The sequence below is a fragment of the Cydia strobilella genome, chromosome 25 (assembly GCF_947568885.1).
Source record: "Cydia strobilella chromosome 25, ilCydStro3.1, whole genome shotgun sequence".
NCBI lineage: Eukaryota > Metazoa > Arthropoda > Insecta > Lepidoptera > Tortricidae > Cydia > Cydia strobilella.
Window position 1 is genome coordinate 7,666,590 of NC_086065.1, and position 72,089 is coordinate 7,738,678.

A 72,089-nucleotide genomic window follows, 5' to 3' on the forward strand; every position below is an offset into this window, starting at 1 on the left:
ACTAAAATATCATTTATTTTGAGTATATATATAAGTACTAATTGAATGAGTCAAAGAAAAAAGTGACCCCAGAAAATATTACGCGAAACTCTGCGTAGAGGGCGCACTACCAGGGTCTATCGCGAAACAAAAAAATCGAAATTTTGTTATCGAACATCTCTATCACTTGCTTATTTAAGCGAAAGAGGCAGATAGCGAAATTACGGATTTGCGTTTCACGGTAGGCCCTCTGTAAACAAACCGCATTGATGCATCAATGTCATATTTTATTATCTCAGAAAACTTGTCAAACAGTATGTTATAGTATGTATAAGATGGTTTACTAAAGGGGCTATGTGCTGCACTCTGGTGGCTGAATATTGTAGTAATACTCCCTATTGAGAGCGTAAGTTTGATTGTATATGATTGTATCATTGTATGGGAGCGGCTCTTTGGTAGCGAGTTCGTGTGACTTTTATATAACGAATGCAGCAAGCGAAAGTCATTATTTTAATTTATTTAGTCATCACAAAGACGTCAAGTCAAGACGCCTTTGACAGAGACTGGTAGGAAACTTCCGAAGATGGGGATACGTGGAAGAATAAGAGTCAGGCCTTTGCCCAACAGTGGGATGAAATGAGCTCATAATAATAATAAAAAAGTCATCACAATCACATTGAAATTTTGACATGCAAATTAGTATCGTCATCAAACGCCTGATCGTCTTGTCAAGGCAAAACAAAATATGGGAGTGGAAATATTACTTTTGTATTTCATTCAGGCGCTTACCTAAGGATCGAGCGAAAGTCCCTATAACCACTTGCACCATTCACCCGGGGTTAACCGGTTAAACCTGGAGTTACCATGGTTACCAGTACAATTTGACACTGGGCTAAGGGTTTAACCTTTCTTCTTTTGGGTGCTAGTGTATTCAATTCAATTCAATTATTTATTCATAAAATTTTACATTTTATACGTCCGTCGGTTTACGATTACACATTACATTAGACATTAAATATACATTAAACAACTATTACTATTACAATCTAAATACTTATTTACAAAAAGAATTCGTCAATGGTGTACAACAAAGGTAAGACAAAGATAGTATGATTCTCTCTGTCATGTTTGAAATGAGACAGTCCTTTGACTGGTAGAGAATGCCTTGTAGCATTAAGTCCGCCTTTTGTACATTTGTATTTTCTTTTGTGCAATAAAGATTAAATAAATAAATAAACTATATTTCTTCGATTGTGTTACTGATCAATCTTATTAGCACAGACTAGATATATTTATTAGTATGTGAAGCCTTACACAATGGGACATGTCATTGACACTATTGACAGCTAAAGATTCGTTCACGTTATGTCAGTTGCAAATTGCTCAAATTTTTTATTTTCATTTTTGCTAATGTTTTACGAAAGTAAACTCTAATAAGAACTGATTAAAGACGAATACTTTTGAGGTAGAAATTAAACAACCATCGTGACATTGACAACATTGGTAACTGTCCGAACGTTACTTTTCTAGTTGGTTCACTTCAGTTCAGTGTTTATTTTGCATATTCGCCGGTTTAAACACTAAAAACCTATAAAATGGCCCGTAATATTGTAAAACTAGGTGCTCTAGAAGCCCAGAGAACAGCATTCCTCCTATGTGATGTCCAGGAGACATTCAGGCCTCATGTTAAACATTTTGGCGAAGTCGTTAATGTTGCTAATAAAATGGTATGTGTATTGATAACAAGTGTTACGTAATTTTTATACATATTTATATTTTTCATTAATCGTATTTACTTGCTTATATTTTGCTGGAGAATAAATATTAAGTTTTTGATGTTAGATTTTTTTAGACCGGCTCGTAATGATGCGTTGCTGAAGTTACTAAAATCTAAACTCTCTTCTAATTATTCTAAATTTAACCTGCATACATATATATCTGTAAAAATTATATCCCGCGCACATATCAATGTGGTTTAGTAAGGGGGTGGACTGAAAATCAGCGCTGTGCGGTCAATTCCTGGTGAAGTGGCTGGCGCAGCATATGCTGAGCTCGCTCCTTTTGTTGCGCATGCCAATTTTTTATGTTATTCGTTTCCTGTAATTTCTCTTCCGTCTTCTGTTGTGTGGCAATAAATGTTTTCTTATTCTTAAAATGTGTTGTTTTTTTATATTTCTTATGCCGGATCCAGACTCGATTTATTCGCAGTTGCTTGCTATGTCTACTACAAGATGGACGTGATTGATGTAACTCTATTTCCAAAAAAAAACAAAATTAGAAAAAACATAAAAAATTAGGGAAAAATAATTCGATGTTCTCTGCAACAGCAAACACAGCGAGCAAGCGCGGGAGTGTGGTTGATTCCCTCGCCTCACCCCCTTGCGTCCGAAAAACCGACAACAAGCGGAGCGACAGCAGAAAGAAAAGGGGACACGAGCTCCACACTCAAAGTCTATCAAATGTAAATACTAACATTTATCTTTCCCTAATTCCAGATGGAAGCAGCAAAACATTTTAAAATCCCAGTATACGTCTCAGAGCAATACCCCAAGGGGCTCGGACACACAACTAAGGATATTGATGTATGCAACGCAGCCTTAGTTTATGAGAAGACAAAGTTCTCTATGTATACTCCGGAGCTGCAAGAAAGACTGAAGAAAGATGTGCCCGCGTTGGAGACGGTGGTCTTATTCGGGATTGAGGTGAGATAACACATTTACTGCTAAGCTACCAGTCGTAGCGCTATATTGTAGCCAATAACATGGGGTTTTTGCTATATAGCAAAATAAAAGTTTGTGGCAAAAATTTAATTTTTGGTACAATCTTTTATCGTCTGTACTTTTCTTTCCACACACAAATAATACTCATCGAGACAATTCTAAAAACACAATTAGGTTGCGTTGTTTTATCACAGAGTTCCTATGTCAACCTCCTGTCTATCATCAGATCAGCTCGACGGTACCATAATATTCCATTGTCACCCGACCTATGTATGTATGCAAATGTAACTTGCAAAATTTGACCCTTACAAACATTTTACATACATATTACATACATACTTACATAGGTACATTGCAAGTTAAATAAAAGCTTGTAAAAAAGATTGACTGCTAAAGTAGATGGCGCTGTATGGTGTGATGCAGCTCTAGTTTATGAGTGACTGCTGAAGTAGGCGCCAGGCGGCGCTGTATGGTGTGACGCAGCTCTAGTTTATGAGTGACTGCTGAAGTAGGCGGCGCTGTATGGTGTGACGCAGGTCGACGTTATGAGTGACTGCTAAAGTAGATGGCGCTGTATGGTGTGACGCAGCTCTTGTTTATGAGTGACTGCTGAAGTAGGCGGCGCTGTACGGTGTGACGCAGGTCTATGTTATGAGTGACTGCTAAAGTAGGTGGCGCTGTATGGTGTGACGCAGCTCTAGTTTATGAGTGACTGCTGAAGTAGGCGCCAGGCGGCGCTGTATGGTGTGACGCAGCTCTAGTTTATGAGTGACTGCTAAAGTAGATGGCGCTGTACGGTGTAACGCAGGTCTACGTTATGAGTGACTGCTAAGGTAGATGTCGCTGTATGGTGTGATGCAGCTCTAGTTTATGAGTGACTGCTAAAGTAGATGGCGCTGTACGGTGTGACGCAGGTCTACGTTATGAGTGACTGCTAAAGTAGATGGCGCTGTATGGTGTGACGCAGCTCTAGTTTATGAGTGACTGCTGAAGTAGGCGCCAGGGGGCGCTGTATGGTGTGACGCAGCTCTAGTTTATGAGTGACTGCTGAAGTATTTTGAAATATGTCTCACGATAGTCTAATTTCGATGTTTTCAACAAATAAAAAAAAATGGTGCCATTTTTAATCCCGATTCATTATAACGCTATAAACTGCATCATCGCCTGCGGTATGCTCAGGCAACGAATAACTGGCGCAGGCAATAGTTTTTACGAAAAAGGATTTTAATTTCAGGCCCACGTATGCATCGAGCAGACAGTGATAGACTTGCTGAATGAAAACATCTCTGTCCATGTCTTGGCTGATGGCGTGTCTTCCAGATCTTTGATGGACCGTGGCTTGGCTTTACAGGTAAATATTACATGGATCTAAACTTGGTAGGACATGTATCACATATAATATACAGAACTTGGTAGGTTATGTATCACATATGATATACAGAACACATAAGGGTCATGTGGTACGTATAAATGAATAAAAAATGGTATCGCATGTATCTTATATGATACACAGTACGTACGTGACAATCCATGATCGGCTGAACACACAAAATTGCCCATCCCACGACATAATTCATAGGTTCATGCTTCACATATATGTATCTTAATCGATCCATTTCTGTATTTCAATTTCCTCATTTAGCTTACTTACATCTAACTTCTTTATTCGACCACTAAGTTGCCTTTTCCATTTCAGCGCATGCAATCCATAGGCTCCTTCATAACCACCTCAGAAAACGTTCTTTTCAAACTGATGAAGGACAAAAATCATCCTGCCTTCAAACACATTTCTAAGTTGAATAAAGAACCTACGGTGGATACGCTGGGATATACGATGTCGAAACTGTAAAAAGCTAGGTATATATCCATGTATCATATCATATGTGATACATAAACTTACTTTGCTAATTCCTATAACTAGATTTATATTCTAGATTCGTGATTCTTTTAGAAATCCGATGGATATTGAAAAAAACGTGTTCGATCAAATGAAATATCGGACAAAAAATGTTTTGAATTTGTAATACTGCCGTACTACTCCAAAAAGCGAAAAAAATCCATTGAAAACTTATAGGTACTTTAGTTTCTATAGCTGATAATTCCATTTTCAAAATCATTTATTATTGAGATAGCGCTATAGATTACCTACTTACTAAGATCATTATTTTCAGCGCTTACAAACCATCGGGTGCTTCGTCGGAACATCAGAAAACGTACTATTCAAGCTGTTGAAGGACAAAAATAACCCGGCTTTTAAACAAATATCAAAACTGAATGTTGCACCTACCCCGGACGAATTTGGCGCACAAACTTTGGAAAATAAATTACATTATTAGTGAAAAGAAACAGGGACAAAAAATGTTTGTAAATGTAACAATGTTTGTATTTGTAAGCTGTCTTTTATATCCCAGATGCTCAAATGTGGTATTTTCTATAAAAAGAGACCTTATTGTCGATGGCGCTTACGCCATTATTAACAATGCTTCGATATAAATGCAATGCCGCGCGACGCTGTGCGGCGTAAGCGCCATCGACAATAAGGTCCCTTTTCATAGAAAATGCCTCAAATGACAGTTCGATTAGATGTGCAAGATGCGGAAAGTTTAAAAAGCTGCATTTATTGTACCTAGGTGATTTATGCAAAATGTTAATAATTTTCTTTGCACAAATGTAACTTTAGTCAGATTGCGCTAGGGGAGAAAATTACAAATTTATTTTTTATCAAATCCTTTCAAACATTTCAAAATAAGGTAGATTAGTCATATGTAAAATTGTCAATACATATATATTATATTTTTATATGCCATAGTATTTGTATTGTTTCTTGTATCTACTTATTACATATTATTAAGGATTATCTGGTATGATATGGTTATGGTATTAAAAATATAAGGCTGTTTGTAAATATGTTGTTTAATTAATAATAATATGGAACTTGCATAGATCATATAAAGTTATACTATGTTTCTTGTTTCTCATTTCAGCAGCGACCATTTTAGTTGTTCCTTTGCTGATTGTAAGACCTGAAAAAAATATGTCAGTAATATTTTACCAAAATAATAAAGGATACGTGTATATAACTGGTTCTCGTATATTTATTTACCGTATGGCGTGTTACATGCCACTTGAATATAAACAAAAATAATAAGAATTTCGGTCTACTCAACTACAATACAAAATTATTTACTTATTTATAATCACATACACGTATTTAGGTATGACAAATACGTATACCACGCGAACTTATACTTATACAAAAATAAATTATTATTAATGGGTCGATAACTGATTATCCATTCGGATTTCTTATAATTTTATCTTAAGTTGTAAAGATATTGATATTCCACACCATAAAACTTGTCAGATATGAAATAATGATAAGAGCCATTCCACCAGTGTCGCTACCAAACGCTACACTTTTAAGATGTGATTAAAAATGTTAGGAAGCCAAATTTTTTGTGTGATAATATTCCATGGTTTGGTTTTTTTAACACTCCCAAACTTAAATGTTAATATATTTTTCCTTTTTTATTGTGGGACGTACCACATTATTACAATCTATAAATCGTTGATTTTTTTCATTGTGATTGACATCTGTATATACAATTTATAGACTCCCAAACTTGCTTGTATTTGGAAATAAATCAAAAGAGTAGCGTTCGTAAACGACACTAATTGATCATTAACCTATGGAGAGCCCTATTGATACACGTGTGTCAGTAGTTAGTATAGGATTTCCATACTACTGTCAAACTGGGGCGCTCTCCAGGGGTTAAATAAAACTTCCTTTAACTTAACGAGTAGTAAAATAATGCCTAAGCAGAAATATGTAAGTACCTACACTCAGACGCAAAATTTTATTTGATAATGAATTTGTTCGTAATATCTCCATGCATGTTTGTAGCTCGGTGTTGAATATTTCTCAAGGGACTTATGAAGTTACCGAATTAACATTGAATATAATTAATTAGTGCATGTATCTCATTAAGTGAAATGTAGATTTCTTTTGAGATCAATAAAAAAAAATCTTTAACCATAAGTTATGTCACAGCTACAAGTTTCGTGAAATCACAGACTATTGAAATTACTGTTTTCCTCGTGTAGGTACGATAGTTTTTACATCTAGGTTTCTCTCAAAAAAAGCTGGTACACTTGCGGATAAAACAGACAGTATGTATCAGGAAGAATGTCATTATCATTACATAAATGGTAACTATATTATTGATGGTAGGATGGTACCTATAGTATAATATTGCGTCGGTTGCTGCGATAGTTACTCGTGAAATAAAACTATGGAAACGGATTATATCGCGTATATTGAATTTATAATACATCCCGACGTTTCGAACCCTTTACAGCGTTGGTGGTGGTAGATGTATTATGAATTCATTATACGCGTTATAATCCGTTTCCTTAGTTTCTACGTCTTTACTACATGTCTTTGGCCAGCATCAAATTATTATGAATGATTATTATAGCTGGTCAAGCAAATCATGTCAGTAATAAAATTTAAAAAATGTAGGCGTGAAGGGATATCGTCCCATAGTAAATTTGAATTTTGCGCCTTTTTCTACTGACAAGATTTGCTTGACCAACTATAGAAACCTAGTCAGAACAAGCTAACTGCAAGGCATTTGCAATGACAAAGTGTGGAAATGTCATAATGAATGTAAAATCTCTTTGAAAATATGACGTTTTTAACGACACCCCTTCGCTTTGTTTTATTTAAGTCGGTGCATAGTTAGCTTAGACCGACTCTAGTCACACCAATATCTGTGTGCGTCTGACTATACCTCGTTTATTTAGCATTAGAAAAGACTACACGAATTTGACCTCTTTTTGTTAAAAAGCGCTTTAAAAAAATTGTAATTATTACATCCTTCTAAGGCCCAAGGTCCTACCTAGAGTACCTCTCCAGTTCGATCCAATTTAAATCCTATTCAATTGGGACAGTCGCTTTTGCTTTGTTTCGTTCAATTTTCCAACAGCGCAAAATCAACTCTTATTTCCTACACTATAGGTTCAAATTTCAGTGGCAAATTTTAGATTTTTCATTTGTATGGCTGGGCCTTAGGAGGTTATGAGTTATGAAACCAAAATAATGTAAATTCACATATATGCTTTATAATTTTTGTTGTGACTTATTTTTCAAGTGTTTTTCAATAAAGAGACACGTGAAGATCGCGTAGTCTTTTTCTAATGCTAAAAAACGAGGTATAGAGTAGATATGGGGTTAAATTTACGCCCAAGAAGAGGGTAAGTAATAAGTAAATTACTTAAGAGCGAATTGAAAATGCAAGGTAGTCAATAATACATCAAAGAATAATATTTTCTTCGGTTACCGCGATAGTTACTCATGAAATAAAACTATGAAAACGGATTATATCGCGTATACGCGATATAATCCGTTTTCATAGTTTTATTACATCAAAGAATCAGAATCTTAAGAGATGATATGGCGATTTTTTGACATTTTCATTACTTTTCCCGACTGTCAGTCATTGCGAAAATAATATGACAATTAAATCTCGTACATGATCCTACTATGTGTAGTAAAGCGAAGATAATTAGGTATCTAAAATGAAAAAAGAGCATAAAAAATATGTATCACATTTGATACATCGACAAGAAAAGGGTTAAATTATTCTGAAAAATAAACACTTGCATTTAGTAACCACTCTCAAGAGTCTCAAGTCGGAAAATAAAATAAAATAAAAGTTAATAAAATCTATATTTAGATATATAAGGCTAATAACATAGTTAATACTAATACATAATTAATATATCCAATCCGTTGTGCTTATTAGTTATCATTCATTATCTTGTAGAGTATCTGAAACGGGCAATATAAAGCATTTATAATATAATAAAAATACAAACATTATAAATAAACATTATTATTAGCAATTAGTAAAATAATGTGCCCTTACAAGTTAGGGTTTGACAAAATTAAATAGAACAAATGAGTTATTAATGGGGTTGGCCGGTCGAAGTGTTTAGCAGATGGCGCCAGCATAGCTCCCTCAGTCAATCCCTTGAATTGTGTCAAAAAAAAATTTTTTAATGGAATTATATGCCCTTGATGCCAGCCCTTTAAGCCAAATCTCATAGAAAAAAGAGCAAGCTATGATGGCGCCATCTATGTTGTTCAAAGCGGGAAGTCATTCTGACCCTACCAATTACAGACCAGTGTCAATTCTCCCGACTTTGAGCAAAATATTTGAAAAACTTCTACTACATCAGTTACAAAATTATTTCTATGGTAATAATCTAATGGATAGTACACAATTTGGATTTACTCGCGGTCGTTCAACAACGGATGCAGGTGTTCAAATAATAAAGCATATTGTTGATGCTTGGGAGGGGTCACAGGATGCGCTAGGCGTTTTCTGTGACTTATCCAAAGCATTCGACTGTGTACATCACGACACCCTGATCAGGAAGCTACACCACTATGGAGTTAGAGGGTTGGAACTTAAGCTTCTGGAATCATACTTAAGTGATAGAACTCAGAGGGTGACTGTAAATGGTACAAGTTCATCTGGCAGCAAATTGAAAATGGGTGTCCCGCAGGGTTCAATTTTGGGCCCTTTTCTATTTCTCGTATATATTAACGATTTGCCTCACCTAGTACGCAACAAACATGACCTTGTACTGTTTGCTGACGACACCTCGTTAGTATTTAAAATTTACCGACAGCAAACAAATTATAATGATGTTAATGCTGCTATATCTAGTGTTGTGGATTGGTTTACTGCTAATAATCTTCTCTTGAACGAAAAGAAAACTAAGTGTGTGAAATTTGTATTGCCTAATGTTAAACCGGTAGTTTCGAGTATTAAAATTAATGATGAACCTTTGGTTTTTGAAGATTCGACTGTCTTCTTGGGTATGAGTTTGGATGCCAAACTACAGTGGGGATCTCATATCCGTAAATTGTCTAATCGGCTCAGTTCTGCCTCATTTGCAGTCAAAAAAATTAGAACCCTGACTGATGTGGATACGGCTCGACTGGTCTACTTTGGCTATTTCCACAGCCTAATGTCATACGGCATCCTTTTATGGGGGCACGCTGCAGATGCTAATTGTATCTTTATATTGCAAAAACGGGCGATTAGAGCTATTTATAATTTGGGATGCAGGGTCTCCTTAAGAGACAAATTTGGAGAATTAGACATTTTGACATTTGCGTCGCAATACATTTATGAAAATCTATTATATGTGCAGAAAAATAAACACATGTTTAAGAAATATTGCGACATACACAACAGAAATACAAGAAACAAAGAGAAACTTGTACCTACTACAACTAGACTTCAGAGGATAAGTAAATCTTTCATTGGCCAATGTGTTCGTTTTTACAACAAAATTCCTTTGGATATTCAAAGTTTGCCATTAAATGAATTTAAATCGGTCATTAAACGAAAGTTGTGCAAAAATGGATATTATAAAATATCAGACTATTTAGAAGACGTTAACCCTTGGAGTTAATAAGTATGTGCATAGTGTAACATAGATAATGTTATTTAATATTTAATTTTTAAGTAAATACAATTGTTTGACGTCATAAAGAGATTGTAAAATCCTATTATGAAAATAAACGATATGATATGATATGATATGATATGATATGATATGATATGCAAAGCTTTGACAGTTGCCAACTCGTTGTATAAGAAAGAGGTATAAGTAGATTAGGTATAGGTAGAAGTAGAAATTGTATAAGTCGATGACGCTATGCGGCTCCGTATATAATGCGGTAACGCTGTCAAAAATTGTGACTTTCCATCAGAGAAGGGTCCTTATGCTTTATGTGCCATATGGACCATTCTTCCATTTAAAGAAAGGTATGGGCACTGTGAATGACATCTCGCTTTGTGTGGTAGGGCACAGGACAGCGGATGTCATTCCAGATCTAGAGCAGAGCCCAACTGGGGAGGTACCTCCACCTTACAGAAAACCGCAGCCAAATAACACTAGACCCTACTAATAGTGTTGTGTTCCTGCCGGTGAGTAAGGTTGCCAGAGCTCAACGAGGGAGTGGAGTGTTAGGGTCGGCAACGCGCATGTAACTCCTCTGGAGTTGCAGGCGTACATAGGCTACGGAGACTGCTTAACATCAGGCGGGCCGTATGCTTGTTTGCCACCGACGTAGTATATAAAAAAATTCTAAAAGAATTTCTGTTGGAATTTCAGATGAAATGGTCCGTATTGCACTTGAAGTCATAATGACCCTTCTGTATGGAAAGCCACAATTGACGTTTGACAATCCAGTTACCACAAAACGTGGCGTCGTACACCGCCATCTACTTTAGCTATCATAGATGGGGCACGATTTGTCGTTATTATACTTTAGGTACTCTTTGATAAAAATAATTATTGTTATTTGTTGTTTTAATATTGTTATTTGTTGTTTTAATATTGTTATTTGTTGTTTTAATATTGTTATTTGTTGTTTTAATATTGTTATTTGTTGTTTTAATATTGTTATTTGTTGTTTTAATATTGTTATTTGTTGTTTTAATATTGTTATTTGTTGTTTTAATATTGGTATTTGTTGTTTTAATATTTAATTTTGTCAGTCCCATTTCGTTATAATAGTTATTTGTTATACAAGGGGGCAAAGTTGTTGTTTAACCTCTCGTGCTAATATTGATAGCAAGCGAAAAATTCCAAAAATGAAATCTTGAGCGTTGCGAGGGTTTCAAGGTACGAGGATTAAACAAATTTGCCACCGATTGAAACACAAAAATTTTCACTACGCCAACACAACGAAAATACTAACTGTAAAATATCAAACACAATCAAAGCAAATCGATTTAAAATGAATGTTATTAAATATGTATCATTCAAAAGTCAATTATACCAGCCAACATAAGAAAACAACTCAAAATTCGCATTTGATTACTTTGCCTCACATGTGGATAAAATGCTACTTTCTTATCAGTTTTTAGAACAATCAAGAGAGCCTTTACCAGCTGGTGTGGTGAAAATAAGCATATTTAATTAAGATTACAAAGCGAAATAATTAAGATTGTTAGTGTACTTACAAGCAAGTGTTTAAACCATTAGGATTAATTAGTTAAAATAGAAAATTAATGAATTATAACATATTAACAACCCTTTCGCCAGAATCGCCACCAGTGTTACATATTTGTGACCAATAATTAGTGCTTTAAGGAACTTGAGCAACTTTTACCATGGGACCAACCACGAAATCGCGAAAAAAATTTAACCCTCTCATAGAAAATGGACCAGCCAAAATGTATGAAACAGCCAAATTTTTTCGCGATTTCGGGGCCCCATAGTAAAAGTCGCTCAGTATAATCCCAAAACCTCCCTGGCAACGGGAATGCACTTATTTTTTGGCCACCGTGTATAAAATAATATAACTTGACGTCAAATCAAAATTAGATTATTAATGTATGATGCACCTTCCCATACAAACGTAGTTCCGCTCTCATTTTAAAACTACGTGTTGGATTGTAATGAAACTTTGCACACAATGACATGAGGTATATCTACGTCTGAAATTAGTTTATATAACTCCAGTTTAAACAAACGAAATAGAGCAAAAACAAGTTTTGTATGAAAAACTTAAATTCGCTGTATTTTTTTAAACTATGGTATCTGAAGCTACATAAACTAATTGCAGACATAGATATACCTTATCCTATTGTAAGTACAAAGTTTCAGAGCAATCTAGCTAGTCGTTTTAAAATGAGAGCGGAACTACGTTTGTATGGAGAACCGAGCTTGCCGGGGACCCTTAAGATTAGGAAGTACATACATGCAAAGATTAAGTAGAAAGCCATACAATATTTTATAGAGCATTAACAATAACATTAAGTGGTTAGTAAATAATAATGTAAAAGAAATTCATAGTTATAAGAGTAATTGTGTACTATAATTGTAATTTAGTATCTTGCCTATTATTTCCAATCAAAGCTTTACCCATGTTATCCAGAATAAAATCAACTTTTCTATAAGACGATTTTCGTGGCAGAGTGTACTAAAATAATCTCATTCTTCCGGAACCAATCTTAGATATTTATAAAAAAGGACCGTACTACCGAGCAATAAAAATATATAAGCTACCCACAGAAATAAAAAATACACAAAATCACTTATTTACAAATAAACTCAAGTCCCTTCTATTAAAAAACCATACTATACCATCGAAGAATTTATGCAGGATGATCTATTATGATAGTAAACAAAGTTCCTATACTTAGAAAATATTAAAAAGCAATAATATAACGTTAAGAAGTGTTATATGTAAGTTAAGAGGTAGAAACGGGAGTTGGAAGGGGCAGACCTCGGCGGACTTTCTCTGATCAGATCGGGGAAATCCTGAAGAAAGGCCAGGTCAAGAGCACCCTAAACCGGCGAGCGTGTATGAGGAATGTTATGAAAGTGAAGGAAGCGAAAGAGGTATGTCAGGATCGTAGCAAGTGGAAATCCGTGGTCTCTGCCTACCCCTCCGGGAAATAGGCGTGATTATATGTATGTTATATGTATGTATATGTAAGTACTAAATGTTATATTTAATTTATTTAGTATTTAGTTAATGTAGTTTTAAGGATAATTGTCATACCCTACCAGGGTGCCATGTGATCTTTTTTAATTGTAACATCTATTGTATTGTACCATGGTTTGCAATAAACGACTTACTTACTTACTTACTAGGAGTCCGTCATTCGGACTTTTTTTTGTGACCAAATACTGACGCGACGCACCGTCTCGCTCGCACAATAACATTGACAACCGGCATCATGGGACAGCAATATAATTCGCGTGCAAGAGATAGCAGCAGGCACAGGTCAATGTACGAAAATCTATGTGGAAAGCGTGTCTTCTTTAGAGCAAAGAGGATATAATAAGATAGAGCGGTACTGTCATAGTAAATTTTGTAACCACTGTAAATTCACTGCCATCTATCGACATACTTTAAAACTGAAAATGAAGATTTATAAAAATACGTTAAAATGTATTTAAATATGGATAAATGATTTTTTTTATTTGCATTAATTATTTTTATATGATATTGACCCATGTTCTTTCACTGGTATGCGTTAAAATTATAAATAACAAACGAAACCGTCAACGCCCTCTATACGAGAGTAGGCCAAAGCTAGTGTCGCCATCTGATCGAGAATAAAATTTTTGTGATTTTCGAGGCACGTTTTTTCCTTAGACTGTATCCATCTATTACGGAGTTATATCTATCTTTGTTTAGAGGAAAGAACGAAAGAGGGTAGACGTCAGAGGTAAGTTAGTTCACCAGAAGAGGGTATTGATGTGTCGTAGAAGGTAGACGTCAGAGGTAAGTTAGTTCACCAGAAGAGGGTATTGATGTGTCGTAGAAGGTAGACGTCAGAGGTAAGTTAGTTCACCAGAAGAGGGTATTGACGTGTCGTAGAAGGTAGACGTGAGAGGTAAGTTAGTTCACCAGAAGAGGGTATTGATGTGTCGTAGAAGGTAGACGTCAGAGGTAAGTTAGTTCACCAGAAGAGGGTATTGATGTGTCGTAGAAGGTAGACGACAGAGGTAAGTTAGTTCACCAGAAGAGGGTTTTGACGTGTCGTAGAAGGTAGACGTCAGAGGTAAGTTAGTTCACCAGAAGAGGGCATTGACGTGTTGTAGAAGGTAGACGTCAGAGGTAAGTTAGTTCACCAGAAGAGGGTATTGACGTGTCGTAGAAGGTAGACGTCAGAGGTAAGTTAGTTCACCAGAAGAGGGTATTGACGTGTCGTAGAAGGTAGACGTCAGAGGTAAGTTAGTTCACCAGAAGAGGGTATTGACGTGTCGTAGAAGGTAGACGTGAGAGGTAAGTTAGTTCACCAGAAGAGGGTATTGACGTGTCGTAGAAGGTAGACGTGAGAGGTAAGTTAGTTCACCAGAAGAGGGTATTGACGTGTCGTAGAAGGTAGACGTCAGAGGTAAGTTAGTTCACCAGAAGAGGGTATTGACGTGTCGTAGAAGGTAGACGTGAGAGGTAAGTTAGTTCACCAGAAGAGGGTATTGATGTGTCGTAGAAGGTAGACGTCAGAGGTAAGTTAGTTCACCAGAAGAGGGTATTGACGTGTCGTAGAAGGTAGACGTGAGAGGTAAGTTAGTTCACCAGAAGAGGGTATTGACGTGTCGTAGAAGGTAGACGTCAGAGGTAAGTTAGTTCAGCAGAAGAGGGTATTGACGTGCGTAGAAGGTAGACGTGAGAGGTAAGTTAGTTCACCAGAAGAGGGTATTGACGTGTCGTAGAAGGTAGACGTCAGAGGTAAGTTAGTTCACCAGAAGAGGGTATTGACGTGCGTAGAAGGTAGACGTGAGAGGTAAGTTAGTTCACCAGAAGAGGGTATTGACGTGTCGTATTACCTGCGCGACGGTCTGTTCCCCGAGCGGCACGTCCTCGGTGCGCAGCGCCGCGCGACCCACTATAGATGTGGGGTCCGCGTCCAGGATTACACTGAAACATTTAAATATAGTTGGTCAACAAGTTTGGGAACAAATCAAATTAACACTTAAAACTTAAATTAAAACTTGTTCATAGATGGCAGCACCAGTCTCTCTAGCTACAACGTAAATCCGTAAGGAGTTCGTTTAGGAGGTGCAAGCGCGCACTGCTTGCCCTTAGAGTTGGTCAAAGTAGTAGTCTTACTAAGATGGCATATAGTCGAAAAATTCGGACGGGCACCGCCGTGGCGGGGTGGCCTAGGGGTTCATGGCGTTAGCCGCGATAGCTAAAGACGCCGGTTCGAATCCGGCCTTCACCACTGGAGGGCTTTGTCACTTTTTCTTTAATATATGACATCTACTACAGTTTTTTTAAATAGTTGGTCAAACCAATTTGGCAGTAAATAAGAACCAAAAAAACCGGCCAAGTGCGAGTCGGACTCGCCCACCGAGGGTTATACTTTTTAGTATTTGTTGTTATAGCGGCAACAAAAATACATCATCTGTGAAAATTTCAACTGTCTAGCTATCACAGATCATTAGATACAGCCTGCTGATAGACGGACAGAGGAGTCTTAGTAATAGGGTCCCGTTTTTACGCTTTGGGTACGGAACCCTAAAAACTATTGCCTAAGCTAATTTAAGCTAATTTTTAATGCGTGAGACTTACCCGCCGCTCACAAACCTCGTCAAGTTTGACTTTAATCATGACATTGCCACACTTTCTCATTGCAAATGCAACATTAGCTTGGTCCGTGTATATATAATTTTGCCACTTACCCGCCATCACAAATTTCGTCGAAAGCCAACATGACGGCGTCCAAATTATCGAAGAGTACTCTTCTCTCGACGTTCCGACGCAAAAGAATGCTCACGGATTCGTACAGGGCATTCAAGACTGATAACAGGATCAGCTGAAATGGGTTATGGCAGAAATTAATGTGTGCAAAGAAAATAAATGATTTTTTGACAAAATAGTTATTTACGATACAAGTGCGGAAAAGAGGAAATTCGAAACGAGTGGCGATAAATTAAAACACGATCGCAGGGAGTGTTTTAAATCGACACGAGGTGCGAATTACCTATTCGCACGTGTATCGAACAACGTTTTACAGTACATATGGCCCTTTAAACTTTCGACATATGCACAAAAAGTGCACTTTACGCACTAGTGCGAGAAATTAGCACCATATGTACTGTAATAGTTATTTGTTATACAAGGGTGCAAAGTTGTATTTTACCCGCGAGTGTGGAATTGAAACACGAGCAAGCGAAAGGATTCTATAGTTGAACCACGAGCGTAACGAGTGTTTCAACACACGAGAAGTAAAATATATTTGCACCCGTGTGTAGCACAAAACTTTTCCCCTCACTATAGCGAGAAAAGTGCAACATCCACAGGCTCATCACGATCATCTTCATCACTGGAATCACTAATTTTTTTACGATAATACGATATTATAACAGAAAACTCTGGAAGTTGTGTATTGTATGTTCGACTCAACTTGTGCGTTCAGAATTACATTCAACATCATTAAAAAAAACAAAATTTTCTTATGTAATTCAAGGTTTATGACTTAAAATCATTAAATAAATCTAAATTTGGTATTTTTTATTAAATTCTCAAACCATTTATTCATGATAATTAATATCGAACGAACCATTATTATGAGCGTTTTACGTTTTGTTATCTGTCAAAAGCTACTTAAACACGCTCTATCCAAGGTCAAATTACTTTCCCCACTAGTGGATAAAATGCGTTTTTCCCCGCTTGTATTAAAGGATAAAAGACAGCTTTCCGAGCTAGTGAGGGGAAAATTAACATTTGAAATTAAAACTCCAGTCAAGGAAAGACACGTTCACTGGTTCTCCCGTGAAATGCCCGAAAGACCAAAAACGTACTCATTTTGGATACTGTGTACCCAAGATCAACCGTCATAGTTATAAAATTTAAGATGCGTCACCTTCCTTATTGTCATATTACAGTGACTTGCGGCATATAATATTACAGTGACTTGCGGCTTGCGGCACAATACACTTGGGGCCATTTTGAGGCTCTACTCAGACTTCTATCGAAATCTGATTTAATTATTTTACTCTTTTCAGGAATCAAGATGGCTGACACCGTTAAAGCGCTAGCACCGTTAAAAGTTAAAATTCCAGTCACGGAAGACACGTTCAGCAATTATTTCTCTTGCCAAATGCCCAAAGGACCAAAAAGTTACTCCTTTTGGATACTGTGTACCCAAGACCAACAAGTCAATTGCACCTGCCAACATGAGGAACCTCAACTCAAAACTTGCATCAAAGATAGATATAACTCTATAATAGATGGATACAGTCTAAGGAAAAAACGTGCCTCGAAAATCACGAAAATTTGATTCTCGATCAGATGGCGCCACTAGTTTTGGCCTACACTCGTATAGAGGGTGTTGACTGTTTCGTTTGTTATTTATAATTTTAACGCATACCAGTGAAAGAACATGGGTCAAAATCATATAAAAATAATTAATGCACATAAAAAAATCATTTATCCATATTTAAATACATTTTATCGTATTTTTATAAATATTTATTTTTAGTTTTAAAGTGTGTCGACAGATGGCAGTGAATTTACTGGGGTTACAAAATTTACTATGACAGTACCGCTCTAGTATAAGTTACTCTATGCTTGCATCTAGTCAAATTCCCACTCTTGTGGATAAAATGCAACATAACAATAAATCATAATTACCTCATTTTCATGCGAGCTGCCCATAACATAGAAGAACAGATCCACATTACTCTTGTAAACGCAGGTTAGGCCTTCCAGCATTATGATTTCAGCGTTGGCTCTGAAACATTCACAGTAACATCATTTACACCAGTCCTTACTCCCACTGTTAAGCACAGGCCTCCTCTAATAACCCTTCAGCTCCTCAGGTGGCATATCGCCGCTATACTTACTTAACCTCGTATCTGCAACACTCATTTCATGACAAAAACACCCGTATTCCGAATGAAAGAAGCGACATTTCCATCAAATCATTGTTGCAGATATGAGGTTGAGTAAGTATAGCGACAATATGTAATTTGTTATAACCAAGTTTGCTATAGCCACACAGATTAAAAACTTTGATAATTGTCTATAACTTAGGACATCTACATTTTAACATAGTTTAGTTTTAAAGTAAGTAAGTTTTTGGCAAAAAATTAATTTTTCGTACAAGCTTTTATCGCTGACTACTTTTTTTTCCACAGGTAACTAATACTCATCAAGACAATTCTAAAAACCCCAAACACAATTAGGTTTCGTTGTTTTATCACAGAGTTCCTATGACCACCTCCTGTCTCCATCATCAGATCAGCTCGATGGTACCATAATATTGCATTGTCACCCGACTTACAAATGTTACGTATGCAAATTTTCAGCTTCATTGGAAGTTGGGAAGTGGGTCAAATTTAACTTGCAAGATTTGACCCCTACATACATACAGTCAAGGGCAATATATAATATGTTCCCAAAGTTTCAAAAGTTGTCAATTTTGCATTGGAAAATTTGAACTAATTTTTATTTTTTGAATAACAAAGATGTTCACTTGTTCAGTAACTAAAGAGTTTTTTTTTTCATGACCGGGTACAATGTGGCATGTAGCATTTTAAATTACTTTACTTTACCTGTGTGTCTTGTTAAATAGGTTCTTCTCAAAGGCCTTCTGCTCCTTGGCCGTAGGAAGTATGTTCTTGTCATAGTACTTGGCGAGTATTCTGTTGCCCTCATTATCTAAGATGCACATGCCCTTCACGATGTACAGAGTAGGTTCCTGAAATGTACGGGAATGTTTTAGAATTTTTATATTTAATGCGAGAAACTTGCAGATTGCTGTTTTCTTGTAAGAATTTTGAGACGCCCAGATGGAAGTTTCCTGCCCGGGTGCCCCACCTACGCTCTTCTCACAGCACGATCCTCGCCTATCCTCTCCAGGTGACCAAGCCAGCGGAGTCATGTGGCTTTGATCTCGCCAATTATATGACCACAACCAGCGTGAAGTGAAGTGGCGCTCTCTTGTGTAGGAGGCTAAGATCCTTTTTGGGTCACAGCCAGTGAAGTGTGTGAAACCCTTGGTGATGATACTGACTTTAGGTCATATCGATAATTTGGAAGCAAAGACCATGGTACAGTCAATATCAGATATATGGGAGCCGCCAAGGTGCTCAAAATATCTGAACATGCATAATAATAGAATAGAACAACTTGACAATAGAAGCTGTGTTCAGATATTTGAGAACTCCTTGGCCGCTTCGATATATCTGATGGCGACTGTACTAGATTTTAATTAATAAAGAATAACATTATTACTTCCAACTAAAATCTTGCATGGTAGGAGTGACGTTTAAACAGCTAATTCATTTAGGATTTTTATATATGTTTCTTTGGAAATATTGGTCAGAGTGAAGCTGAAGGATGACGGATTTGGATGATTTGTGTTAGAACTATAAAAGAATACTGAAAAACCAATAATTTAATCAAAACATGCCAAAATTACACTGACAATACCTCATACTGTTCGTTCAATATAACATCATTTGCGACGTTTTCTATAGTTATAATAAGTGAAATACTTACAAACAAAGATCCCTCCATGGTTGTGTGAACCATACTTTAATTATATTTACGCCTAAAACAAGTGTTTTTACATACAAAGAAATGCAAATTTATTTACACGCGTTGACGTGTAGTTTAATTTTGACGTCTGACGTTGACGTGTCGATGGTATTGCCAGACTTGTATTTACTATTTAAAAACTCCCGTGTTTTTAAATACGCGAAACTGCGTTGGGGGCGCCACTACCTAACTTTATACATCGACATCGATAATGATTTGTTATTGTTTTTCCTTCTTCTTTCTTCATATATCTGTTAGAGAGAATAGACCTGCACGTATATCTTGGCATCTTGGATAGCAACTGAGCGTGGTAGAGTCTGTTTACATTATTATGTCTGTGTTCTGTTACTAATAATAGCTGTAACTGACATCTAGCGGACAAGCGTGGAACTACTGAGCTTTATTCACGCCGTTTCTGGTTCAGGTGCTCTTGAACTCTAAGCGCTTGGGAATAAGCGGTTAAGAAATTCTGTCTGGACCACATAGATGGCGATATGGTCGACATGAATTTTAAGATTTTTGTACATCATTGAACCTATTGGCTATGTGCGAAGTTGGTGGTTGGGGAAATACAAGCAACGCCAACGCACGTGGTGAAAATACCTATGACTCATATTTCTCTACGTCTTTATGTGTACCCAATTTCAGAGATGTGACATCTAAGATAAAAGTTGGCCTGAATGAAATCTTCGAATTCGCCTGTTAGAAAGACAGAAAATACCTACATGTATTGTGTTAGAGTCGCAAACAACGCTGTCTCGCTCGCACACCGGAGGCAGATCCGCATCTCAGTGTTATAACCGTGTTTAGCTTTTTAAACCTAATTACGACATCGTACAGATTGATTCGTCTTCCCGCCAATTTTAACGGTTTTCAAGACGCGACCGAAATAGCGCTTTGATGTCTCCGCGTCGAATTACAAAAATCGAACTTCCTCCTGTGTGATCTCATTGGTCGAGTACGTATATAGGAGAGTAAAGATCTTGGGTTATATATAACACACATTTGTAACATCCCTCACTGTACCCATAAACTGTTTGAAAAATACTATAGTTTCAAACAAAAGTCCTTGAAATATGTAATCAGGCCATGATACTTTCTTTATTGTTGAACAAAATACCTATATTTTTTATACAGGGTATTTTTCTACTACCGGCAATATTGAATTACATATGAACATTGTGTTCATACTGAGCAACTTTTATAATGGGACCAACCCTGAAATCACGAAAAAAAATTGGCTGTTTCATACATTTTGGCTTACATCTAATTATTTCTATGGAAGAGCCAATTTTTTTTCGCGATTTTGGAGGTTAGTGTCATAGTAAAAGTTGCTCAGTCCACTACTGCTATCTTTTGCTGCATAACTAATGTTCTGTGCTCAATGTAGACTATTATAACCACCAACATACAAATCCACGCGTACGAAGTCGCGGGCAACAGCTAGTTTTAAATACAACAAGTGCTTTTAGGTACTAGACCCTACTCATAGTGTTGTGTTCCTGCCGGTGAGTAAGGTTGCCAGAGCTCAACGAGGGTGCGGTGTGGCACCTCTGGAGTTGCAGGCGTCCATAGGCTACGGTGATCGCTCGCCATCAGGCGGACCGTATGCTTTTGTTTGCCAACATAGAATAGAATATAATATCTTTATTTGCATAGAATAAGTACTTACATTATTTCGTGTCTACAGGTGTATAATTCTGACAATTTGCTATTCTGCTATATGTATATAATAATACTAACATGCAAAAAATTACACACATTCAAATTTAATGATAACAAATTCAGTTAACAATTTTTCTCCTGAATATTCTTGTAGTCTCAGGCAATAATATTTTTTATCTAATAAATAACTAACAAGACTTCTTTTAAGTTTATTTAAAGGTTGCTCATTCATGTAATTTGGTAGCTTATTATACAATTTAATGCACATTGCAAAACACATAGTAAAAAAAAGTAAGCATTCGAGATATTTTCCCGCACTCCGACCAAATTATCGCTCCCCGGCTAAAGTCTTCAGCATCATGTAATACGAGAACGTAGTTTTCAGGACCTGAAACAAAAAATACAATTAAGCTAATTTTATCGTTTAACTTACAGTTTATTTAACAGTTTATTTTTAGCCACTCGCAACATTACCAGTGGGACACTCATCCTTTCGGGCTTTCTCGGCTCCGTTCGGCTCAGCATTACTCCTAGCAATTATTAGGGTTGACAAAACTTAACGTCCCTTTGCGTGCACGACCACAGATAAGATAATGACTTGAATTTTAACAACCCTAAATAGCCGAAAGGGATAGTGCCATACATTAGAAAGGGGCAGCATGATTCGTCCCTGAATCGCTGTCAAACTTCGGTTTTGTAGGAAGTGTCCTTTCTGGGGCCCATTTCTCGACCGGTATTAGTCTAATATTATTAGTGTGTTGTCATGGTAACCCATACGACTTGATAGTGCGTGGACTAATAATATTAGTCTAATATCGTTCGAGTAATGGGCCCCTGTACGGTAGTACTATTATTTATTCTGGGGACGCGTAACTACCCACAACAACAGCGCAAGACTACCCCCAACCAGGGACCGGACAACCCTTTCCGCGATAAAACCCTTTCAATGGGTGACACTTAAACACGGCTAACACATTGAAAGACTTTCCCTTTTGAACTGTAAGCCTATTCATACCCTTACCTTTGACTAACCCTTACCGAAAAGCTAACCAAAAATAAGGCTAGCTCTTAATAAGGGTTACCCTTATCTTTAAGCGCTTTTTATAAAGGTTTCTCTTTGCGTGAAAGAGACAGGATTAGTATATATCTAAGGTAGTGTATGAAAAGGAAAGAAAATACGTGCCTAGTCAAAGAACGCCGCCGTCGCCGCCGACGATCGCTCGGATTCGAAGTAATGTGTGCTTTATAAACAAGGTAGACGACTTAAATTAGCACGCTTATATGCTAAAAGGGAAGCCCTTTATAAGGCTAACCCTTATAAGCAATATGCAAGGTGTTGGTGAGCGGATGATAAGGGTTTTGTAAGGGTATTTGGGCTACCGATTACTTAAATGTGGTAGCTTTATATAAGGGTTTTTAAAACCAAAACAAAGGGTTTCGTCTGGCAAAGGGTATGGTGAGTTAAGCCTTATGCAATACCCTTATAAAACCCCGATAAGGGATAGCGGGCCGGTCCCTGCCCCCAACCGGTTATCACTTGTCCCGGTCCTGAGCAAATCTCATCCAGCGGCGGTAGCACGGTCGCTTTTTTATAGCTTGTCACCATGCCTGTCACGGTCTAACAAGTATGTATTGCGAAAGTGACGGCCATATTAGTGAAAGGCGAATAAAATGGAACCATGCTGCGTCCGCAGAAGTTACCTGCGACTGCAATCTTTCGAATGTGCTCAAGATTTTAAAAACCGGCCAAGTGCGAGTCGGACTCGCGCACAAAGGGTTACGTACCATTACCCAAAAAATAGCAAAAAAACCACGTTTGTTGTATGGGAGCCCCACTTAAATATTTTTTTTTATTCTGTTTTTAGTATTTGTTGTTATACTTAGCGGCAACAGAAATACATCATCTGTGAAAATTTCAACTGTCTAGCTATCACGGTTCATGAGACACAGCCTGCTGACAGACGGACAGACAGACAGACAGCGGAGTCTTAGGTTAGTAATAGGGTCCCGTTTTTACCCTTTTTGTACGGAACCCTAAAAATACTTACCGCGGACATAGTATTGACCCCAACAGGAACGATTTTGGCGGCCTTCAGACTGACAGGGGTCTGGATTCTGTGCAGGAAAAATAACACAGTTCTTCTGTTGTTCGTGTTCATATGCTCCCACGGGATGGCGTATACGGCGTCGACCAGCTGTTCACTCTGGGGATAAAAAAAACGGTCAAGTGCGAGTCGGACTCGCGCACCGAGGGTTCCGTACTTTTTAGTATTTGTTGTTATAGCGGCAACAGAAACACATCATCTGTGAAAATTTCAACAGTCTAGCTATCACGGTTCATGAGATACAGCCTGGTGACAGACAGACAGACGGACGGACAGCGGAGTCTTAGTAATAGGGTCCCGTTTTTACCCTTTGGGTACGGAACCCTAAAAATAGTTATTTGATAAAATAAAGATAATTATTCATTTGCTTAAACATGGTAAAATTAAGTTGACATTATCATTATAAGCAGTATCACATGTTTCGCCAAGCCAGCATGCAAATATTGATCTAATACATAACTATGTAGATATAGTATACAATATAGAATACAATATTTGATTTAAATGAAATACTTTGCCACTTTTGTGGGTAGAATGCAACTTTCTCATCAGTTTTTGAAGAAAAAAGTGAGCCTCTACTCACTATATTAGTCTAATATTAATAGGTGTTTTCAAGTTGTCATGACAACCCATACGATTTGACAGTTCGTAGACTAATTATATTAGTCTAATATCGTTCGATAAATGGGCCCCAGTGGCCGTAGCACAGTCGCATTATTATCACCCGTCACGATGCCTGTCACGTTCTAACAAGTAGGAATGTAAGTGCGAAAATGACAGGCATAGTGACAGGCGATAAAAATGGCACCATGCTGCGACCGCTGGTGTTGTGAAAACTAATCAAACATAATCACAAAGCGTCTGGTTGACGGGTTGACGTAACTGGTGAATAAAGAGCTGGCGGCTTCCTCGCACAACATTGCGATATAGCGAGGAAATGCCGCCAGCATCCTTGGTACAATGCCTCAAGGGCCTATATTAGATTTAAGCTAGTTATTAATTTAGTTTAGTATTTATTAAGGTTTCGTACCTAAAGGGTAAAACCGGAATCCTATTACTAAGACTCCTCTGTGCGTCTGTCTGTCACCATGCTGTATTTCACGAACCGTGATAGCTAGACAAGCTGATATTTTCACAGATGATGTATTTCTGTTGCCGCTATAACAACAAATACTAAAAAGTACGGAACCCTCGGTGGGCGAGTCCGACTCGCACTTGTCCGGTTTTTGTATTGTAGTACCTCTGTATATTTAATTATGTTAATAAATGGTTTAAGAAAAAGGTATTAAGAATGAATGTGGAGGGAGGTACGAGGAGAGGAAAACCGAGGAAAAGGTGGATGGACTATGTGAAAGATGATATGAAACTAACGCAAGTGAATGATGAGATGACGGGTGACAGAGAGGTATGGAAGAAAAAGACATGCTGCGCCGACCCCAAGTGAATGGGACAAGGGCAAGCGAATGATGATGAAATGGTTTCAAAAATTTTCCAAATATACCTTGGTATTCAACATTTCAAACAATATAGACACTTGTATTAACTGCTGATGCATGCCGATGGTTAAGGGGCCGTACTTAGCCAGCGAGTCGGCGGTGAACGACGAAACTTCCAGCAGTAAGATGCAGGTGATGAACTGCATGAACAGGTAGAACGCAAACAAATATTCGCTGAAGGCGTCCGAGCATCTGTCGACGAATCTGTTAAAAATTCTAAATTTAATAAGTTTTTGGCAAACATTTCATTTATGGTACAAGCTTTTATTGGTGACTGTACTTTTTCCACAGTCAACTAACACTCATCGAGACAATTCTAAAAACCTCAAACACAAGTTGAAACACTTGAAACTTGTTTGCAGAAATCGCGAAGCGTCTGGTTGACGTAACTGGTGACCGAAGAGCTGGCGGCTTCCTCGCACAACGTATCAGCATTGCGATACAGCGAGGAAATGCCGCCAGCATCCTTGGTACAATGCCTCAAGGGCCTATTTTAGATTTAAGCTAGTTATTAATTTCGTTTACGTAGTACCACTTTTAATAAAGAGTATTTATGAAACACAATATCACAGTTCCTTTGACCACCTTCCGTTTCCATCATCAGATCAGCTCGATGGTATCATAATATTGCAATGTCACCCGACTTATATATGTATGCAAATTTTCAGCTTCAACGGAAGCCGGGAAGTGGGTCAAATTTAACTTGCAAGATTTGACCCGTACATACATACAGACATAGGTAAGTACATCAAGTCTTCCCTCTTAAATACGCGATTAAGTCCCGTTTTACAATTAAATAAACTACTTACTTTATAATAAAGTTATGATGCATTATATTCTCCTTTAACAACAGGCGTATTTTACTATTCTCTTCAACTGAGTACATAATATTATTCTCCGGCAGAGGAATATCTTGCAAATTGTGCTTTAGAATTCTTAGGTGCCCCCAAATTTGAAACACTATCAGGCACAGCAAGAGGTCAAAAACACAAAGGCCAATTGTGGTGAAGTAGGATAATGGAATATTGCAGATGAATAGCATCCAGTATCCTGAAAAAAAAACTAATACTTTATGTTAAATAGTAACATAAAAGTTATGGCCAGAAAACCAGCTTTTTGGACTAAATTTTTTTTTATTTTTTATTTTATTTATTAAATACAGCAACTATCCTTACAGGTAACCCTAATACAATAGTGCCTTAACCTTAAATTAAAAATAATCCTTATTACTACTTAACTAAATAATTCAAATTAAAAATTCAATTTATTACAATTACTTACAAACACAATAGTCAATTAGATTTCAATATGTCATTACACAATAATTCAAATTAAATTTCAATCCATTACATAACACAATACATATAAACACGTTTTTGACAATTCCCACATAGGCAATAAAAAAGATCTGTTTTGTCGGCAACGAGATTCAGAACGTGTATAGTACGGCTGAGAGGTGCCTTACGGAGCAGATTCGTCCTGCCAGTTGGCTCGGCCAGCAGCTGTGGTTGCCGCCGCCGATCGGTGTACCTGTCAGGTACGCACAGCTTGAACATTTGTAAAATGTCCGGGTTGCAGATACTACCGCGGAGAACTCGAAGCAAGTAGCACGCAAGCGCCAGATTCCTGCGAGTTTCTAATTTGTCGTAACCGACCATGCCAATCACAAAAAGTGTGGGATACATCAGCGGATAGAAAGGATACACTCCATACCGTTTCCAGTATAAGTATCTAGTAAACTTATTTTGTATCCTTTCTATCATGATGCTGTATTTGGCCTCATGCGGAGCCCATACCAGAGCTTACCAGAGCATTGTACAGCGCCGAGACGGCTTTCATGTTTGAGAAGCTTACTGCTCGGCGCAGTACAAAGCCCAGAATTTTGAACGCCTTTTTACATGCACTGACAACATGGTCCCTGAAACACAAGCTGCTTTGTATGTGCACTCCCAAGTCTCTCACGGAGTCCACTCTCTTCAACTGAGCTCCGGCTACCTCATAGCTGTGGTTAATGGGTGTTTTGGACCGAGTGAATGTCATGGAAACGCATTTATCCACATTAAAATGCAGTTTGTTTCTCTGGCTCCACTCCACCACTCTGTCTATGTCCCTCTGGAGACGCTCACAGTCTTCCTTATTTTTAATTGCCAAGAGCAATTTGAGGTCATCCGCGAACAACAAGCATTTAGCCTCCTTGACCACTTCTGGTAGATCATTAATCATAATAATGAACTCCAGCGGTCCCAAGTTACTACCCTGACTTACCCCGGTTCTGGTGAAATACGGCTGAGACTTGCAATCCGCGTACTCCACGTATTGTTGCCGGTCCCTCATGTAGTCAGCGAAGAACTGTAGCAACTTGGGAGTGCAGCCCACCGCCGCCATCTTTGACAACAAAAGGTCATTATCGACCATGTCGAACGCCTTCTTACGTAGGTCGCGGTACGCGGTAGTACGCGGCGTCAACCTGCACCCCCTCGTCAACTTGTGGAATCAGGTATGACATGGCGTTAAGAAGATTGCTCGAGGTGCTCCGTGCCTTCCGAAACCCGTGCTGTGCCTCCGACAGCTGCGCCGATACCTGGTCTCGGATGCTACGCTGCACTGCCGACTCGAACACCTTAGCTGGCGTCGAAAGTATCGCTACGGGTCTAAAGCCACTTATCTCTGACCGTGCACCCCCTTTTGGTATAGGGATCACTCGCGTAACCTTCCAGCGCTTCGGAAAGTATGATCTTTCTAGGCATAAGTTAAAGATGTGAAGGAGCGGTTCTTCTAAAACTCTGCCGCAATCTTTTACGATGAACGCAGGAATGCCGTCCGGCCCCGCCGAGCGCTTTGGCTTGAGCGCTGCGAGCGCCGCGCGCACCTCGCGCAACGCTAGTCTCGGCAGCGACACGCGCGCGGCGCTGGCGCCCCCTGCCCGTACAGCGTCCTCCACATTCAAGTTCGCCGGAGAGTTTCCATATACAGAGTGGAAATAGTTAGCGAACTCCTCCGCACATTCCGATTCCGCTAAACTCTTTCCGTTCTTAGTTACGGCCCTATGATTTCTCGCTCCCCGTTTAGACTTAACGAAGTTCCAAAATGACTTTGGATCTGTAGTTAGCTGGCTCTGCATCCGCTCCTGGTAATGGTTATGGGCCTCGGTTACCATAGCCTTAACCTTGGACCTACAGGCCGAGAACGCAGAGTAGTCATCGCTCGCCCCGCTGGATTTATACAATTTATGTAGCTTCGCTTTCTGTTGGATACACTTGATAATATCCTTGGTATACACCACTCTGGATAACTGTACCTGCCATTTAAAACTTTCGGCTTCTTTTTTGGGGCACAGTCATCCATAATACGGTATACCAAAGTATAAAAATATTCTAATGCATCTTCTGGCTCGCCCATACTGTATAGGGGGGTCCAGTCGATAGCTATTAGCAACGCATACATATTATCAAAATTTGCTTTCGCAAAATTCCACTGTTCTGCCTTTTCGTGTTTGTTTGGAGTCAATACGTCAGGGGAGCGGGAAGTATTAACACAGCATAGCGGGGCGCGGCGACCGCGCGCAGTCACCGCCAGCGTACACGTCCACCGGCACCAGGGCCTCGTCTGCCTCCCGCACTGACACCTCGTCTGCCATGTCCTTCCCACATAAAACTAAATCAAGTTGCCGGTCATTACAATTAGATACCCTATTCTTCTGGTCAAAATCACAAAACACTCTAAAATATGCATTTGAATTTCGTACACCATTCTTCTAAGATTCTAAATAACAACATATATTCATGCTCATTACTTCTAGGTGGAATATAAACCACGCAACATAAAAACAAAAATCTTTTATTTAAATAAACTGCAGCGCCTACTAATTCAAACGCACAGTTATCTACGATGTTCGAATTGTTCAACTTTGATGCCAATATCTCGAAGATAATGAACTTTGAAGTAAATAAATATGGGATACTACTTATATTGCTTAACGCCGTTGCTGTTAATATGATAAGCTACAAAAAACATTAGAAAACAAAGGGATTCAGTTCAAAGGTGACGTTAGGGAGCCCCTTTTGGACCGCGAGCCAGGCGCAAATTTCGTCAGTCATCGGTCATCGCCTCCCGGACGAAAACTCGTATAGCGGTTAACGGCTATGTATGATGAACCCTCGTGAACGTCAGATGCCGCTCCGTTGGTGGATTGAGGAATGGCAGCTACCGAAACGCGTAACACGGTCTTTCCACCGCGATACAACCGGCTGACGATTTGTTTTATTAACAATAGCATCTAAACTACCATCTGACAAAGTATCAAACGGGAGGCGATGACGCCGATGACTGAAAATAATTTTCTTTTTTACATGTTCATGTGACCAGCTGACGGTCTTTCCACAGCTATACAATCGGCTGACGATTTTGTTTATCCACAATAGTACCTAACTATTATCTGACAAAGCATCAAGCGGGAGGCGATGACGTCGATGACTGAAAAGAATTTTCTTTTTTACATGTTCATGTGACCAGCTGACGGTCTTTCCACAGCTATACAATCGGCTGACGATTTTGTTTATTCACAATAGCATCTAAACTATCATCTGACAAAGCGGGAGGCGATGACAAAAAAATTTTTATAGACTATTTGCTGCCATTCTTCAACCCACCAACGGAGCGGCAGCTGACATTCACGAGGGTTCATCATACATAGCTGTTAACCACTATACGAGTTTTCGCCCGGGAGGCGATAGGTCATGGAAATCTGTTCCTGGCCCGCGGTCTCTATTTACACGTTCGCGGACGCTCAGTCACAACAGTTGGACACCTACATTTTGTATGGAGATTTTGGGACTGTATAATGACTGTAGCATTCTGAATCAAGCATTCAACTGAATTTCAACATACCCTCTTCAGTAGAATAAACGGCATCAGGTAGATAATAGTATACAGAGTGCTCAAACGTGCTGTTTTGGGGCCGGTTCTCACCGAACATATCTCTGCTATAGTTGTTGAACCACGGCATAAATATGAACAGAGACACTCCTATGAACATTTCCCACATCACGTAGATTGTGAACATCCCTGATATAATGTGGATTTGCGCGTGTACCTAAAATAAAAACTTGTGACATTAAAAACTCCCGACAAAAAAAAAACGCTTCCTAAAGTGCCATTTATTTTGTACAATATAAGCGTAATTTTATGCCCTAAACATATTCCTCTGACTTACGAAAACTAGGTAGGTAGAGAATTTTTTTTTGTCCTGATTTAGTGTTTATTTAGCCTTGAATGAGTAGCTCTTATCGAACTTAGCTACCAAATTTTATTAAGAGTCCCCGGCAAGCTCGGCCGAATTGCACCTTCCCATTATACAAACGTAGTTCCGCTCTCATTTTAAAACTACGTGTTGGATTGTAATGAAACTTTGCATGACATGAGGTATATCTAGGTCTGTAATTAGAATAGAATAGAATTCATTTATTCATGGTAAACTACATTTCATACAAACGTATTACAAAGAAAAATTATATTTAAAACAAAAAAGTATATTTACCACGAAATGGTCCCGCCTCAGCATAATGCTAACCTTAAAGTCAGCGCTGGTTTTCCGGCGGGACCATTTGTGGGCCACGAACGCAACCGTACAACACGGCCTTATCTATCACCGAACGCATCCACTTTGCGGTGACGTCAGCGCCATCTAACCTGCGCCTGCGCATGGTATAATAATATCAAGGTACTCTCTTCCGAGACTCGCGAACCACGTGTCTGACACAAGCCTACGTCATGATGCTGTTGTGTGTAGGCTTGTGTCAGTCACGTAGTTCGCGAGTCTCGGAAGAGAGTTCCAGGCGGAGTATATTATTATACCATGCGCCTGCGCTAAAATGTCATGATGACTTATTAAGCCATGCCGCACAAGTGTTGTTAGATAAATTTCCTATTTAATTCATATAACATGTAATAGTTTTCGTGAAAATTACATGAAATAAACTCGATAACACTACAAACAAAATGAAATACAACCATACAACGTAAAACAAACAATAATAGGTACCTAGCTGATTTAGATTTACAGTCACCTAAATATATAATTAGTTTATATAGCTCTAGTATGCATATAAAACAAACGAAATAGAGCAAAAACATGTTTTGTATAAAAAACTTCAATTGGCTGTATTTTACTGTTGTATCTGAAGGCTGAAGCTATATAAACTAATTACAGACCTAGATATACCTTATCCTATTGTAAGTATAGTTTCAGAGCAAACTAGCTAGTCGTTTTAAAATGAGAGCGGAACTACGTTTGTATGGAGAACCGAGCTTGCCGGGGACCCTTAAAATGTGTCGAAAATAAATTGTTAACCAAATAAAAACACTGCAATCAATACATTCGTATTCGTAACGGAGCCTGGGGTTACTCGTAACCTAATCCCAAGAATAGGCACAGTCACTAGATATGTGTTTGTTACAATAAATATGGGGCGTTTTCTATGAAAAGGGACCTTATTGTCGATGGCGCTTACGCCGCACAGCGTCGCGCGGCATTGTATTTATATCGGAGCATCGTTTATAATGGCGTAAGCGCCATCGACAATAAGGTCCCTTTTTATAGAAAATATCAAATATTATTATTATTTAACCTTTGCAGCGTATGGTGATCGTCCCTTGAAGTAAAACAAGTTAAACTGATGTAAATAATCCTTAATTGTCTCTTGATATTTACTTGTCCTCGCCGTCAATAGCCTTTGCTGAAATTATAATGATTAAATATTATAGGGACATTCTTACACAAATTGACTAAGTCCCACAGTAAGCTCTAGAAGGCTTGTGTTGTGGGTACCTACTCAGACAACGATATATATAATATACAAATGCATAAATATATATATTTATATGAATTTCATGTTAACAATTTTTGTTTTGTACAATAAAGTGATTTACTACTACTACTACTAAATACTTAGAAAACATCCATGACTCAGGAACAAATATCTGTGTTCAACGCACAAATAAAGGCTTCGGATTATAAATAAATTAATACATATTAGACAATTGTACACACAAATCGACCGCATAAGAGTATTCTAAGCTCATTAAGGATTAACCTTTTTAGGTTAAAATTCTAACCAGTAATTTTCAGTTGTTCGAAACTGTTAAATTTTTGTTCTAACTGACAGACCGATATCGTCCGGCGGACTGATAGTCAGATGGGCCCCTTAAGACAAAATCTTATCCCTGATTTTAGTTTTATTTATTTATTTAAACTTTATTGCACAATTAAAAACAAGTACAAATGGCGGACTTAATGCCCTAAGGCATTTTCTACCAGTCAACCATAGGGCAAAACAAAAATTCTCGAATATGGGTGCAGTGAGAAATATAATTCGGAAAACATAACAACTATACTCGTACTCTCTATGTAATCAATTAATTAATTAATTACTACTCGTTTAGACAATGCTAACAAACCAACTCTCAATCAGATTGTATGGTTTTATTACAGTACTCTATGTTGCCTAAATAGAGCTTAAGGATGACTCACGTTAGACCGGGCCGTGTCCGGGCCGGAGCTTCCGGCGCTTCGTTTTCTATGGAAAGCATCACGTGATCACCTGTCATGGGGATACCGCCGTTTAGCCAAAATATTTTTCGCCAAATTTCACTTCCCAACAAACTTATGGCATCAGTTTCATTTCCCAAATGAAATTTTAGCAAGTTTTTATTTTCGCAACCATTTCATTTCCCAACCCCATACTTGCGAAATGAAAATGACGTACTAGGTTGGGTTAGGTTAGGTTGGATTATGAAAATTTGCGGAATGAAATTACGCCCAAGTAAAAATATGGGATAAATAGTTTGGGAACTGAAAGTTTGTCAAGTAATTTTCGCCGAAACATCAATAATCCGGCCCCTGTCATGTCATAGAAAAGTAAGCGCCGGAAGCTCCGGCCCGGACACGGCCAGGTCTAACGTGAGTCATCCTGAGGACTTAAATATTTTTGTGTAGGAATCCTCCATTAGTTTATTGTTTTAGCGTATTGGCGCCAATGACCAGGGGCTCATTTCTTGAACGGTATTAGTCTAATAATATTAGTGTGTTGCCATGGTAACCCATACGATTTGACAGTTCGTGGACTAATACTATAATTAATTAGTCTAATACCGTTCGAGAAATGGGCCCGAACAGGAGCCTATAACCGTCACTAGAGAAGAGTTGTGGAATGTAGTGTAGCCCAATACATTCCGAATATCGAACCATGTTCGACGTGTTGCCTCCCTGTCCCACTTACGTACGAATTTACAAGTGCGACAGGGAGGTAACACGTCGAACGTGGTTCGCGGTAGGCCCTCAGACTAGCACACAGTAGCTGCACAGTGTTGCCATATCAAGAAATCCGTTTCCTTTTTTTTAAATTGGTTTACCAGTAACTGTTACACTGACGCATACATAAATTTATTAAATCCTTAATAACTAAGTGTACAATAAAATTGAGGTTTTGCAAATGCAAATTAAAATGTATTACCATTTTCTTAGATAAAAAATGTAAGTGTCGGTAATAGGCTCTGTCGGTAATAGGCTCTGTCGGCATCTGTCAGTCACTGGTGCCACTACTTATTATTTAGGGCATTTTCTATGAAAAGGGACCTTATTGTCGATGGCGCTTACGCCTCACAGCGTCCCGCGGCAATGTATTTATATCGGAGCATCGTTTATAATGGCGTAAGCGCCATCGACAATAAGGTCCCTTTTTATAGAAAATACCACATTTATCACTTACCAGATATAAGCCACAGAAAATCCAACACAAAATATTATGGCCCAAATCAAAAAACGACAGTTTTGTTCTATTCACACGTATATAGTTGAAGCATAAAGCGTTCGAACTGGTGCCAACGAGTATTAGAAAGGCATTGTATATGGAAAAAATGGCGGCTAATCGATTTCGTCCAAATTGCTTATATGGCCAGGCGCCTATGGTCGTCATCACGAATTGAAGTTGATTCACATACTTGAAGTCCAGAGGCGAGTTGACGTAACTGAAAAATGTAAAACAAGCGGGTCAAAGCAGTTTGGCAACTCATGCAAGTCCACTTGTGCCCGTACCATATCACTGACAGTGTCAAAACTGACATAAACGCCATCGAGAACGTAATTTACTTGTTATTAGTTTTTATACGTCTCGCTCGCAGTACGAGCGAGATGCATAGAAAGTAAGTTACTTTCTCGATAGCGATGATGTCAGTGTCAAACTGGGGCCCATTTCTCGAACGGTATTAGACTAATATTATTAGTCCACGAACTGTCAAGTCGTATGGGTTACCATGGGAATACACTAATAATATTAGTCTAATATCGTTCGAGAAATGGGCCCCTGGTCGTAGCCACAGCCACATTGGAAAGTTCCCGTTCAGATTAATTAGGGATTATTACTCATTTTCTTAACTGTTAACGATTGAATTGAATGAAAAATGAAACATTTAACATTTACGTCACGCATTAAAAAAAAACAAGTGTCATAGAAATTGAAACTAGCTATAAGAATGTTTGGCAATAAACGTGCAGAAAAAAATACCGAACAGCTAAAAGAGATGAAAATTTTATATTCTTATATATCCAGTTATAAACTGATTTACAAGATATATACAGTGGTATTACGTAAACGAAATTAATAACTAGCTTAAATCTAAAATAGGCCCTTGAGGCATTGTACCAAGGATGCTGGCGGCATTTCCCCGCTGTATCGCAATGCTGATACGTTGTGCGAGAAAGCCGCCAGCTCTTCGGTCACCAGTTACGTCAACCAGACGCTTCGCGATTTCTGCAAACAACTTATGCGCGCTGGGACCCCATGGACCTAGAGTTTCAACTCCAACTTGTATGTAAATAAATTTGTGAACTGATTTACAATTTTACACTTACCCGTCATCAAATCTCTTCTTCAGAACCTCATACACTCGTTTTAAAACCATTTCGATTTACTGAATATTCAAGGTTAATATATATTATATGGGGCATTTTCTATGAAAAGGGACCTTATTGTCGATGGCGCATACGCCGCACAGCGTCCCGCGGCAATGTATTTATATCAGAGCATCGTTTATAATGGTGTAAGCGCCATCGACCATAAGGTCCCTTTTTATAGAAAATACCACATATTATTGTTTAGTTTACTAAGTACCGTACACTCGGGTAACTTTAGTCCACAACTTACAACTGGTACCGTAAACTCAGGTAACTTTAGTCCACAACTTACAACTATGGTCCAAATTCAGGTTCCAGTAAAATATTGTATAAATATTTTTCAAATTATGTTGAGTATCCATTATATATAGAAAAAGCGTTACAGTCATTTTTTTATTATTAGAAAAAACGGCATATAAACAATCTTAACATGTCTTTTTATTGAAAAATATTGAAAAACGCTTTAAAAAATTAGTTCATATTACTTATGAAAGCAAAATAATGTAAAAGATCGTATATGAGTTTTGAATGATTCACGGTTAGTTTCACTAGACTCATAGAGTAACTTATACTAGAGCGGTACTATCATAGTAAATTTTGTAACCCCAGTAAATTCACTGCCATCTGCCGACACACTTTAAAACTAAAAAAAAATATTTATAAAAATACGATAAAATGTATTTAAATATGGATAAATGATTTTTTTATTTGCATTAATCATTTTAATATGATTTTGACCCATGTTCTTTCACTGGTATGCGTTAAAATTATAAATAACAAACGAAACAGTCAACGCCCTCTATACAGTACTCTATATATATCAAAAAGGCTACTTAATAATCAACGTTCAAAATTGGGCCATAGTTGTATTATAGGGACTATAGTTACCTGAGTTTATTTTAATGTGTGAACGTAGAACATTTCATATAGCAACTTAACTTTGTTCTGTAGTTCTGACTTCTGCGCAGGTCTTATTGCTTTTTAGGGTTACGTACCCGAAGGGTAAAAACGGGACCTTATTACTCAGACTCCTCTGTCCGTCTGTCTGTCTGCTGTCCGTCTGTCTGTCACCAGGCTGTATCTCATGAACCGTGATAGCTAGCCGCTAGCATCCTCAAGGGCCTAATATTAGATTTAAGCTAGTTAATTATTTAGTTTAGTATTTATTAGGGTTTATTAGGGTCAAAGGGTAAAAACGGGACCCTATTACTAAGACTCCTCTCTGTCCGTCTGTCTGTCTGTCGTCAGGCTGTATCTCATGAACCGTTATAGCTAGACGGTTGAAATTTTCACGGATGATGTATTTCTGTTGCCGCTATAACAACAAATACTAAAAAGTACGGAACCCTCGGTGGGCGAGTCCGACTCGCACTTGTCCGGTTTTTAAGTTTCCTGTTATAAGAATCTGTTCCATAGGCGAAGCGAGGCGAGGCGAGAATCGTAGACATTTTCACCAAGCTGCTAGTAACTATAGACATAGACATAGACATAGACATCATGTATTGGTAATTGTAATATTACAGGTCTCAACTTACAATTATAGGTACTTAATTATTTTAAATTACATATTATTTACATACAACTTATTTGTTTATTGAGATCACAATTTCAAAGAAAAGCTTGCAATTATTACATATTTATTATTCAATTATTATAATTAAATGATTGTTCGTACATATTATTCGATTTTGTTTCTTTGTTTTCAATAAATTCTTTATAACTGTAGAAACATTTTCCAATAAGCCATTTTTTTAATTTAAATTTAAAGCTAACAATCGCTTACAGTTTCTGTTATACATTTTGGTAACTTATTGTAGACTACACAGGTGCTGTAATATGGACAGACTTTGCAGTCTTCTTGAGTGTATGGAGGGATGGTCTTTATTTTGTGCGCGTTTCTAGTGACCCGGGCATATAAAACCGGACAAGTGCAAGTCAAACTCGCCCACCGAGGGTTCCGTACTTTTTAGTATTTTTTGTTATAGCGGCAACAGAAATACATCATCTGTGAAAATTTCAACTGTTTTCAAAATGTCACGGGTATAAACATAAGCGTGAAAGCATTTTTGCCCAAGCCTTCGGAAGAAAACGGAGACCTTCGCTCGGTCAATGAGTATTTTCCTGGCAGAATTTCGTTTCTATCTTGTACTCGTAACTATAGTTTGAATTTTCTCAAATGATTTTTATGCCTAAGACCCTGATCTATTAAACAAAAGCCATTATTTCTTTTCTGTGAGCGGTCAGCTCCCGTTCTGAGCGCGTGGAAAAGCAACAATTTCGTTTAAAAAACTGCGGTTTTAAGGTTCAAATCTATGTAACAATGGCACACAATGGCGGACAGCTCGCACACAAGGATCAATGGCTTTTGTTTAACAGATTAGGGTTAAGAAATATTATATAATCTGTGGTCTTAGCTTAGACGTAAAAATCATTTGAGAAAATTCATACTATACGGTTTTCGGTCCTCTGATCATTGCTATATAAATTTCCTCGCTTCGCTCTACTACTGGATAAACTCTGGGCATGTTCCGGTAAAAAGGTAATTGTATATAATTGTTATTGTATATGTATACTTATATATTTGCAATAAGAGGGTAGGATGTCGCGTAATAGATACTTGACGAGCAACATACCTTTTGTTTATCAGCGGCAAATGGTAAAATGTTTACCTAGTCATACCTACTTATTATGATAATAAATGCGGCCAAGAGCATATCGGGCTATGTCAAGTGTAGAGTTCCATGGTTAGCCGTATTTTCGTCACAGGGCGGACACGCTATACATCAAAAATCACTTGCGTTTCTATGTGTGAACGGCACGTCTGTACACGCGTCGTGCGTCATATTGTGTAAGTTGCTTAAAAATAGTACAACGGCCGGCAAACGGCCGTCATCTGGTGTCGCGGGGCGAGGTAATTCGAATCGGGGCGGGGCGGCGCGTGGCCGTTCTGTATGATAATACTATTACTTATTCCAAAGATAGATATAACTCCGTAATAGATGGATACAGTCTAAGGAAAAAACATGCCTCGAAAATCAAGAAAATTTGATTCTTGATCAGATGGCGCCACTACCTTTGGCCTACTCTCGTATAGAGGGCGTTGACGGTTTTGTTTGTTATTTAACAATTTATCGCATATCAGTGAAAGAACATGGGTCAAAATCATAAAAATAATTAATGCAAAAAAAAAAAACATTTATCCATATTTAAATATATTTTATCGTATTTTTATAAATCTTCATTTTTAGTTTTAAAGTGTTTCGATAGATGGCAGTGAATTTACTGTGGTTACAAAATTTACTATGACAGTACCGCTCTATCTTATTATATCCTCTTTGCTCATTCTGTGCTTTCGTGGCGCTATGTACGTCTTTGTACCAAGAAGGGAAGACCTTTTGCGATAACTCAAAAATGGCTTAACCGATAAAGTTTCATCAAGTCCTTATTTAATTTTTTTTACTTAAATTTTTATTTGACGCATGGTTAAAAAGTTAGAGGGGCAGGGAGTCATATTTGTTTCCTTTATGTTCGCTGGTAGAATTGGTTTTATTTGGTTCGATTTTGTGTGATTTCCCTCGCATTGGTGTGGTGTTTTTTTTTACATATAAACAAAACACATAACTACATATAAATGTTTACCTCAGCAGCTCGAACAAGCCTACTTTCGTCACTACTTTAGTGAGGAAAGTACGATTTTCCTCACTCCAGGTAGTGACGAAAGCGCGACTTTCCTAACCCCAGGGAGTGAAACAAAGTAGCTTTTTAATTTAGTGAAGGCCATGAACTGCCACTTCATACTTCTATTACAAATTCGTGTTTTTTTGTTTCTCTGTATTATTCTATTTCTCTGTATTAATTCGAAATACATTTTAACCTTTAACATGTTCTCACTACTGAGGTGGAAAATTATATCTGCAACACGAGAGCAAAGTTATTATACATCTCGTGTTTTTGAGTCCCCCGCTACGCTCAAGGTTCTAACTTAGAATCACTCGCTTCGCTCGTGATTCAATTATAAAATTTCTCGGGACTCAAAATAAACACTCGCAAGAAAAACCAACTTTCCTCTCTTGTTGCACAAATAACTATTGTTTATTTATTTTGCTACTTTTAGCAAAGCACCTAGGTATAATAGTTTTTTTCTATTAAAATGTGAATATAAACATTATAAACTGTTCGTTAAAAATTCAAAACGTGAAATTGTCATCACAAGTAGCCATTCGTGAAATTTCTTTAAACGCCTTCCTTTCTTAATTGGGTAAAAAACCATCTCGTCTGTCAAAGAATATCTTTTGAAAACATGACTTTTGTTAGGAAATTTTCTTGCAAATTGACCCATTTTTTTACTCTTAAGAGGACAGTAGGCAACCGCTCTCCCTATAAAGGATGACTCACGTTAGACCGGGCCGTGACCGGGCCGGAGCTTCCGGCGGTTCCTTTTTTATGGAAAGCATCACGTGATCACCTGTCATGTCATAGAAAAGTAAGCGCCGGAAGCTCCGGCCCGGTCACGGTCCGGTCTAACGTGAGTGATCCTTAAAGGTATTCCCTATTTTCCTCTATTAATACTGTCATTATGGAAAAAAAACATGACGATTTGAACTATATTAACCATCGCTATATCCCGTTGTTCGATTTTTTTTTCATTTATAATAAAAGTCGGATCAAAATATAAAAAACCGGCCAAGTGCGAGTCGGATTCGCGCACCGAGGGTTCCATACTTTTTAGTATTTGTTGTTATAGCGGCAACAGAAATACATCATCTGTGAAAATTTCAACTGTCTAGCTATCAGTTCATGAGATACAGCCTGGTGACAGACGGACAGCGGAGTCTTAGTAATAGGGTCTAGTTTTTACCCTTTGGGTTCGGATTCCTAAAAAGTAGGTTAAGCTAATACACGCACATAATAAAAAACATTAAAACTATCTACAAACCACTAGTATTTTAAGAATGTTAATTAGATTCATAAGATCGATAATAAAGTATCTCCCAGTAAGAACATGAATGATTAAGTCCTATAATTACGGGTTATTAGGCTTTATCGGGAATCTCACAATACTTAAACTGTTGAGTTAAATAATGTTTTATGTTGGTGGTGACAGGGGAGAAATGACATAGTTGAATGGTGCGTTTCCATTGTTTATTTCTATTAAATAAGAGATGATAACTGTTCGCGTCCCTTTTCATTCCTTGTCATTCAACTTCCATCCATCTCGCTCACTCTTTCTTTCATAAATATATTCGATCTCATTTTCATATCACCCGCCTTTTTGCCGACCTTCTTAAAGAAAAGAAAAGCAGAAGAATTTGAATACATTTGTCCATGGAGACTATATAAAGGATGCCAATCTCTTATGGCAGAATTGTTGCAAAAGTGACCGCTTTCAGCTTTAAATAATAGTTCCTAATCTCTCCGGTGGCGCTAGTTAGGGTCTGGGACATGAGTATAACATGAACCATATAAGGCAACAAATAACCCGACCAAATTACGTAGGTTGTTTTTGGTAGTATTTCGGTGTATGGTGGCGCCGCCTAATTACTGTTTTTTGATGGACACTTTTCATACATAGAGATTTGGCTCCTTTATATAGTCTCCATGTCTCTATACCATCCATACATTTGTCATTGCCAAAATTGTCAATCAAAATAAAAACGCATTTTTCTTCGTGAAGATTTAAGTAATTTTAATAGAACGATAAACGTGAGTGTGAAGGTGAGAACTGTGATAAGAAATCAGAAGCAAACACGAACCACTAAATATTACAATAATATAACTCGGCGGCCGCCGCAACCGGACAGAATTTTACTGAGCAGGTAAGATCGGCCCCATTAATTCATAGATTCATTCTCAGCCATAGCCCCTCTTTATCTTCGGGCTGCGCTCCCGCTGGTCCTTCGAAATCGCGTATATAAACACGTAGAAATGCAGTTTTTATACATATTTTAATCAAGGACATACTACGTTTTTTTTTTTTATGAAATAGGAGGCAAACGAGCAGACGGATCACCTAAGCGATTACCGCCGCCCATGGACACCCGCAACACCAGAGAGGTTGTAAGTGCGTTGCCGGCCTTTAAGATGGGAATACGCTCTTTTCTTGAAGGTTTGAAGGTCATATCGGTCCGGAAATACCGCAGGCAACAGTTCATTCCACAGTTTAGCTGTGCGAGGCAGGAAGTTGAACGTAAATTGAACGTTGTCCAGCGGGCGTGAGTGAGGACGGGCGGGTGTCTAGCTATCACGGTTCATGAGATACAGCCTGGTGACAGACGGACAGACAGGCAGACAGACGGATCTGACGGATGGACAGCGGAGTCTTAGTAATGTAATAGGGTCCCGTTTTTACCCTTTGGGTACGGAACCCTAAAAACTGTAAATTTCCGTTAGCCCCCTCGTAAGTATTTTTAGGGTTCCGTACCCAAAGAGACCCTATTACTAAGACTCCGCTGTCCGTCTGTCACCAGGCTGTATCTCATCTTGATAGCTAGTCAGTTGAAATTTTCACAGATGATGTATTTCTGTTGCCGCTATAACAACAAATACTAAAAACAGAATAATATAAATATTTAAATGGGGCTCCCATATAACGAACGTGTTTTTTTTGCTGTTTTTTTCCGTAATGGTACGGAACTCTTCGTGCGCGAGTCCGACTCGCACTTTGCCGGTTTTTTTTACAAAAACGTGTGAAAGTCAAATCTCGTGTCGTACAGCAGTAGAAACACACCAAACAAGTTCCCGTTTAATCGAGAGTTCTATTAAACTAACATATGCGCGTATTACCATAAGTTATCGCCGTTGACGTCTCTATCCGCGCGTATTAAATAGACAGGGACAAATAGTTCGACAGACGCTTGCGAATAAAAACATTTAATCAAAGGAAATAAATGCAGACATAGAAACAGTGAAAAATAGGTAACGGTGTGCAAAATAGTACTTTGCGCACCTTACAAACAGTATAGAACAGCATTGTAATGTTTTTAGGGTTCCGTACCCAAAGGGTAAAAACGGGACCCTATTACTAAGACTCCACTGTCCGTCTGTATGTCTGTCACCAGGCTGTATCTCATGAACCGTGATAGCTAGACAGTTGAAATTTTCACAGATGATGTATTTCTGTTGCCGCTATAACAACAAATACTAAAAACAGAATAATATAAATATTTAAATGGGGCTCCCATATAACGAACGTGTTTTTTTTGCTGTTTTTTTCCGTAATGGTACGGAACTCTTCGTGCGCGAGTCCGACTCGCACTTTGCCGGTTTTTTTACAAAAACGTGTGAAAGTCAAATCTCGTGTCGTACAGCAGTAGAAACACACCAAACAAGTTCCCGTTTAATCGAGAGTTCTATTAAACTAACATATGCGCGTATTACCATAAGTTATCGCCGTTGACGTCTCTATCCGCGCGTATTAAATAGACAGGGACAAATAGTTCGACAGACGCTTGCGAATAAAAACATTTAATCAAAGGAAATAAATGCAGACATAGAAACAGTGAAAAATAGGTAACGGTGTGCAAAATAGTACTTTGCGCACCTTACAAACAGTATAGAATAGCATTGTAATGTTTTTAGGGTTCCGGGACCCATTACTAAGACTCCACTGTCCGTCTGTATGTCTGTCACCAGGCTGTATCTCATGAACCGTGATAGCTAGACAGTTGAAATTTTCACTGATGATGTATTGCTGTTGCCGCTATAACAACAAATACTAAAAAGTACGGAACCCTCGGTGCGCGAGTCCGACTCGCACTTGGCCGGTTTTTTTTAAATTTTGTTCTCTTTGTGGTGCGCTAGTGGCCTAGCGGTATGAGCGTGCGACTTTCAATCTGAAGGTCGCGGGTTCAAACCCCGGCTCGTACCAATGAGTTTTTCGGAACTTATGTACGAAATATCATTTGATATTTACCATTCGCTTTTCGGTGAAGGAAAACATTTTGAGGAAACCGGACTAATCTCGATAAGACCTAGTTTACCCTCTGAGTTCAACGTCAAATGGCAGTCGGATTCGTAAAAACTAGTTCCTACGTCAATTCTTGGGATAAGTTGTCAAGCGGACCTCAAGCTCCCTGGAGCCGTGGCCAAAATGCCGGTATAACACGAGGAAGATGATGTTATCTTTGTGGTGCAATAAATAATATTTATTAACTAGCAACCCGCCCTGGCTTCGCACGGGTATTTCAACTAATTTACAATTCGTGAAATTTACACAACATCTTTACAAATTGTACATATATACTAGCTATCACGGTTCATTTGATACAGCCTGGTGACAGACAGACAGACGGAGAGACGGACAGACGGACGGACAGACGGACAGCGGAGTCTTAGTAATAGGGTCCCGTTTTTACCCTTTGGGTACGGAACCCTAAAAACCGTATCAAAATCCGTTGCGTAGTTTTAAAGATCCAAGCAATCTAAGCATACATTAGGCACAGACATACAGACAGCGGAAAGCGACTTTGTTTTATTCTACCTATATATAGTGATTATAAATTCAATATACGCGATATAATCCGTTTTCATAGTTTTATTTCATGAGTAACTATCGCGGTAACCGAAGACAATATTCTATAATATAGTGATTATTATTCATGTGGAAGTTGCAAAACATTTTCAAAATTCCCGATATTTCTGGAAACTTTCATAAGAAAATTTCACATGCAAGTTTCCACATAGAAAGTTCCCACATATAATCCACAGATTCAAGTAAAAGCTAAAAATATGGGCTACGCCGTAATGAAGTAAAAAGATACGTATTCGCTCATTAGGTGATGAAATCCTTTGATGTGGCGTTAAGGCGTGCTGCGTCCACACCGGTGGAAAAAAACGTTACAATTTTAAAATCAGATAGGAGAAAAAACTTGATGAGAGCGCTGATGGCCTAGCGGTGCGTGCGACTTGCAGTCCGGAGGTCGCGGGTTCAAACCCCGGCTCGTACCAATGAGTTTTTCGGAACTTATGTACGAAATATCATTTGATATTTACCAGTCGCTTTTCTGTGAAGGAAAACATCGTGAGGAAACCGGACTAATCCCGACAAGGCCTAGTTTCCCCTCTGGGTTGGACGGTCAGATGGCAGTCGCTTTCGTAAAAACTAGTGCCTACGCCAATTCTTGGGATTAGTTGCCAAGCGGACCCCAGGCTCCCATGGAGCCGTGGCAAAAATGCCGGGACAACGCGAGGAAGATGATGATAGGAGAAAAAACTTGAAGGAATATTATAATATTTGGATCATTCTACAAAAAATTCATTACCCTGGTCATACCTAGTCGCAAATTCCTAGATGCCGCTGCATTAGCATCTCATTTTTTGTGACTGTAATCCGTGCATTTCTTTACAAATGGGGCATTTTCTATGAAAAGGGACCTTATTGTCGATGGCGCTTGCGCCGCACAGCGTCGCACGGCCTTGTATTTATATCGGAGCATCGTTAATAATGGCGTAAGCGCCATCGACAATAAGGTCCCTTTTTATAGAAAATACCACAAATAGACAATTCAAAGTATTTATTCATTTTAGACTTTGCCCGTCATTAAAACAGGCCATCCGGGGAGTGACATGAGAGTAGATGTACGGACCCGGGTATGTCCTTAAACTACGTCCAAAAGGGAGGTATGGGCACTGTGAATGACATCTCGCTTTGTGTGGTAGGGCACAGGACAGCGGATGTCATTCCAGATCTACAGCAGAGCCCAACTGGGGAAGTACCACCTTATAGAAGACCGCAGTCAAATAACACTAGATCCTACTCATAGTGTTGTGTTCCTGCCGGTGAGTAAGGTTGCCAGAGCTCAACGAGGGTGAGGTGTTAGGGTCGGCAACGCGCATGTAGCTCATCTGGAGTTGCAGGCGTACATAGGCTACGGAGACTGCTTCAGGCGGGCCGTATGCTTGTTTGCCACCGACGTAATATAAAAAAGTATACCAGTAGTAGAATAAATAATATGTGAAGTATTTTACCGCGAGTGTGGCCGCAGCATGTTAGGCGAAATACGGACGCCGCACATCTGGCAACTCTGTAAGCTCACTTCCGATGCGTTTATAGATGCAAATACTTTTTTATTATTATTGAACCAGTTTATATTATTATAAACTTGAATGCACAAAAACAAGTAAAAAATACAAAAGGCGGCCTCAGGACGGTAGGTTCAGAAAGCGGAGTTTTTGAAAAATACCGCTTTTTTTAGAACACAATTCGGTTGCCAAAAATTTAGCGCCACTTGGTACAATGGTACAGTCGAAGGCCGACTACCAAGGCCGATTGGTCGTGGTACCGATCCAGACAAATGGCTCAAAAATATGTGAACACGACTTTATTGTCTAAGGTGTAAGAGCGTACACATATTTTTGAAACTGGGAATGTATATATATTTATGCTCTTGACTGTACATGTCGCGAATAAGATGTCGTACCATACTTACCTATTGACGAATGCTGTGAGTGTAATTTGTATTATTGTGTAATAAATAATGTTATAATGTAATATGTAGTGTGTTGGTGAACAAAGGCTGAATATAGAAAGAAAACACAATTTTATTTGTATGTTAAAGCTTTATTGCCCAAAAAACTTAATGACATGTGACATTAAATCATATGTTCATTTAAATCATGTATCATTTAATCATATGCTATAAAAATAAATGTATCTAATCTAATCATTTGTTATCAGTCAACCTTAAGGAAAACCGAAGGATTTGGATACATTGCAAAAATTAATAGATCATGAACAAAACTTACACCTAAAAATAGAAATGTAGCAAAGATACCTATAAAAAACCTTTAAGAAAAAACGTGCCTCGAAAATCAAGAAAATTTGATTCTCGTTCAGAGGGCGCTACTAGTTTTGGCCTACAGTCGTATAGATGGCGTTGACGGTTTCGTTTGTTATTTAACAATTTTAACGCATATCAGTGAAAGAACATGGGTCAAAATCAAAAAAATAATTAATGCAAATAAAAAAAATCATTTATCTATATTTAAATACATTCTATCGTATTTTTATAAATCTTCATTTTTAGTTTTAAAGTGTGTCGACAAATGGCAGTGAATTTACTGGGGTTACAAAATTTACTATGACAGTACCGCTCTAGTATAAGTTACTCTATGAATGTAGTTAATGATAATCCACTAATATTTAATTGAAAGTGATATCGAAATATTTATTCTATTAAAACATTAATTCAGTTAACAAATTTTACCAAAAACACGTGAAAAAATTTCATAATATTGTGCTACAAATATAACGATATAATTGGTGGGTTATATTTTGCACTTACTTTCTAGTAATATCATTATAATTATATCCGTTTTCCTAGAAATTAATGATTATAATGTCTTTTCATTTCCGCCATACTTGCGCACTTCACTTAAGCTTCAGAAGCAAAAGTGAACTTTTTTTTTATCCTATCTGGCTTTTACTCCCCGCAATTTGCACGAGGTGAATTTGCCAATGTCGGTTTTTGACTTTCACACGTGAGGAGAACTTATGGTTGAAGAAATGGCACTCATGACACTGACAGATCTGTATCGTATCGCTGTGACATCTTATAAGCATTGTTCGAATCGGGCCGTTAGTCGTTCCCCCACTTCTCTTACCAGATTTAGCGTTCAGCAGCAAAAGCTTTCAGCATCATGTAGTATGTGACCGAACCCTTCAGAACCTGAAAAAAATTAGAGTTTAGAGGGAGACTAATGCCGACCGCTAGCGTGGGCGGGTGCTAGGGTCTTAAAGCTAAAGTTGAACCTCTTAAACACTTTTATGTCACCTCAGCGTGTAGTCTAAGACTTTGCAGCTATTGTACAGCCGTTTTATGTCTAAATGTTATAAAATAGGTGCTTAGTGTCGCCTAATTGTTTGTTGGGATGCGTCCGTTTTACCTTTTATCTCAGTTAGGTACCTGCTCTGAAAATATACTTTAAAATTTTGCTCTTCAGATCCCCTCAGCTAGTATCACTAGATATTTTTTAGTAAAATTATACTGCTATGTCATACAGGGTAACGATATATTTTCAACTAAAAATATAATAAGACACCTTTATGTGATTTTTCTATCAAGCTAGCCTATCAAGATTTTGGTAGGAGTCTGCCCTTGCAAATACATATAGCTCCATAATCCACCAGCCTTCAAACTGACAAAGATTTGGGTCCTGCGTATCAAAAACAACAACTACACACACAACAACACCAACATTACACAATAGCACACAACAACAGCACACACAACAACAACACACACACAACAACAACACAAAAAGCTCAGTTCTTAATAGATAATAATGTCTCACCCAGGGACCGGCCCGCTATCCCTTATCGGGGTTTTATAAGGGTATTGCATAAGGCTTAACTCACCATACCCTTTGCCAGACGAAACCCTTTGTTTTGGTTTTAAAAACCCTTATATAAAGCTACCACATTTGAGTAATCGGTAGCCCAAATACCCTTACAAAACCCTTATCATCCGCTCACCAACACCTTGCATATTGCTTATAAGGGTTAGCCTTATAAAGAGCTTCCCTTTTAGCATATAAGCGTGCTAATTTAAGTCGTCTACCTTGTTTATAAAGCACACATTACTTCGAATCCGAGCGATCGTCGGCGGCGACGGCGGCGTTCTTTGACTAGGCACGTATTTTCTTTCCTTTTCATACACTACCTTAGATATATACTAATCCTGTCTCTTTCACGCAAAGGGAAACCTTTATAAAAAGCGCTTAAAGATAAGGGTATCCCTTATTAAGAGCTAGCCTTATTTTTGGTTAGCTTTTCGGTAAGGGTTAGTCAAAGGTAAGGGTATGAATAGGCTTGCAGTTCAAAAGGGAAAGTCTTTCAATGTGTTAGCCGTGTTTAAGTGTCACCCATTGAAAGGGTTTTATCGCGGAAAGGGTTGTCCGGTCCCTTGACTCCCACAGGAATTATTCCACCAGTCTTCAAACTGACAAAGATTTGGTTCCTGCGTATCAAGAACAAGAACTACACTCACTACAACACCAACATGACACAACAGCAACACACACACAACAACAACACACAAAGCTCAGTTCTTAGATGATAATGTCTCACCGCCGTCATAGTTCTGACTCCCACAGGAACTATTCCACCAGCCTTCAAACTGACAGGGGTTTGGATCCTGCGTATCATGAACAAAACTGATTTTCTGTTCCTCTTATCCATTTGTTCCCATGGTATGGCATATACGGCATCGATCAGTTGCTCGCTCTGAAAAGACATGCAACTTTTTATAAAATTATATAAGGTGCTCTTGAGGAACCTAAAAGATTTTAACCACGCATTTCTGAGGCTAAAAGAAGGAAAAAATGTAATATGGGTCTAGGTCAAATTCGAGAAAAAAATTTTTTTTGTTGTTTTTTTTTGTCTATTTTTTTAAATGTATTTCTACATAAAAAGTTATTGGTAAAACTGTCCCATAAAATGAACTTTAACATTTTGTTTTACTCGTCAGTTTTTGACATCAATAAGAATAATTATTTAGACTAAGTACGATTTTGTTCTAATAAATTTATTTTAAAAGACAGTCAGACCAAGCTAAGTTGGCAGCGAATTTGATAGCACATTCTATGCAAGTGTTATTAATTCAAGCGACATAATTTAATAGAAGTTTGACAATTTAAATAGCACTTGCACAGTCTGTGCTATCAACATCGCAGCCAACTTAGCTGGGTCTGACTCTATTAACCTTTATTTTATTTCTTAAAATAATTTAAACCTATTAGTTACAATCAAGAAAAACAATATAGTTAAATAATATTGTCTTCGGTTACCGCGATAGTTACTCATGAAAAAAACTATGAAAACGGATTATATCGCGTATATTGAATTTATAATACATCCCGACGTTTCGAATCCTTTACAGCGTTCGTGGTCAACGGGTGACTGAGGAAAAAATTACAAAGTGCAAAAATACCCACATACTAAAATAATGAACAATCATAGACTATAAACTTTAAGGCTGGTTGTACATGCAAAATCGGTTCATAAGGCTAGTTATACACTACAATTATTTTCAAGTAAAGATATATTATTTATATACGCGATAAAAAAAAAACTACCCCGGCTTCAACCCTACACCATGGACCCGAGAAGAATTTTTTCATCATTCACCCGTTGACCACGAACGCTGTAAAGGGTTCGAAAAGTCGGGATGTATAAATTCAATATACGCGATATAATCCGTTTTCATAGTTTTATTTCACAATATAGTTAAAACATGAAATAAAACTATGAAAACGGATTATATCGCGTATATTGAATTTATAATACATCCCGACGTTTCGAACTCTTTACAGCGTTCGTGGTCAACGGGTGACACCGTCCGTTTTCATAGTTTTATTTCATGAGTAACTATCGCGGTAACCGAAGACAATATTAATATAGTTAAAATTTACTATACCTTTGTATTTAACATTTCAAAAAGTATAGACACTTGCATTAACTGCTGATTCATTCCAATGGTCAAGGGGGCGTACTTAGCCAGCGCGTCTCCTGTGAACGAAGATACTTCCAGCAGCAAGATGCATGTGATGAACTGCATGAACATGTAGAATGTGAACAGGTACTCGCTGAATGCGTTGGAACACTTGTTCACGAATCTGGAATAAATTGATTTTATAAGTCAACTTAGCCTAGTAGATAATATTGTCTTCGGTTACCGCGATAGTTACTCATGAAATAAAACTATGAAAACGGATTATATCGCGTATATTGAATTTATAATACATCCGGACGTTTCGAACTCTTTACAGCGTTCGTGGTCAACGGGTGACTGACGAAAACTACAAAATGCAAAAATACCCACATACTAAAAATAAAATAGTAATAATAATAATAGTTTATAGTCTATGATGGTTCATTATTTTTAGTATGGGGGTATTTTTGCATTTTGTAGTTTTTCTCAGTCACCCGTTGACCACGAACGCTGTAAAGAGTTCGAAACGCCGGGATGTATTATAAATTCAATATACGCGATATAATCCGTTTTCATAGTTTTATTTCATTAGCCTAGTAGAGTTAAACCAAGAAAAGTCTGCAGAGATTTTGACAGCACAGCGCTTATTAAAACTACTATATCAACATAACTCTGGGAGCCAAATAACAGTGAAAAATAAAAAGAGATATAAAGAAACTAACTCACTTTATAATCAAGTTGTGATGTTCATAAATTTCCCTCAACAATGCTCTGATTTTGATATTCTCTTCTGCTGAAAACATGCCGTTTTTGCTGTTTTCCGGCGGAGGCATAGTTAACATACTATGTCTTAAAATTTTAAGGTGGCCCCAAATTTGGAACACCATCAAACTAATTAGAAGGTCAAACTCGAAGAGACCAACACACACGATGTAAGATGTGAAACAATTGAAAGCGAATAATATCCAGTAACCTGTAGAAAAAATAGGGAATTATACTATAACATTTTCACCATCAACATAATTTAAGAGCTCATGTCGGTGGAGTCTGAACCGGTTTTCGCGGTCCTCGGCCAGGTTCTTTAGGTCCCTGTAAGATACCACATTTCCTTTTGCTTTCAGTTGTTGTGTGTAGCTTGCTCGTGGTTTTCCTTTTCCTCTTCTCGCTTCGATCTTGCCTACTAATATAGTTTTAAAGAAAGTTTCGTGTCTTATCAAGTGACCTATCATTTTGCCTCGTCTATTATCTGGTTTAACATTAAAACATCATTATTTATGGCCATGTTTTTATTTATGGTAGAAAACTTTAAGGCTAATCATTAAAATTTCCATCTTCACCACTTAGATGTTTGGCAGTTCTCAACTGTACATTTCTCCAGAAACTTCCTGCCTCGCACAGCTAAATCTGTGGAATGAACTGTCGCCTGCGGTATTTCCGGAGCGATACGACCTTCAAACTTTTAAGAAAAGAGCGTACAACCCAGGGTGTTGTAGGTGTCCATGGACGACGATAATCGCTTACCATCAGGCGATTCGTCTGCTCGTTTGCCTCCTATACCATGTATTATGATTCTTTGTTATTTGAAATAAATAATTATAATAATAATTATGTACATCAAAATCAGAACTTTGACGTACGGGTGTGAAGCTTGGACGCTGACTCAAAAAGAAGAGAGCCAGCCTATCAGAGATGAAGATGGAACTTGGAGGCGTAGGAAGAATAGGGAGCTAGATGAGCTGGTTGCGGTGCCCAATATAATTGGCAAGATCAAAGCCAAACGACTCCGCTGGCTTGGTCACCTAGAGAGAATGGGCGAGGATCGTGCTGTGAGAAGAGCGTAGGTGGGGCACCCGGGCGGAAAACGTCCGTCGGTCCCATGACGTCCCTTTTAGGTATGCCCTGAGAGAACTGTCCGTCTTCAGAATACCCAACTGGCGTGATGTGGCGCAGAATAGGGCAGTGGCGCTTGCCTCTTGTGTCAGAGGCATAGATCCTTTTTGGGTCAATGAGCCAGTTAAGTAGTATTATTATTTTTTACTAGCCCATTATGGTACGTGTCCCACTGCTGGGCAAAGGCCTCTCCCCTTGTCTTCTACGACTCCCGATATAGTGCCTCCTCCGGCCAGTTGTTGAGAAAGGTGTCTAGGTCGTCCCGCCATCTCCGTCTGGGCCTGCCGGGTCCGCGCCCCTCTTCTGGCATCCATTTGGTGGCTATGCTAGCCCATCTGTCTGGATGCATGCGGCAGACGTGACCGGCCCAGTCCCATTTGAGCCTAGCAGTCTTCTCACCGAAGTAGTATTATAATAATTATTATTTTCTTGTGCTGTAAGAACTTGTACGTGTAATTAAGTTGGGCAATAACCTTTTTATATTTTACTAGCTTTTGCCCGCGACTTCGTCTGCATGGACTTAGTAACAGCAGCTAAAGTCAGTATAGCGCCTGGAAAAATTCTCATAGCAATCATTCAATTTGAGCATAATAATATTATGCACACAAATTAGCAGGCGCTTCATTAATTATCTCATTTCCACCCGGCTTTTTACTTTCTTAAGGGATGATTTTCGGGATACGTCCTTCTCAGGGACTCAACCTATCTCTATGCCAAATTTCATCTAAATTCTAAATCGATTCAGCGGTTTAAGCGTGAAGAGGGAACACACAGACAGAAAGACAGACAGACAGACTTTCGCATTTATAATATTAGTATGGATTACGTTTCTATTAGTGAAAACCTATAATTGGCTTTGTAATTCTATTTTTGTTTTTGGATATATACTTACCTATATAGCGCTGTTGGTTTTCCACGTACCAAAATAAAATAAAATGAAATTAATAAATTATGTAATATGTTGTCGCCGCGAGATGGCAGCACTTGGTGACGTCGGAGCAGCGAGCAATGGGGCCGACGGGTTCTCACGCCACCAAGTTATGGTGGAAGGGAGAAGACGGGCGCGCCTCACTTTTGTACTTGACTTCGAGCGAGGAGGTTGTCTTGATAATTGTTAATATTAATTGTACTTTCGTTGGTTCAAGTTAATTATACTGATTATTTATTGTAACCCTTGGCTTTCATTCTATAAATAGTTGCATAAATTTTACTGATTATACAAACCTTTTACAGTCGTGTAACAAGCATCAGGTAGGTAGTAATAGGCTGAATTTTCGAAGGTGTTATTATCTGGCCTGTTTTTGCCATACATGCCATTATTGTAGTTGTTGTACAAAGGCTTCAACACGAATAATGATGCACCACTGGCCATTTGACATATGACATAAAAACTGAACATTCCTGATATGGTATGAATCTGCGCGTGTACCTAAAAAAAACCGGCCAAGTGCGAGTCTGATTCGCGCATGAAGGGTTCCGTACCATTATGCAAAAAACGGCAAAAAAACGCGTTTGTTGTATGGAAGCCCCACTTAAATATTTATTTTATTCTGTTTTTAGTATTTGTTGTTATAGCGGCAACAGAAATACATCATCTGTGAAAATGTCAACTGTCTAGATATCACGGTTCATGAGATACAGCCTGGTGACAGACGGACGGACACTGGAGTCTTAATAATAGCAAAATAGAGTCCCGTTTTTACCCTTTCGTACAGGCGTATTCGAATTTTTATTAGATCTGTTTCCGATATTGGATCCGACAATGTAAAAACGCTCTAAAGGGGCCCACTGACTATCAGTCCGCCGGACGATATCGGCCTGTCAGTTAGAACAAAAATTGGACAGTTCCGAACAACTGACAGGCCGATATCGTCCGGCGGACTGATAGTCAGTGGGCCCCTTAAGAATGGAAAAAATACAGCTCTTGCCAATTGTGTAAATATATACCTATAGGTATATAATATAGATTTTTTAAATTACCTTTGCAGCATATGAAGATCGATGTTTGAAGTAGAACAGGTGAAACTCAAGCAAAAAGTCCTTAATAATTTCTTGATATTTTATCGTCCGAGCCACCACTAATCTTAGCTAGAAAAACACAAAATTAATTGTAGAGAAATTTGAAACTAAAGGGCCCACAAATTACCAGTCCGCCTGCAGTCTGGCCTTATAGGGCGGCCTGCCGTCCTAGACGAGAACTTAAAATCAAAATATCACGTAGCAATTGAAATATTTCTTTGATATTGTAGAATGGTAATTAAGTAAGAACAATTAGTTATCAGATCACCTAAATGAAATGGAAAAATATACATAATCGAGATACCGAAATTGAATACCGGTTAATTTGTATGAAATATATACCGGTATTCGATCCCTGTCCTAGACCAATAACGTCCACATACTCCGAATCGGACTAGTCCGGTTTTTCAAATTCCATGTCAAAATATTATTATTTCATTGGTTCCTACTAGCTAACTAGTAGGCTGTGCCTGTATCTTAATAACAAAACTTCCGTGAGACACAGACATATTTAATACCGTAAAATGGGGTGAGTAGGCGCAAAACTGACATTCAAACCTCGATAATATTTTATTTATACATATATTTTAAACTGAATGGTGCATATAATAAGTGTTCCGGACGTTTGTATTTTAGTTTTTATTTTATTTTGGGTAGTTCCATTTCATAACTTACACGATAAACAGGAAATTCCACCTCACCACGTAGTCCCTCGTAATTGGGGTGAGATGGGATTTCATACAAAGGTGATTTTGGAAGAATGTTGAATCGTTTTTTTATTATGAGTATTACTATAGCTCCATTTTAAATTGGAATACATTATTTTGTAGCAGTAGCCTTAAAATCCCATCTCACCCCCCTTTCATCCCTTCTCTCCCCGCGAAACCCTATTTATCCCGTTTTACGGCATATTAAATAACGGGTCACGCACGTATTTTAAGTCGAAAAACGCTCGACATGTTTCACTCCGTACTCCGTACCGAGGAGTGTTCTCATCATCAGGAGCTTACTTGCTTTGCTTGTTGCTTGCTTGGAATATGTCGAGCGTTTTTCGACTTAAAATACGTAAGTGACCCGTTATTAATATATTTAATAGGCCTTGCCTGAATCGTAAAAAAATATATATTATAAATCTTCTCAAATGATTTTTACGTAAGACCTAATCTGTTAAACAAAATCCATTGTTTTTTTGTGAGAGCGGTCGGCCATTGTGTGCCATTGTCTCTGAGCGCGTGCTACCGCGCGTGCCATTGTCAGACACAATGGCACACAATGGCCGACCGCTCATAAAAAAGAAACAATGGATTTTGTTTAACAGATTACCGTCTTAGGCGTAAAAATCATTTGAGAACATGCAGACTATAACCTTAACTTACCAAAACCAAAAGATCAAAAAGCATACACATAAATATGTGCCCTGAATCGAAAAACGACATATTTTCCCTCCTCTGATTCCAATATAGCAACCCAAAAACGAACATCAAAGCACAGACGCCTTGAAGTAGGATATTATACAGCGATAGAGCAGTATGGAGTTTGTGGCGACCGAACTGTTTGTGGGGCCATGAGCCCATGGAACTCATGATGAACAGAAGTTGGTTGACGTACTTGAAGCTTAGAGGCGAGTCGACGACACTGTAAAAATTACAGAAAAGTTACACCAAAGAGGATTTTTTTTTTTATACCACGTCGGTGGCAATCAAGCATACGGCCCGCCTGATGGTAAGCAGTTACCGTAGCCTATGGACGCCTGCAACACCGGAGATATTACACGCGCGTTGCCGACCCTAACACTCCTCTCCCTCGTTGAGCTCTGGCAACCTTACTTACCGGCAGGAACACAACACTATGAGTAGGGTCTAGTGTTATTTGGCTGCGGATTTCTGTAAGGTGGAGGTACTTCCCCAGTTGGGCTCTGCTCTAGATCTGGAATGACATCCGCTGTCCTGTGCCCTACCACACAAAGCGAGATGTCATTCACAGTGCCCATACCTCTCTTTTGTAGTTTAAGGACATATCCGGGTCCGGACGCAGTTTAAGGACATACCCGGGTCCAAAATAGAATAGAGCGGTAAATTGTCAAAAAAAAATAAAGTGTCATGGTAAATTTTGTAGCCACAGTAAATTCACTGGCATCTATCGACTCTATCGACTCACGATTAAATCTAAAAATAAAAATATCTAAAAATTGATTTATATATGGATAAATGATTTCTTTTACTGCATTAATTATTTTTATATGATTTTGATCTTATGTTCTTTCTCTGAAACCGTCAACGCCAAGAGTAGGTAGTGGCGCCATCTGATCGAGAATCAAATTTTCTTGATTTTCGAGGCACGTTTTTTCCTTAGAATCCATGTATTAGGCCTATTAGGGAGTTATATCTATATTTGGTTACACTATGTGGCTACCACCAGTTTGGCACTGACATAAACGCTAGTGTAGCTTGAACGTAACTTGCATCTCGCTCGTGACGTATTAGTGCGAGTAGATTGTGTTAAGAGCCAACAGGAGTGGTCAATTCTCCATACAAACGTACTCGACTGTTTCCTCTTTGGTTTTTAAAGCTAGAGCAATGATTTTTTCAGAATAGATTGATATTATCAATATCTGTGTCGGGCTGTTTTGCTTTTTTTGATATTTTGTTTTTTTTAGGCGCTACAGCCCTTCAAACATTACCAAAAACGGCCTAATTGACTATGCCGCAAAGAAAGGCGTGGTACACAAATTTGATAACGATTATCCAAAAAAGCAAAACAGTCCGACACAGACAATTTATTTATCATTCAGATTTTAAAATTTCATTACGATTGGTTAAGTTTTGGAGGAGGAAACAGTCGAGTACGAAACCTTGATTTTCGAGATTTTTACGCATGATTTTTCACTTAAGCTGCAGTTGTCCTTATCACACTAATTTTAGGGGCGGGGTCAACTTTCTAAATACATACACAGAGCGAAAAGTAATGGACAATAGTCGACATTAATAGTCGATAAACTAGTGATGTAAAAAGTTATCGATAAACCGTATTATGGTCTTGTGTGGAAATATCTAGATCCTCCTAAGACACGAGACATGAGGGGTTTTGGAACATTCATGGGACAAATAAATTTTAGGTGTATTCCGATTTGTCCCCGCCTAGGGCATGCACCGGTCCCGGTACCAAGAATTTCATTTCCCGGTAACTTTTATTAGCGTTCCATCCTATTTTACGAAATTAACCGACACACGGCCCTCTGACCCTCTACATTTTGAGACTTTGCCTATAATGCCTAAGCTCGCCCAAATTTATGTTCATACATCCTCCGCTACGCCCTTTTGGAAATTCCCCATAATCACTACAAATATTGACCAAATGTCTATGTGGTATTCATATGAATCATCCCAATCTGTCCCCGCTTCATGTGTGGTGGCGCTCACGTTCGGCGGGGACAAATAAGAATACACTTAATTTTTTTTTGTCCCATACATATTTATTTATTTACTAATAACTAATCTTACCCGTCATCAAACTTCCTCTTCAAAATTTTAAAAAGCCTGCTCTTGAAAGCCATTACTCAATAATTTAAAATTAAATTCTATTTTATTTTTATGTTAAATATCAATACAACCATCGAAGCGTCATTTAACTCGTGACGTTCGTTTGGCATTGTTTTTAATTGCTTAAGGCGAAAATAGTCTAAGAGCAAGCTCCGAAAAAAAAACTTTATTTTACGCAACTCATACTGAAACAAACACGCACACAATTGGACACAACCTTACACTAGTAACAACAAAGCACAAAACAAATATCCGCAGAAACTTTATTGCAAACCGAATAGTAAAGGCTTGGAACAAACTACCCTCTGAAGTTGTGAACTCTACAAGTGTGAATCAATTTCTTCTTCTTCCTCCTCGCCGTTTCCCGTTATACGGGGTCGGCTTTCCTTATTCCGAGTCTCCAGGCAGTTCTATTCTGAGCGTCTTCCTTACGTAAGTGTATGCTTTCCATATCCCTCTTAATAATTTTTGTCCATGAGGTAAGTGGTCTTCCTCGTCCTCTTCTTATAGGCATGGCTTCTTATAGGCTTCTTATGGATAGGCATTTTCTGACGATATGATTTTCCGGCCTTCGCATTATATGACCATACCATCTCAGTCGGGATTCAGAGATTTTATCCGTGATGGGTGCGACCTTAAAGCTGCCTCTGATGTATATGTTACGTATCTTGTCCTTGAGTGTCACCCCCGCTGACCACCAAGTGTGAATCAATTTAAAAACAGAATAGACAAACTGTCTAAACTGTGAAATCGTGCTAAGTGAACTTTGATTTAGACGTACCAGCATCAGCTGCCTGTCTAAAACAAAGTAATAATAATAATATTAAAAAGAGCTACTGGCCCATATTCGCCTTAAAATAAAACTAGCAAATAGCTATGATATAAAACTATGAAAACGGATTATATCGCGTATATTGAATTTATAATACATCCCGACGTTTCGAACCCTTTACAGCGTTCGTGGTCAACGGGTCTGAGGAAAAGCTACAATATGCAAAACTACATACAAAAATAATGAACCATAATAATGGAGTTGAAACTCTAGGTCCATGGGGTCCCAGCGCGCATAAGTTGTTTGCAGAAATCGCGAAGCGTCTGGTTGACGCAACTGGTGACCGAAGAGCTGGCGGCTTTCTCGCACAACGTATCAGCATTGCGATACAGCGGGGAAATGCCGCCAGCATCCTTGGTACAATGCCTCAAGGGCCTATTTTAGATTTAAGCTAGTTATTAATTTCGTTTACGTAGTACCACTGTATATATCTTGTATGTAAATATTTGAGATTCTCACAATGAGCTCTTTCATTTGATATGTAACACGATATAGTATGAACCATAAACTATAAACTTTAAGGCTCGTTGTACTTGCAAAAATCGGTTCATAAGGCTAATTATACAATACAACTATTTACAATTTAGGAGGGAGTTAAATTTTCTCGGCTCAGAGATGTCGGTTTAGAGCCGGCCGTAGCTTTATCGCGTATATCTTTACTTTACAATATGATCATGAATTTCCTGAAGCTAGCTCTCCGCCTATATATTGGCAAATAAAATGGCCTAAGGGTACGCCTACAACATTTAACACCAATTAAAAAATAACATAGACCAGCCAAGTGGGGTTCCGTACATTCATAAGATACTATATAAATAAATAAATATTGGATTGTGTAGGTAAGAATATACAAATTGACTAAGTCCCACAGTAAGCTGAAGGAGGCTTGTGTTATGGGTACTCAGAAAACGATATAGGTATATAATATATAAATACACCTAAGTATTATTTTATTATTGGACAAACGATGAATCCCACAATAATAAACATAAGGAAAAAATATTAATAGGAGCTGCTGAGCAATGAAAGATTACTAATAGTTATTTTATTGATTTTTAAGAATTAAATTGCGCTAACCTTAGCTACCTATTTCTTTGCTCTATAATTTGTGCATATTAGTTCGCTATTTATGCAACAATCAATCATAGTGGCATGGTAGATTTTATTCCACCAATGAGGAAAAAGAACTATCAGGATTACATACTGGCAAAAACTTAATAAAACAAACCCATTTGCAAAATGAATGTAGATATAAACATGTTTGAGAACAAATCAAATTATTTTATTAAATATTTTGATTTGTGTTTTTTTAAAGTAGTCACACTACTATATATAAACTAAAAACTAATGTAGATATAGTTTAAACTACTCAATCGCGAGTTTAGTGACCACACACATATTTAATCTCATGTTAGATTTTGCACACAAATGTAAAATAGATTTAAGCAGCACTTTTTAGGGTTCCGTACCCAAAGGGTAAAAACGGGACCCTATTACTAAGACTCCGCTGTCCGTCTGTCCGTCTGTCTGTCTGTCACCAGGCTATATCTCATGAACCGTGATAGCTAGACAGTTGAAATTTTCACAGATGATGTATTTCTGTTGCCGCTATAACAACAAATACTAAAAAGTACGGAACCCTCGGTGCGCGAGTCCGACTCGCACTTGGCCGGTTTTTATTGAAATAAATGGATTTAAATTTAAATTTAAATTTATTTGTTTGTATAACCTAGTTTTCAACACTTCAGCATAGAGTAACTTATACTAGAGCGGTACTGTCATAGTAAATTTTGTAACCCCAGTAAATTCACTGCCATCTGTCGACACACTTTAAAACTAAAAATAAATATTTATAAAAATACAATAAAATGTATTTAAATATGGATAAATGATTTTTTTATTTGCATTAATTATTTTTGTATGATTTTGACCCATGTTCTTTCACTGGTATGCGTTAAAATTATAAATAACAAACGAAACAGTCAACGCCCTCTATACGAGTGTAGGCCAAAACTAGTGGCGCCATCTGATCGAGAATCAAATTTTCGCGATTTTCGAGGCACGTTTTTTCCTTAGACTAGATGGATCTATTACGGAGTTATATCTATCTTTGACTTCAGTGAACCTGCCTACGAAGCTAGTACTTACTCGAATCGAATACTATATATAATATACATTATTTGAGACTCAAGACGTGCTCAAGACCTCCCTACTGAAAAAATATATCTCGCCTGTAAGAAATATGTAATAATTTGTGTAATAATTGAACCATAATTTTAACTTTTCTGTACATAGTGTTCGTTTGTCTGTCATTTTTAATTGTCCACTCTCAGTTGCTCAAAGGTTGACTGGAAGAGATCCCTTACAGGGATAAGTTCGCCTTTGTACATTGTATACTTTCTGTTTAATTGTATATCTTAACCTGTCTTATGTGCAATAAAGTGTTTACATACATACATATGTATAATGGTATCCGTCCTCCGTTGTTCAAGTTCACATTAGTAGATTGCGTCACAAGGGAGCAAAACGACATATTTACGGCGAGGGCGTACATTGAATCCTGAGCGTAACGAGGGATTTTAAAATAGAACCCTGAGCGTAGTGAGGGATTCAACTGTTAACGCACAAGATGGAAATAATTTTGCTACCACGTGACACATACCGCTTTTTACATCACCTGTGACGGAATTAATAAAAAAAAAACCAGCCAAGTGCGAGTTGGACTCGCGTTCCAAGGGTTCCGTACATTACACAATTTAAACAATGTATTTTTTTATGTGAAATGTCTTTAAAAAACCCGTACGGGTCGGATCAAAAACTAAGTAATTAAGTCCGACTCACACTTGACTGCACATTTCTAATAGGTTTTCCTGTAATCTATAGGTAAAGATCTATTTTGTGTATTTTTTTCAAAAATTTTGACCCAGTAGTTTCGGAGATAGAGGGGGAATGGTAATTTTTTCCCTATTTTCTTGAATAACTTTTAAACTGTTTATCATAAAATTATAAAAAAAATATTTGAGATTATCACAATGAGTTCTTTCATTTGATATGTAACACGATATAGTTTGGCTAACTTTTTTTTTTAATTTTCACATTTACCCCCCAAAAGTGGCCCCCGTGTTTAAAATTAATTTGTTTACGTTACATGTTCATCTTTGGGTCACAAACTTACATATGTGTACCAAATTTCAACTTATTTTATCCAGTAGTTTCGGAGAAAATAGGCTGTGACAGACGGACAGACAGACAGACAGACGCACGAGTGATCCTATAAGGGTTCCGTTTTTTCCTTTTAAGGTACGGAACCCTAAAAAAAAAGTGGCCTAGAACAGAAAAGTGCTACTTTGATCCCTCCTAGCAGATAAGAAAAGTGCCACTTTGATCCCTCCTAGCGATAATTAAATATTTATAAAATTAAATTATGATCAAAGATGGCTTTGGCTCCTAAAAGTTTCGAATACATTTTGATGTCTTACTTTGATATTAATGCTGACAATTACACGCTTTGCCATTACTAACCCCCTTATTCATAAAACTTTTACGCCTTTCTTACAAATACATAAGTCAAAATGACAGATAAAGAAAAACGACTCATTGCTAATTCAGACCAGTAACGCGTTTATGAATAACGCCATAGTCTGTTCTGTAATTGAAATAGCCAAAAACACCTTTCAGAAAATGAGGAAACTTTTAACAAACAGAAAATAAACTTAAAACTGAGGTGGCGAATGGTTAAATGTTACATCATCCCATTTCTTATGTATGGTTCCGAAAGCTGGACCCTGAAAAAGAAGTTGGTCAACAAACTGAGGGCTTTTGAAATGTGGATTTATCGATGGATGCTCAAAATTAAATGGACAGATAGAATAAATAACAAATGTTAGAGTTTTTAAATCATGAAAAAAGGTTTAGAAGTAGTATCAACAATAAAGAAAAGTAAAGCAGCATATTTTGGACATATATATAGAAACAATAAATACAATTTACTGAAATTAATAATTGAAGGAAAAATTGAAGGGTAGCGGTAAAAGGCGCACATCATGGACTGGAAATATAAGAGACTGGTTAAAAGTGAAGAGCATAGATAGACTAATTCGCATGACTGAACATAGAGAGACATATAGACCAGGGACCGGCCCGCTATCCCTTATCGGGGTTTTATAAGGGTATTGCATAAGGCTTAACTCACCATACCCTTTGCCAGTCGAAACCCTTTGTTTTAGTTTTAAAAACCCTTATATAAAGCTACCACATTTGAGAAATCGGTAGCCCAAATACCCTTACAAAACCCTTATCATCCGCTCACCAACACCTTGCATATTGCTTATAAGGGTTAGCCTTATAAAGGGCTTCCCTTTTAGCATATAAGCGTGCTAATTTAAGTCGTCTACCTTGTTCATAAAGCACACATTACTTCGAATCCGAGCGATCGTCGGCGGCGACGGCGGCGTTCTTTGACTAGGCACGTATATTCTTTCCTTTTCATACACTACCGTAGATATATACTAATCCTGTCTCTTTCACGCAAAGGGAAACCTTTATAAAAAGCGCTTAAAGATAAGGGTAACCCTTATTAAGAGCTAGCCTTATTTTTGGTTAGCTTTTCGGTAAGGGTTAGTCAAAGGTAAGGGTATGAATGGGCTTGCAGTTCAAAAGGGAAAGTCTTTCAATGTGTTAGCCGTGTTTAAGTGTCGCCCAATGAAAGGGTTTTATCGCGGAAAGGGTTGTCCGGTCCCTGATATAGACATATGGTCGCCGACCTCCTGGACGGAGATGGCACGTAAAGAAGAAGAAGATATTCTGTTCAGATCTTAGTACGACTATAAACACTTCTATTTCTAAAACGATAATATATTTGTGTCGTTAAGCTTAGAATAAATTTAAAAGTGGAAAAATTACTGCCTTGGGTGAGACTTGAACTCACGGCCTCTGGATCGATACTCCAGCGCTCTGCCAACTGAGCCACCAAGACCTCATCCATAGTCAGCAAATCTTCCCACTATATGGGTCTAGGGGACCCTAGCGACATCTACCGTAAGAGTGTTACACTTCTACCGAAGTGTTATCGATCGCAGACGTTTCTGCTTGTTAAAAATTAATTTGTGTCGTTTTCATGCAAAAGGTACCAATTTGTCGCAAGCCATAGAGGCGCAAATACCAACAAGATTTAACTAGACTTTAACCTTATTAACAATCAACAAAGTTGTACCTTTTGCTTGAAAACGTCACATTTGGTCTCTGTTATCGTGGCAGACGCTCCTGAAAAACTGACATCTGGCAATTTTGTAAAAGCACCACGCCTTTTTCCGATGGACATGCAGTCGCGTAGAGTTAAGAAAGACCAGAAAAGACACCCAACAAAATATTTACCGTTTCCTCTCGTCATTTTAAGGTCAATCTTAAAAATTAAATATGCGATTAAGTCCCGTTTTACAGTTTACTAATGTGTAGAAATCGTTAAAGTTTAAATCAGAGAAATAAAGATTTTCTACTTCAAAAATAAATCACATGTCCAAATAATGTACAAACAGATAATTGCATAAAAATTTGAATAATACTTTTTTGGATTTGATACTTACATAAAAAAATTTAGTGGTTGAGCACCTCCTTGTAGTTGAGAGAAAGTTACAAAAATTGGTGTATTTTATCAGCATAAATAAGTGTACCAAATAAGCGGAAAATAAAAATAAAGGTTTTTTGAACCACTCTAAAGGACATATGCAATCTTAGAGGATATAACCAAACGGAGTAGCCATTAACAGGCGTTCCCCTCTGTCGAAAATAGTCGGCCAATGGTCATACACAATGTATAGACTGACGTTTATCTGGCATGGCTATTTTGACGTTACGTATACATTTGACGTTCCCCTCCCCCGCAAAAATTGGCAGACTTTTTTGTACAACAAATTACAGACAAGGCGTCTCCGTTGGGTATATCCTCCAACAATGTATATTTAATATGTTGTTGTTGTTGTTGTCCTATGGCACCCCAGAGGTGCTAAGGGCCTTCACAAGCTCGCGCCACTCCTTCCTATCTTCAGCGACCCTTCTGGCCTCGCTCCAGCTCAACCCGACCGCTCGTAGCTCACTCATGACGGACCGCTGCCAAGAGTGTACAGGGCGCCCGGAGCCACGGCTTCCGTCCGGCGGTTTCCAACCGAAAGCGACGGTTGCGTTATTCGTATATTTAATATAATTATGTCTTATAGAAATTATAAAATGTTTCATGTCTATCACTTTACAAGCCTACAAGCAATCGCCGACACCTCGAAATGGTCGCATCCGGTCGCGGCAAGATGGCGGACTTCCGGTGAACGTCACCGTTCTGTTTCACGAATCATTGCGATATCGGCTGTTTTAACAAATGGATCTGATTTATTAACGATTACTAGGCGTGGGTTTAAGAAAGCTTTCGATCGTGCTTCGAAAATATGGAATGACTTGCCGTTCTTCCCCGTACTAGGTAATAACATAGTAATAATACAATAATAATAAGTTTAAGGATAAATAAAGGAATAATAAATAATAATATATTATATTGTCTTCGGTTACCGCGATAGTTACTCATGAAATAAAACTATGAAAACGGATTATATCGCGTATATTGAATTTATAATACATCCCGACGTTTCGAACTCTTTACAGCGTTCGTGGTCACCCGTTGACCACGAACGCTGTAAAGAGTTCGAAACGTCGGGATGTATTATAAATTCAATATACGCGATATAATCCGTTTTCATAGTTTTATTTAATAATATATTACAAACTATAATACCTAGATGTCATATATTAAGAGCCCATCACCGTGCTCAGTAGCGCCACTGCTAAATAATTGTGATTATTTAAATTTAACGATAAATATTTAAAAAAGGAGACCGCCACGTACTGTATTTTGTATTTAAGTACCTTTTGAATACATCAAAATAGTTTTTATGTTGCTGGATTCGTCGATCTATGAACTCAAAACAAAAACGGCTGTTTTAACTTTGGACGCATAGATTGACGAATCGAGCAACGTAAAAACTATTATAATGTATCCAAAAGATACTTAAATACAGTACGCAGCGGCCTCCTATTTTTAAAATTTATTCGTTAAATTCGCCGTTAAACGCAAGTTTGGCGAAACTTGTATAAGTTTAAAATGTGTTATACTTTTTTGAAAAAAAAAAAAAAACACAATGGGGTTGGCAACTGTCAAAGGTTTGCAGAAATGGCACCATCATAGCTTGCCCCTTTTTTATTTCGATTTGACTTAAAGGGCTGGCATCCAGGGCATTAAAAAAACAAAACTGACACAATTCTAGGGATTGACAGGGCAAGCTATGCTGGCGCCATCTGCTAAACACTTCGACCGGCCAACCCCATTATTTAGCAGTGGCGCTAGCTAGTGAGCAAGTTGATGGGCTCTTAAAGAAAAAGTGACGAAGCCCTCCAGTGGTGAAGGCCGGATTCGAACCGGCGTCATTAGCTATCGCGGCTAACGCCATGAACCCCTAGGCCACCTCGCCACGGCGGTACCCGTACCAATTTCTCGACTATATGCCATCTTAGTAAGACTACGCGTCTTTGACCAACTCTAATTATAATATAACATCGTGGGATGTTGATTCGACGATCATTGACATCATTACGACGACCGGTCTGGCCTAGTGGGTAGTGACCCTGCCTGTGAAGCCGATGGTCCTGGGTTCGAATCCCGGTAAGGGCATTTACTTGTGTGATGAGCACAGATACTTGTTCCTGAGTCATGGGTGTTTTGTATGTATTTAAGTATTTATATATTATATATATCGTTGTCCGAGTACCCATAACACAAGCCTCCTTGGGCTTACCGTGGGACTTAGTCAATCTGTGTAAGAATGTCCTATAATATTTATTTATTTATATTTATTTATTTATATTTATTTATTGTCCCGATAGTCGTTTCAGCGAACGGTCTCATAGCGAAGTCTCGACCAACACCTTGAGACTCTCGCTAGGTGGTTGGATAAAGGGATACCTACTCCCATCTCCCATGCTAGCAAAGCACAACCCCTCTGGTGTCCATGAGCGACGGTAATCGCTTACCACCAGCAAAGATAGATATAACTCCGTAATAGATGGATACAGTCTAAGGAAAAAACGTGACTCGAAAATCAAGAAAATTTGATTCTCGTTCAGAGGGCGCTACTAGTTTTGGCCTACAGTCGTATAGATGGCGTTGACGGTTTCGTTTGTTATTTAACAATTTTAACGCATATCAGTGAAAGAACATGTGTCAAAATCATAAAAATAATTAATGCAAATAAAAAAAATCATTTATCTATATTTAAATACATTTATCGTATTTTTATAAATCTTCATTTTTAGTTTTAAAGTGTGGCGACAGATGGCAGTGAATTTACTGGGGTTACAAAATTTACTATGACAGTACCGCTCTAGTATAAGTTACTCTATGCCACCAGGCAATTCGTCTGCTCGTTTGCCTCCTATATCATAAAAAAACCGGCCAAGTGCGAGTCGGACTCGCGCACCGAGGGTTCCGTACTTTTTAGTATTTGTTTTTATAGCGGCAACAGAAATACATCATCTGTGAAAATTTCAACTCTAGCTATCACGGTTAATGAGATACAGCCTGGTGACAGACAGACGGACAGCGGAGTCTTAGAAATGGGGTCCCGTTTATACCCTTTGGGTACGGAACCCTAAAAAAAGAAATACCTACATCCATCCGGCTCGAAGGACTTTGTTTATAAAGATACAAGTTGCTACGTTACCAATCGTTTTTTTTTTTTTTTTACATAGGAATTAGAGTCGGCAGGACAATTCCCCGGCCCTATTTCTCTTTACCCTAAATCGTTTATTCTCTTATTTGACAGTTTTATATAAATAATCTAGGATGAACTACCGTTACCTAGTTTGCGTTTGTAACAGCGCCATCTTTCATGAAATTTGAACAACAAAGTAAACATACTCTATATCGGCTCGAACAGTACAGGTAAAATTTTAGACATAATATAATCTTACCAAAAAATGTTACTTTATTTTTTTTAAAGCCGATGATCCACCGACAAGAAAGTGATCGTCATCACTTAAGATACGATCGGACATTATTATTAGCTTACATCTTAAATAATGCTGAACAATTTCCGATACAATTGCTGATTGATAGCGAGACACGGGTCGTGTGAACGATAAGGTCACGGAAAGCTGTTCACGGACGATTTGTTGCGACTTGCGACTAAAAATATCGTTTTATTTCGTAAATTCCACAGTGATTCCAACAGAAACATTATAAATATACGTGTAGGTTAAAATTCTCCAGGGTGCGTTGGGGTAAGAAAATCCCGTTCAATTTACTATACCACAAAATGGGGCATTTTCTATGAAAAGGGACCTTATTGTCGATGGCGCTTACGCCGCACAGCGTCGCGCGGCGTTGTATTTATTTCGAAGCATCGTTTATAATGGCGTAAGCGCCATCGACAATAAGGTCCCTTTTTATAGAAAATACCACAAATAATTTTACGGTTTAGACTCGCTTGTTTTAGTTTGGATTGTCGTGAACGCTGCTGGCACTATTAGTGCTTGAGAAAGGAGACCTAGGCTCTCAGAAACATGTCGCGCGTGTGACTAAAACAAGTGAGTCTAACCGTGAAATTATTTAATGTTAGTATGTATCACAACAAATTGGCGAGACGATTGGCGAGAGGTCGCACAGGATCGAGAAAAGTGGCGCTGTCTTGTGTTGGAGGCCAAGTCTCATCGCTGAGCCAACGGAGTAAGTAAGTAAGTAATGTCTCACAACAGTTTAAATTCGATTTAAGTCTGCCCGTGAATAGCCCTTTATAAGTTAAGCATCACAAAAGGCCGACACACAAAAGAGTGTTAAAAGACGGACGTATTCTGAATGTACGACTGATTGCGTGTTTTGATCGCTTACACCTCGGGGATTGGTTTATGCAACATGTGGTCAAGACAGGTCAAAGTTTTTGGAAGTTTTGTATTAGTTTTTGAAGTAAAACTTCTTTAGGCGCGACTAGAGGGTAACTCAGAATTATTTTTTCTGACGGAAGTAACGCTCAGTAGTGACACACGCACAATAGGACACACGTCAAAGTGCCAACATAGCGATAAACGTCATCGTCAAAGAAGTTTTACTTCAATCGCGCGTAAAGATTACACGCACACACTTTTTTTGTAAGTAGGTTCTCGTACCTAAGTATTTCATCGACTTCACACTCCGGCCTTAGGTCAATCTACTTGTTGTTATTTTTGGATTCACTTTTAGTGACTAAATATGACGCCAAATAGACAGAGTTGTAGATGTTTATAATTTTATTTGTACAAGTATCTTAAAACTTACCTACCTTATTAAGATTAAATTCATTTATTTCGCGACTTTCTTAATTGCATATTTAGATGTCAAAATTTAATGAATCCTCATCTAGAACGTCAAATAATTGAAATAATGTACTACCTACTTAGGTATACATGTAATTATTGTAATCAATATAATGGTATATAAAAGAGAATGCCTCAAGGCGTTAAGTCTGCCCTTTGTGCACTTTTTTTAAAACTTGTGCAATAAAGTTTATATTCTATACCGTCCATAATATGTACCATAATGCATACTCCCATCCAAAGTACAGCCAGCATGGTGTAGTGATTTCCGTTGCACTTCTTTTGTGCACCGTACCATTGTGGAGTATAATAGGCCTTTTGTCTGTTCTGATTTATTTGGTGATCGTACTTGATTGGAATGGGCTTGAGACGACTTTAATGCTGACACCCTTTTTAGGAACGTTAAGGCGTTTGTATAAGAGTACGTACTTATAGGAACATTCCTGAGTCGAAATCGTGTACTTAATTAATGCGGTACGCTGGTACATACTTATTTTACTTCTACTAATATGTGACGTTTTTAAGTAAAAGGTACCACATTGTCCACCACGAAACCACCACCACCACCACCACCACGAAACCACCACCACCACCACCACCACGAAACCACCACCACCACCACCACCACTAAATACCACCAAATACCACGAAATTTGCTAGTATATACAAATAACCCGTCAGAGCGTCCTTATGGCAAGCGACAAAGTGGCACCTTTTGCTTGAAGACGACACATTATAAATGCGTAAGTAACTCGGTCCATCGGTCTGTTACCTCTTCACGCTTAAACCGGGGAACCGATTTAGATAAAATTTTGTATGAAGATAGTTTGAGGAACGAGGAAGGGCATAGGGTAGTTTTTATATTTTTTTATAATCAGACAAAACAATGGTCGAACGCATGAACGTGTCACTGAAGGCAGTCTCCGATTGGGGCGAAGCCAATCTGGTTGCGTTCAATGCTAGTAAGACTCAAGCGTGTCTTATCTCCGCTAAACGGAGTCCATTCCATCTCTCCTACTTTCCGAGATGTATCCCTTCCGCTAACCGACCATCTTGAGCTGCACGGAATCTCGCTGACCTCGAAACTCAACTTCGGCCCGCATCAATCAAAAATCAAAAATCAAAAAGCATTTATTTCGTTAAATAGTACATCATAACACTCTCATGGTTGGGACTTCCTAGTAAGTATGTATAATACCTGTGACAGGAAGCCCCGCTCTTCCACATTTATCTAGTACATTTGTACACAGTTAACCATAAAATGTAACATTGTGCAAACTGCTATTATTATATTGCATATTGAGTCGAAAGCACAGTTAGCGGCAAAAAAGCTAGGCATCCTCAACAAGATGAGGCAGTATTTTACACCTAGGCAGCTGCTCGACCTTTACCAAGCACAAGTCCGATCGTGTGTAGAATACTGTTCTCATCTGTGGGATGGCTCTGCAAAGTACCAGCTTGAGGCGCTCGAGTCAGTTGAGAGGAGGGCCAAGAGAATCATCAATGACAGCAATCTGACGAATGCTCGACTCTAAAGTCTGGAGCATCGTCGCAAGGTTGCCAGCCTGTCGATCTTTTATAGGATACATTTCGGAGAGTGTGCCGAGGAACTGCACAACCTTATTCCTCCGTCCCATTTTTACCATCGGACCACAAGACAAACGGCACTCCGGCATCGCTTCATGGTAGGAACTCCAAAAATACGCACGAAGCGTTTTGCTTCCACATTTCTTATGCGAACTGCCAAGGAGTGGAACGCCCTGCCCGAGTCTGTGTTTCCGCATGAGTACAATTTGGGGCTCTTCAAGGCAAGAGTTAATAGGTATCTCATAGGTAAGCGTGCTCCACCGTAGACCACATCATCACTTACCATCAGGTGGGATCGTGGTCAAACGCCTGCCTATTCATCATAAAAAAAAGACGAAATCCAAGACAAAAAAGCTAGTAGACTAGTAAAAAAAAACGGCCAATTGCGAGTCGGACTCGCGCACCGAGGGTTCCGTACTTTTTAGTATTTGTTGTTATAGCGGCAACAGAAATACATCATCTGTGAAAATTTCAACTGACTAGCTATCACGGTTCATGAGATACAGCCTGGTGACAGACAGACAGACAGACGGACAGCGGAGTCTAAGTAATAGGGTCCCGTTTTTACCCTTTGGGTACGGAACCCTAAAAAGAGATGATTATGGCAGTTCTTACTGGACTGATTTGAAAATAGCGTTAAAAATGTGTTATTGTGGTCCAGTTAAGTATTATGTTATTGACCGACTTCAAAATAGGTCATCGTATATTTCAAAATATAAGGATATAAAATAGCTCCTTGTCAGTATCATCTTTTTTACGGAAAAAATGACGGGAAAAAGAAGTTTAAATAATTAATAAATTATTAATAAACTTTCTCCTAGCAGTACAATTGGACCTAAAACTTTTTATTAAACTGTATATAATATATGTGGCATTTTCTATGAAAAGGGACCTTATTGTCGATGGCGCTTACGCCGCACAGCGTCGCGCGGCATTGTATTTATATCGGACCATTGTTAATAATGGCGTAAGCGCCATCGACAATAAGGTCCCTTTTTATAGAAAATACCACATATTTAAAGAATAAAATTCACCAACATTTATCATGACTTTACTACCAACTGCAAATCGATGCTGCAGCCGAACGGGTTTTTGACATTTGAGGCAGCAATGCAGTCAACAGCAACGTCGCGCTGGAACACTGCTGCAGTAATGTGCCATAGTCGGTCAAATTTAAGAAATTCACTATTTTAGTAAAGACGTAAGATACATTGACTTGATTTAAAATACAAGCCCTTCTGAAACCTTACTTTATACTAAAACTAGCTTTTGCCGTAACTGCAGCTAGAGTAACAATTGCGCCTGGAAAAAATCTCATAGTAATCTAAATTTAGGCATATTATGCACACAAATTAGCAGGCACTTCGTTATTTATCTAAATTCCACCCCGCTTTTTACTTTCTTAAGGGATGATTTTCGGGATAAAAACTATCCAATGTCCTTCTCAGGGACTCAACCTATCTCTATGCCAAATTTCATCTAAATCGGTTCAGCGGTTTAACCGTGAAGAGGGAACACACAGACAGACAGACAGACAGACTTTCGCATTTATAATATTAGTATGGATTAGTATGGATAGTATGGAGAGTCATAAGTGCTATAATTTCTGAAGAGATATAAGCTTTATAAACATATAAAGAAGGGCGTAAATGCAGTGGTTTGATAAGGCAGTTAAGCTCTTTTGTGTTAGTTTGTGTGTGTGGAAGCATTTGATGGATCGCACGATGGATATTAATGCCATTCGGACTTACATACAGGGGGATTCAGTTTTCATACTTTTTATTCATTAAAATATAATTTCATGTGAAAAAAAAACCGAACAAGTGGGAGTCGGACTGACCGAGGGTTCCGTACAAATTTAATTTTTAGTATTTTTTGTTATAGCGGCAAAAGTAATACTTCATCTGTGAAAATTGGGTCCATATTCGCTTACTACAATTTATTATTCGAATATTTGGATCTGCCCTAGAAGGTAAAACACGGAAGGTAATACTTTATGGGTTGTAAAAAAAACCGGCCAAGTGCGAGTCGGACTCGCCCACCGAGGGTTCCGTACTTTTTAGTATTTGTTGTTATAGCGGCAACAGAAATACATCATCTGTGAAAATTTCAATATCACGGTTCATGAGATACAGCCTGTTGACAGACAGACAGACAGACAGACGGACAGCGAAGTCTTAGTAATAAGGTTCCGTTTTTACCCTTTGGGTACGGAACCTTAAAAAATAACCTCGAAAACTAAGGCGGGAGCACCATAGTCAATATATAACCTAACCTATCCGAGTCGGATCTGCCCACTGTGAGGGTCACAGGATTTCAGTTCTGCGAAGGGTCGAAAACGATATGCCGAGTAATAATATATATACATTTTAATAATAGAGATATTAATGTAGAA

At 38.2% G+C, this 72,089-nt stretch overlaps 4 protein-coding genes and 1 long non-coding RNA gene across 7 annotated transcripts; 1 reads left to right on the top strand and 4 right to left on the bottom strand.

Annotated features, from left to right (window-relative positions):
• The first annotated feature begins 1,510 nt into the window (after positions 1-1,510).
• Positions 1,511-5,200, top strand: LOC134752775 (isochorismatase domain-containing protein 1-like). 2 transcript variants are annotated; one of them, XM_063688472.1, is made up of 5 exons: positions 1,511-1,706; positions 2,475-2,681; positions 3,934-4,050; positions 4,396-4,556; positions 4,871-5,007. In XM_063688472.1, the coding sequence occupies exons 1-4, from the start codon at positions 1,575-1,577 to the stop codon at positions 4,546-4,548; spliced, it is 609 nt and encodes a 202-aa protein (XP_063544542.1). In that variant the 5' UTR covers positions 1,511-1,574; the 3' UTR covers positions 4,549-4,556; positions 4,871-5,007. The 2 variants fall into 2 exon arrangements, with proteins under 2 accessions (XP_063544542.1, XP_063544541.1); XM_063688471.1 differs by lacking the exon at positions 4,396-4,556 and having other exon boundaries at positions 4,871-5,200.
• A 392-nt stretch (positions 5,201-5,592) lies between these two features.
• Positions 5,593-19,905, bottom strand: LOC134752776 (coatomer subunit zeta-1). Of its 2 annotated transcripts, none has more exons than XM_063688473.1 (6): positions 19,759-19,905; positions 18,810-18,955; positions 17,887-17,986; positions 15,933-16,066; positions 15,075-15,165; positions 5,593-5,722 (listed from the first exon to the last, which is right to left on the bottom strand). In XM_063688473.1, the coding sequence occupies exons 1-6, from the start codon at positions 19,789-19,791 to the stop codon at positions 5,675-5,677; spliced, it is 552 nt and encodes a 183-aa protein (XP_063544543.1). In that variant the 5' UTR covers positions 19,792-19,905; the 3' UTR covers positions 5,593-5,674. The 2 variants fall into 2 exon arrangements, with proteins under 2 accessions (XP_063544543.1, XP_063544545.1); XM_063688475.1 differs by lacking the exon at positions 5,593-5,722 and adding an exon at positions 8,414-8,532.
• A 1,833-nt stretch (positions 19,906-21,738) lies between these two features.
• On the bottom strand, positions 21,739-35,038 carry LOC134752837 (uncharacterized). The gene is made up of 8 exons (XM_063688596.1): positions 34,971-35,038; positions 33,829-34,087; positions 31,690-31,797; positions 29,951-30,155; positions 25,873-26,113; positions 25,069-25,267; positions 23,511-23,666; positions 21,739-21,850 (listed from the first exon to the last, which is right to left on the bottom strand). Exons 1-8 carry the CDS (start codon positions 35,018-35,020, stop codon positions 21,791-21,793), a joined length of 1,278 nt encoding a protein of 425 aa, XP_063544666.1. The 5' UTR covers positions 35,021-35,038; the 3' UTR covers positions 21,739-21,790.
• An 11,557-nt stretch (positions 35,039-46,595) lies between these two features.
• Positions 46,596-56,903, bottom strand: LOC134752635 (odorant receptor 33a-like). Its single transcript, XM_063688305.1, has 8 exons — positions 56,851-56,903; positions 54,727-54,985; positions 53,312-53,419; positions 52,556-52,760; positions 50,168-50,414; positions 49,427-49,625; positions 48,079-48,234; positions 46,596-46,678 (listed from the first exon to the last, which is right to left on the bottom strand). Exons 1-8 carry the CDS (start codon positions 56,901-56,903, stop codon positions 46,619-46,621), a joined length of 1,287 nt encoding a protein of 428 aa, XP_063544375.1. The 3' UTR covers positions 46,596-46,618.
• Positions 56,904-57,138: 235 nt separating this feature from the next.
• Positions 57,139-57,719, bottom strand: LOC134752648 (uncharacterized). The gene is made up of 2 exons (XR_010128759.1): positions 57,585-57,719; positions 57,139-57,209 (listed from the first exon to the last, which is right to left on the bottom strand). It is a non-coding gene; the product is annotated as an uncharacterized LOC134752648 (long non-coding RNA).
• Positions 57,720-72,089: the final 14,370 nt, after the last annotated feature.

Coding starts and splice junctions, on each gene's coding strand:
- LOC134752775 (XM_063688471.1), top strand. CDS start 1,575: ATGGCCCGTAATATTGTAAAACTAGGTGCTCTAGAAGCCCAGAGAACA. Junction 2,682..3,933: donor TGGTCTTATTCGGGATTGAG/GTGAGATAACAC, acceptor TTTTAATTTCAG/GCCCACGTATGCATCGAGCA. Junction 4,051..4,870: donor ACCGTGGCTTGGCTTTACAG/GTAAATATTACA, acceptor CATTATTTTCAG/CGCTTACAAACCATCGGGTG.
- LOC134752776 (XM_063688473.1), bottom strand. CDS start 19,791: ATGGTTCACACAACCATGGAGGGATCTTTGTTT. Junction 16,067..17,886: donor GCAGCTCGCATGAAAATGAG/GTAATTATGATT, acceptor AACCCATTTCAG/CTGATCCTGTTATCAGTCTT. Junction 15,166..15,932: donor GACGAAATTTGTGATGGCGG/GTAAGTGGCAAA, acceptor TAAATGTTTCAG/TGTAATCCTGGACGCGGACC.
- LOC134752837 (XM_063688596.1), bottom strand. CDS start 35,020: ATGGTTTTAAAACGAGTGTATGAGGTTCTGAAGAAGAGATTTGATGAC. Junction 26,114..29,950: donor CGTTTATTCTACTGAAGAGG/GTATGTTGAAAT, acceptor TTTTTTTTTCAG/GATACTGGATGCTATTCATC. Junction 21,851..23,510: donor GGGTCAATACTATGTCCGCG/GTAAGTATTTTT, acceptor TTTTTGTTTCAG/GTCCTGAAAACTACGTTCTC.
- LOC134752635 (XM_063688305.1), bottom strand. CDS start 56,903: ATGGCTTTCAAGAGCAGGCTTTTTAAAATTTTGAAGAGGAAGTTTGAT. Junction 54,986..56,850: donor AAGAGGAAGTTTGATGACGG/GTAAGATTAGTT, acceptor TAATTTTTACAG/TGTCGTCGACTCGCCTCTAA. Junction 46,679..48,078: donor GAGTCAGAACTATGACGGCG/GTGAGACATTAT, acceptor AATTTTTTTCAG/GTTCTGAAGGGTTCGGTCAC.